General features: G+C 37.2%; 1 protein-coding gene across 1 annotated transcript; it reads right to left on the reverse strand.

Annotated features, from left to right (window-relative positions):
- Positions 1 to 18377: 18377 nt before the first annotated feature.
- Positions 18378 to 45119, reverse strand: LOC149164364 (cytochrome P450 716B2-like). The gene is made up of 3 exons (XM_089430911.1): positions 44119 to 45119; positions 19749 to 19936; positions 18378 to 18809 (listed from the first exon to the last, which is right to left on the reverse strand). Exons 1-3 carry the CDS (start codon positions 45068 to 45070, stop codon positions 18513 to 18515), a joined length of 1437 nt encoding a protein of 478 aa, XP_089287037.1. The 5' UTR covers positions 45071 to 45119; the 3' UTR covers positions 18378 to 18512.
- Positions 45120 to 72089: the final 26970 nt, after the last annotated feature.

A 72089-nucleotide genomic window follows, 5' to 3' on the forward strand; every position in this document is an offset into this window, starting at 1 on the left:
AAGTATGCTCTTGAGGGCAGCTTGAATTATATTGCATGGAAAGACAGGATGGAGGTGGTGTTAGATGACAATGGGCTAAAGGAGTTTATACAGGCTGAGGTCCTAAAGCCTACTGATGTTGCTCACGTTGAGGTTTGGTAAAATAAGACAGCAAAGTGTTGAAGGATTCTATTGGAGGGCGTGAAGGATCAAATTGTATCCAGTCTGCATGGAAAGGCTTCTCCATACTTGACGTGGAAAGCATTGACAGATATATTCCAAAGCAAGAGCGACCAGAGGAAGTTTGCGCTCAAGGATAAACTCAGAAACATTAAGTGCGAGAATGGAGACAGTATGCCCAGGTATCTCACGAAGTTCACCCAATGTCGGGATGAGCTGCGAAGTGTGGGGGTGACTGTCGATGATGAGGACTTGGTGAGATTGGCTCTCCTTGGTCTTCCGAAGAGTTGGCATTCCTATTAGGACTCTGTCAATGGTCGGGACAAATTGCCAGGATGGGAGAGACTTTGGTCGGATCTTGTACAAGAGGAGATCAGGCAGAATACCAGGAACGGATCTTCATCAAAGGAATTTGATGAAGAAAATTTTGTTTTGGCTACCAAAGCAAAGAAGGGGAAGGAGAAGGGTTCTCTTTCCGAATCCAGTTCTTCCAATGATGGGAATAAGGTTGACAAATTGAAAGTGCGATGCTTTCGTTGTCATGAGGTGGGCCATTATGCTGCAAATTGTCCACGGAGGAAATCCAAGAAGGGATCCAGGGAAGGATCTGAAGGTGAGGCACTTGCTTCACAGTCCGAGTTGGATTTCACACTCTTCGCATGCATGGTTTCATCCATGGTGGGAAGTGGTTGGTTTCTTGACAATGGAGCTTCTTTCCACATGAACGGTGACAAGAGTTTGTTCAGTACTTTGGAGGAGAAAGATCTCCAGATACTCATAGGGATGGGTAATGATGAGAAGTATAGTGTCTCAGGTGTAGGCACGGTTATTTTTCAAAGGAAGCATGGAGCTCACCTTACCTTGACCAATGTCAAGTATGTACCAGGATTGGAGAGAAACTTGGTGTCGATCGCGATGCTGGAAGACAGAGGCTATGATGTAGTCTTCAATAAGGGAAAGGTTTTCCTTCGACACATCATCGCTAGACAGGTGAAGCAGATTGGTTCACGGGTCAAGAACCTGTATGCTCTTGAGGTTCAAGATGCATGCAAAGCCTTGAGTAGCGAGGCAACTGATGCAGACTTGGTGGTTGAGAGGGAGCGTATATTACCTCTCAACATGCAGAGCCAAAAGAAATCTCAGACGATTGTGGAGGAGCCACGATTGGTGCAGCAGCTTCAGGAGGTTGTGGAGCAACCACAATAAGGGAAGCTGAGAGGAGATCGAGTAGAGACATCTACTCATGCGAAGACCTCCAATAGGGGGAAACTTCGAGTCAGGTGGGCTGAGGGATCACATGCAACCATACCTCCAGGTAGGAGGTGGGGCGATATAGAGTGATTGTTCCAAGGAGGAGGGGCAGGATCCTTGAGGTACCCAACCTCTTGGATGAGACCTTGCTACGGGAGCCCCGATGTGGAGTAGCAGGAACTGAATGATTGGGTAGAGACAGATGTGGATGGAGCGGCAGAGAGAGCGACAGTGTAGGGAATCCTAGGATGACGCATAACTAGTAGGCTGCAGCAATGCAAGAGGCACAAGTGTTTTGCACAATGCTAGGTGGCACAGAGAAGTGTGCAATGGTGCGAGATGCATGGAGATGTTGCAGTAGCGCAAATTTCAGAGAGGGAGCACTTGTCACGAGCAGGTAGAGCTTCAGCATCAGAGTATGTTCCTAGCCCAATAGAGTGGTCAGTTGGGAGTGTTTTTTGTTCCAAGTGTTGTTGGAGCAAGTGGACGAGGCAAATGTGTTGCATGCAGAACATTCCAGAGTTGCAGGATAGGGGTTGCAAATAATCCATATCTTGTTGAGAGGGAGTGTTGAAAATGCAACAAGATGATGGAGCCTAGTGGAAAGGAGTCGCCTTCACTAAGTGGGCCTGCAGGCTATTTTTGGCGCAAAGTCTATTTTTAGACTATGTCTATTTTTAGACATATGGATCATGGTCTATGAGTTGCGGGATGTTATTTGTGGATGATTGGTCATGTTGGTAAAAATAGATGGACTTCTATTTTTAGACATATGGGCGGAGTCTATTTTTAGACTGCCAGACTAAAAATAGAACAGTCGAATATTATTAGCTCTTAATAATATTTGGACTATAAACATTATCTTATCCTCTTGGAGCACTTCAGTTTGAGCTACAGAAGTGGCACATGAAGCTGTCAGAAGGAAATACGCTTTTCTTATGGGTCAGTTGAGCTATTGCATGATGAACTTCAGTTAGAACTCATGTGGTTGAGTTTGGTGGAGTTGATTGAGGAGTTGATGGAGTTGTGTTCAGTTTGACTTGGTTGAACTAGTTGTATTTAGTCTAACTGCAGACTACACTAGTAATGAGTGATGTGAATTAATTGTTAATTAATTCACTAATTATTAACTCATAAAGCAACTAAAGAATACATCAGTTAACTCAGTGCATGGACAGTTCAGTGGAGACAAGTGTTAGAGGTGAGTGAAAGGGCAAGACAGCTGTCAGTTGTGACTACAGTTATGCATGAGATTTGTACAATCAATGGATTGAGTATTGCCAATGAGGATTGTGTTGTTCAGCCAAGGGAAATATGAGTTTGGATCAGCCATTCTCATCTATTCTCATGCAGGATTGTGCAGTGGAGGCAGGCAAACAGTGGAGGAGATTTGAACCTGTGATTGATTCAAATATGAGCTAGTTTGTGTGTAACAGGTGGAGATAGTACTGAGTACTCGTGAGGAGTATTGTACTATGTATTGTTACATGTTCTCAATCATTATAATATACAGATAGTGTGGTGTTTTCAGCTGTATGCTTTCCTCGGATTACATACTGTGTTAATGTGTGCATGTGATTGATGTTTCATTTTTTTTAATCCCGCAAAATTGATGATCAACGTAGAGCAGGTTATATATTATGAATGCATTCTGCAATAGTGTATAATTAGGATAATCTCTGTGAATAAGTGTCATATTATTCAAAATTTCTACAATAACATCGTTCGAACTTTATAGTAAAACCTAACTACAAAAGTTTGAGGCATGAAAAATCTGGGTTATTTGTATAACGGGTGCGAGATAAGGGTAGGAGATTAATTATTCCCACTATTATATCAATGTGGGCTCGTTTTTTCAGCTTCTCAAATAGTAAATTCATTTGTGATTTGATATTTTTCAATTAAATAGTTATCATCCCATATTAAATGAAATTTCTTTGCAATGCATATGAGAAAGCAGTCTTGTACAAGAGAACGAGTATGTGAATCAAGAACAAAAACTTCCCCCCTTTGCACACTTCTAGAAATAGTCCTTCACATTTTGTATAGTTTGGAATCTACGAAGAATTAGGAAATATTTAACAGCTCAAAGAAAATCCTTGAAAATATATATTCAATTAATGTTTTTTCACATTGTCACATAATTTATACCTATACAAGATTTCATCCAAAACATTGTCTCATAATTCTTTTTAGAACTAGTAAATAATCTTAGAATTCAAACATAGATTAATCTTAATTGGAATGAGGATTGAATATAGAGTCATGGTCCAAAGAATAATATTTTTTGTGTAAAGCACTTATCAAAATCTTAATACTTTAATCATAAAAATAAATTCATTCACCCCAATGGGGACTAGAATTGGGCTCTTGTCAACTCTAATGTAAAAAATGCACCTGCAACAAAAAAAAAAAGAAACTACATACAAGAATTAGATTAATCCACGATAACATATCCAACATACTTGAATAATTAAACAATGTGAACAAAAAAATGAATTTTACGAGATTTAAAACATTTACAATATGTGAAAGCATAGACCATGATTGTTTGATTGCTAACCTCCAAAATAACATTAGGTAATCAACTATACACACTGCTATGTCGACATGGGCACGTTTTATTTGATATCAGGATGCAAAAGAGCTTAGGGGAAATTGTTTTGCAAGCAATCTGATGTCTAGTTCTCAAAAGTATGTTTGGTGGCTTTGAGTATAGAGGTGCAGTTGTATGTAGATACGGAAGGAGCACAATGAAAGCTTATTTCACGCCTTATATAATTTCACTTCTACACTACCCACAATCAAAGAAGTAGGTGTACAGTAGAAGTATGTGGCAAGGGAAAAGTTCTTGTTCTTTCTTCAAGAAAATGGAAACCTTGAACACTCGACAACCTTGGAAGCATTTGTAAATGAGTGCAAGGAAAAAATCTTGACTCGATATAGTCCCTTCTCTTTAACAAACTTTGTTTCACATAATTTATCTGCACAACAAAATAGTAGCAATTTCATATTAAATTAATATTTAAAATCTTCTTCCGCATATTTATTCAGCACCGCACCCCCCTACTTACTTAAGGGACCTGGAACCCCATTAGTTCTGGCATCATTTGGTAGAGCAGTAGCAGTGGTAGGAATAACAATTTCATAGCACTCACGAATAAAATGGCCACTCACAAAATTAGCCTTTTTTTCCATTCCTTTATTTGCATATTACATTAGCCTTGTTCAAAGTGCGGATGAAGAAATTTTGACTTGATATAGTCCCTTCTCTTTAACAAAATCTCTCGCACATGATTTCACTACACACCCTTTCTCCCACACTTCAAGCACACCCTTTCTGCTTTCTCTGCATATTTATTCACCCCCTACCTTCATTTACATATGTGACCTAAAACCGTGTTAGTTTTGGCATCATTAAACAACATAGTAGTGAGAACTCACCAATGGAATGACCACTCACAAAATTAGCCTTTTTTTCAATTTTAAAATTGTAATGCTCCTAGTGAAGCGATAATATTAAGTAAGACAGTAAATTTAACTGTGAACTAAAACTCTGTTTGGTAAATTATAATAACTCTATTGTTATTGCTATTAATTATTATGATAATTAATTGTGCTATCACTGTTTAATTAAGTATGTGATTAATTGTTGTTAGTAGCTGTTCAGGTAGTTGAAACAAGAGAAAAACCTAACTACCTTCATGTGACGGTTGAGACCCCAGAAGGAAAAGGGGGAATGCCAAGTCTGGTAAGGAGCAGATGGCAGAGTGGTGGTTGTGTGCTATGTCTGGTAGTGACCAGATAGCCTATGTTTGGAAGTGAGAGGCTTCCTGAATCCGCTACGTCTGGTTAGGATCAGATAGCGTGACTCTGGTATAACCAGAGGGTTTGCAGACAGTGAAGATCTGAAAATGTTCTTGGGGGTGGAAGATCGAGGAGGATCTTCCTACGGTCGGGAGGTTGACAAGCACTATGAAAAGGTTTGCTACTGTTTAGGTACGGCTTGCTAAAGCATTTAAGAATTCATTTAAATCTGTGGAATTCTTCTAAGGTCTTTGATACGTAAGTAAAGGTAATGGGAAAAGATTTAAACATTCTTTTAAAAACCTAGCCTCTGCGCAACTGGCAGAGTTTGGAACTGGATTTTTCAATCAAAGATCATTAGTGAAAACATGTCAATCAAAATCTCTGTAGCATAAGCGATAGAAAGAATATAAAACAGGAAATTAATAATGTGTAAGCCATCCTCTGTAATCCCAGATGAAATAGAACAAAAGAATCCATCACTGTGCATAAGCGATGTGTTTATATATCGAACCGAGAACAACAGTTAACACCCGGACTTACCCAAACCTTTTACCAATATAAAAAAAAACAGGCCATTCAATCATTTGCAGAGCAGAGCAAGTAATTCGAAGTGGTAATCCATTATTCAATATAAAGCTTCAACATTTAAATATACAAGCATGCAGAAAGGAAACAAAAACAGTCTGACAAAAATACCCCAGTCTCCGAGGAACGGAGGAAGGGCCGTGACCACCATGCATGCGTAACACATATTAACAGATGCCCCGGCTCCGAAGGGAATCGCCGAAGCTATGCTTAAATATAGATAGCTAGCAGGGGCTTAACTACCAGAACCATTGACACAGAAAGATTTAACCATAGAAACGAATATATACGGGAAAACCGAACAGAGATGTGTTCAAAGACTTATATTCACAGTAAAAGCTGCATAGAGGGCAAGCAAGCCCAGTATACATCGAATACACAGTACTGGAGCCAAATAAAGGTCTCCGTGCAAACCAATATTAATTCTTAAACCAAGATTAAACCGAGAACAGTATCATATAAACAAAACATTATTCAACCTGAAGCATTCGTCCGCCTTCAATATCAACAGTCCATAGTAAGGAATCAAGTTATACAATACAGGATGGGCATACAGCGCCTCTTAATGGAGGTTTTAGCCTGAATGCTGGCGAGGAAAACCCAATACTTTATAAACAACAAAATATGAAGGGGAAACGTGGAATTTCCCATGGGAGGAAACCCCTGTGTATGGCGGAGGGATTTCGAAGCTTGAGCAGGCCCCGACATCCTGTTCAAACGGTCAACGGCTCAGCCGTTACCACAGAAACGCCAAACGAGCCTACGATTCAAATACATAAAAAACTCTTACCTGGACATGGGTTGGCAGAGAAGCGAAGAAGGTCTTCCAACGCCACTGGTTCAACAACCGAACTTGCCCCCTGAGAATATCAACATAACCAGAAACTCATAAAAACGTCGAGGAAAACTATATACAAAAGCTGGATGAATCGTAACTATAACCGAAGCTGTAAAGCTCGAGAACCTGTGAGGAACATGAGTATGGAAAACAAGAAAAGCGGAAAACCCGAAATAAGGATAAGTCGATACCTGATCCGGTGCTGGAGGGTAGAGGCATCCTGCAGTGCACCAGGCCGCTTGGAGGTAAGGGACTCTGAGTAAGGCGGAGCGCCATGAAGCCGTAAGTGACAGGAGGCGCTCAGCAATGAAAAGGAAAACAAACTATAGGAGTAACCACATAGTAAAACCTTTAAAGCACCCACCGCCTCATGGCTCAATGACAGCCCTTGATTTGGGCGGGCTCATTTCCATCGTTTGATTGCCAGTGGTTGAACCGGGAAACAACTGTGAAATGGTAAGTTCGAGATTGTCAGACGGTATGGAGTACCGAGCACGCGGAGGCCGCATGGCAAGCCGGAGGCCGGCCGTTCATCGTGCCAAATGGACGATGCTAAGCAGGCCAGCTGGGTGAGCATCAGAGCTGGACGGGACTCGCGGCTTCGGCTAACCTCGATGAAATAAACCAGCACGTATGAATGGAAACTGCCATAAAAACATTTAAGACTGAAGTGCCGCTCATATCCCTTACGTACATACCTTTTGATTACTCGAGACATAACATGAGTCAACCTTGATATAATCGTTAATGAATCATGGGCATGGACAGATGTTAGAATAGTGAGTCATATATCGACTTTGTATGAGCGGGTAAAAGTACAAATTAAACATAAGAACGATTTTATATTAAAGTCTTCCTTGTTATATTGTTTGTCAATGATAATGTTTATAATTTGATTGCAATGCGAAGATCCAATGAATGTATATATATTCACATGTTTATACGGCGGTAAAAAAAAAATTAATTTTGTATTGGTGTGTGACAAGTGGTATCAGAGCCCAGGTTACAACTCTGGACCTCGGGCTAATTTTAATAGAGACAGCAATGTAAAGTAGCCTCCTAACAAGCCAGTAAGGAGTATATCGAAATATAAAAAAATTACATCTGTTGAATGAGCTAATTTTGTTCAGGTGACAGCGGAATGAGGAGAACCAGTAGCGCTCCTCATGGAAATTTGGATCGACCAGATAACGTTGCCCACCCTCAGGGAAATCCTGAGATATGGGTACAACTGGGAGAGGAAGGCCGCAACACTGATTTGGCAATATTGAGGACAGTCCAGGAGCTGAAGGACGAAATGGCCCGTTTGCGTGAGGACAACGCAAGACTAAACATGGAACAAGAGAGGATTCTGAAAAGTTTATCTGATAAACAACATCAACAACGGTCTCATCCTAGGCCTGAGCAGACACGAGTATCAGATGAACAAAGCTATCACACTGAACAGGAGGAAGCAGAGGAAAGGGCGGAGGCGCGAGGAGAAAAGTCTGTTAACGCTTCTGAATATCAAACTCCAAAGAAACCGCGGATAGAACTACAAGGGGAGTTTCGGAAGATTAAACCACCCCATTTCGATGGGGAATCAGAAGAAGCTGCAGAGGCTTGGCTAATCAACATGAACAAGTATTTCCAAGTATACGAGTATGATCACCATCTTAAGGCACGACTGGCCATCTTCCAGCTGCAGGCCAAGGCTACATTATGGTGGGAAGAAGTCAAGATGGTGTGGGGGGTGAGTGAGCAAGATGTGACTTGGGAGACTTTTCAAAGATATTTCAAGGAAAAGTACCTGACAGAACGCTTCTATGATGAAAAAGCACGAGAATTTCATGATCTGCGGCTGGGACAGCAGACCATAGATGAGTTCATAACTAAGTTTACATCTCTGCTTCGCTATGTACCGTACATTCGGGAGGAAAAGGCTAAGGTGCAGTGGTTTGTTAGCAGCCTACCTCAGGCTATGCGGGAAAGAATCGAATTTGATAATCCGAAAACGATGGACGAAGCAATTCGGAAGGCTAGAATATGTTATCAGCAGAACAAACAAAAAGGAGAAAATTCTGGAAAGCGCTGGGCGGATAAAAAGGGCAGCAGAATGACCATAGGAGTTAAGGGAACTCGCAGCAATTTTCACAAGGGATTCTCGAAAGGGGCCAGCAATAGAAACCCATCAAGAAATCAGATCAGATTTAAGCCACCTGCTGAATCTAAATACAGTGAACAGCCGGTTAGAGCTGATAATGAGGGCTCAGTTAGGCCATCGGTTCAGTGCTGGGGTTGTGGCGGACCCCATTATATTAAAAATTTCCCTCACCGGAAGGAAAGCAATCAGGTGTCCCAGATTTACGAAGCCTCCACAGTGGGAGACGTGGCTCGGTCCATACCCAGAATAAATGCCGCACTCGAGGATCGACAAGCTGATTACCAGCCAACAATGATAGAATTTGAAGGTAAGATCCTTGATCGAACTGTTTCCATTTTAGTAGACCCAGGAGCTACTTTAAGCTACGTAAGTCCCAAAGTTGTGGAAAGCTGTAGTTTGCAAACTGTTAAGTTTAAGAATCCCTGGTTAGTACAGCTTGCCACCGGGGCCAAAAGACGAGTGCTGGCTAAGGTCAGCAACTGTCCACTAAGGTTAGCCGGTCAGACAGTAATAACAGAATTGAATGTACTCCCTCTTGGTTCATATGATGTGCTGATAGGAATGGATTGGTTGGAAAAGCGGTGGTCTGTAATAAATTGCAAGACAAAAACAATTTCTTATCGAGATGAACTGGGAAAAGAAAAGGAAATTCAAGGTATCCAAAAACCGGTGTAGGTCCGGCCAATTACGACCTCACAGCTAGCTAAAAGTGTCTGGAAGAAATGTCAAATATATGCAGTACAAGTAGGGTATGCTAGATCTGAAGATAAAATTGCGACTGTGGAAAGTATACCAGTAGTGCGAGATTTTACAGATGTATTTCCGGAAGAAATACCAGGGCTGCCGCCCAAAAGAGATTTGGATTTCACCATAGAATTGGTACCCGGTGCAGCCCGAGTATCCCGAGCACCATACCGGATGAGTGTGCCAGAATTAACTGAGTTAAAGATGCAGCTGCAAGAATTGTTGGACAAGAAGTATATTCATCCCAGCTTATCCCCTTGGGGAGCCCCTGTGTTGTTTGTTAGGAAAAAGGATGGAACTCTCCGTATGTGCATAGATTATAGACAGCTGAATAAATTGACAGTTAAAAACAAATATCCACTACCCCGCATTGATGAACTGTTTGATCAGGTGAAGGGGGCGACAATCTTTTCAAAGATCGACTTGAGGTCGGGCTATCATCAAATCAGAATTAAGGATGAGGACATAGCCAAAACAGCTTTTCGAACTCGTTATGGGCACTACGAGTTCGTGGTACTGCCATTCGGGTTGACCAATGCACCTGTGACATTTATGTGCTTGATGAACAGGGTATTTCATCAGTACCTAGACAAATTCGTGTTAATCTTTATTGATGATATACTTATATACTCCCGGAATATTAAAGAGCATGAGGAGCATCTCAGAGTAGTGTTGCAGACACTACGGGAGCATCAGCTATATGGTAAATTTAGCAAATGTGAATTTTATAAAGAACAGATCCAGTATTTGGGACATATCATTACAAAAGAAGGTATAGCTGTGGACCCCGAAAAGATCAAAACTATAATGGAATGGCCAATACCCAAGGATGTGGCAGATGTCAGATCTTTCATGGGGCTAGCTGGATATTACGGGTGGTTTGTGGAAGGCTTCTCCAGGGTTGCATATCCTATCACTTCTTTGCAAAAGAAGGGAAAGATATTCAAGTGGACAGTAGATTGTCAACGAAGCTTTGAACAGCTCAAAAACCTGCTCACCACTGCACCTGTGATGAGTGTTGCAGACCCAGAAAAGGAATATGTTGTTTGCACAGATGCAAGCAAAGAGGGCGTAGGAGGGGTGCTAATGCAGGAAGGGAAAGTGATCGCGTACGAATCCAGAAAATTGAAGGAGCATGAGCAGAAGTATTCTGCCTATGATCTGGAATTAACTGCAATAGTTCATGCGCTGAAAATGTGGCGCCATTATTTGGTGGGAAGAAAATTCTTGCTAATGACTGATCACCATAGTTTAACTAGCTACTTTAGTCAACCAACCTTAAACGCTAGGCAAGCTAGGTGGGTGGACTTTTTGGGGAATTTCGATTTTGAAATTAAGCACCTGAAAGGAAAAGAGAACAGGGTAGCTGATGCACTGAGTCGAAAAGTGCATTGCATTTATGAAATTGGTATTAGTGAAGGACAGTCCACCCTTGACAAAGAAATTGAAGAGGCCATTGCACAAGATCGAATTTACCTACAAAAGAAGCAGCTGGTGCAGAATTTAAATACCCACATAATACAACAAGGGTACGATTTGAATGCAGCTGGAATTCTGTGTTACCAGAAAAGAATTTATGTACCCAATCAGAGCGGTATCAAAGAAAAGATTCTGGATGAATATCATAAAAGCCCTTATGCGGGACATCCGGGCTATCAAAAATTAATCACCTCGCTTCGGAAGGAGTATCATTGGCCAGGCATGAAAAGAGATGTGGTAGAATATCTGGCGCGATGCTTAGAATGTCAATAGGTTAAGGCTGAACATCAACACCCTGCGGGTTTACTACAGCCATTACCCATACCAGAATGGAAGTGGGAGACTATTACCATGGACTTTATTACGGGGTTTCCAAAGTCCAAAAAGAACAATGACTCTATAATGGTTGTGGTAGACAAGCTCAGTAAGTCAGCTCACTTCATACCGATTCAATCTACATATCGTGCGGCTCAAATCGCAAATGTTTTCATGCAGAACGTATTTAAACTCCATGGGCTGCCAAAAACTATAGTATCTGATCGCGATGTCAAATTCACATCAGCCTTTTGGAAGACCTTGTTTGAAGGTCTGGGGACTCAATTGAATTTCAGCACCGCCTATCATCCGCAAACTGACGGGCAGACTGAACGGGTGAATCAGGTGGTGGAGGACATGCTGAGGTCATATGTGATGCAACAACCTACCCGATGGGAGGAGTACTTACACCTTGTGGAGTTTGCTTATAACAATGGATATCATGCATCCTTGCGGATGAGTCCATTCGAGGTACTTTACGGCCGAAAATGCCGTACGCCATCTAGTTGGGGTGGACCAGAAGACAAACTCATGCTGGGTCCTGAAATGTTGGAAGAGATGGAAGCCATGGTCAAGAGAGTCCAGGCTAATTTAAAAATAGCTCAGGATAGGCAAAAAAATTGTGCAGATCGGAAAATAACCTTTAAAGAATATCAGGTGGGTGAACATGTATATGTCAGAATCCGAGCAAGGAGAAGTACTCTCCAATGGAATGCTTGTGCCAAATTGGCACCTCACTTTTGTGGGCCCTTCCAGATTTTAGCACGAGTGGGGCCGATAGCTTATCAGCTAGCCCTACCCAGCCATATCCGGGTCCATAATGTTTTCCATGTATCCGTTTTAAAGAAATATGTTTATGACCCTAGACACATAATAAGTTGGCAGGACATTCAGGTAAGAAGATGCTGTAAGATAAACATAAATCAAAATGAAATGTTAGAAAACAGCTAACCTGAATATAATGTGTTTCAGGTGGAACCGGAAGGAGAGTTCCTGGTCGAGCCAGTGAACATACTAGATCGGAGAAGAGTCGAGCTGCGGAAAAAGGTCATCAACCAGGTTAAAGTGCAATGGCAGCACTTTGGGCCAGAAGAGGCCACCTGGGAGGATGAGCAGAGTATGAAAGAAGCTTATCCCGGATTGTTTCTGGGTGAACAGCAACATCGGGACGATGTTGAGCTTCAGGAGGGGGAGATGTAATGCTCCTAGTGAAGCGATAATATTAAGTAAGACAGTAAATTTAACTGTGAACTAAAACTCTGTTTGGTAAATTATAATAACTCTATTGTTATTGCTATTAATTATTATGATAATTAATTGTGAGCTATCACTGTTTAATTAAGTATGTGATTAATTGTTGTTAGTAGTTGTTGAGGTAGTTGAAACAAGAGAAAAACCTAACTACCTTCATGTGACGGTTGAGACCCCAGAAGGAAAAGGGGGAATGCCAAGTCTGGTAAGGATCAGATGGCAGAGTGGTGGTTGTGTGCTATGTCTGGTAGTGACCAGATAGCCTGTGTTTGGAAGTGAGAGGCTTCCTGAATCCGCTACGTCTGGTTAGGATCAGATAGCGTGACTCTGGTATAACCAGAGGGTTTGCAGACAGTGAAGATCTGCAAAAGTGCTTGGGGGTGGAAGATCGAGGAGGATCTTCCTACGGTCGGGAGGTTGACAAGCGCTACGAAAAGGTTTGCTACTGTTCAGGTACGGCTTGCTAAAGCATTTAAGAATTCATTTAAATCTGTGGAATTCTTCTAAGGTCTTTGATACGTAAGTAAAGGTAATGGGAAAAGATTTAAACATTCTTTTAAAAACCTAGCCTCTGCGCAACTGGCAGAGTTTGGAACTGGATTTTTCAATCAAAGATCATTAGTGAAAACATGTCGATCAAAATCTCTGTAGCATAAGCGATAGAAAGAACATAAAACAGGAAAGTATTACTGTGTAAGCCATCCTCTGTAATCCCAGATGAAATAGAACAAAAGAATCCATCACTGTGCATAAGCGATGTGTTTATATATCGAACCGAGAACAACAGTTAACACCCAGACCTTTTACCAATATAAAAAAAAAACCCATTCAACCATTTGCGGAGCAGAGCAAGTAATTCGAAGTAGTAAACCATTATACATTATAAAGCTTCAACATTTAAATATATAGGCATGCAGAAAGGAAACAAAATCAGTCTGACAGAAATACCCTAGTCTCTGAGGAACGAAGCAAGGGCTGAGACCACCATGCATGCGTAACACATATTAATAGATGCCCCAGCTCCGAAGGGAATCGCTGAAGCTGTGCTTAAATATAGATAGCCAGCAGGGGCTTAACTGCCAGAACCATTGACACAGAAAGATTTAACCATAGAAACGAATATATACGGGAAAAACGAACAGAGATAAGTGTTCAAAGACTTATATTCACAGTAAAAGCTGCAGAGAGGGCAGCAAGCCCAGTATACATCGAATACACAGTACTGGAGCCAAATAAAGGTCTTCGTGCAAACCAATATTAATTCTTAAACCAAGATTAAACCGAGAACAGTATCATATAAACAAAACATTATTCAACCTGAAGCATTCGTCCGCCTTCAATATCAACAGTCCATAGTAAGGAATCAAGTTATACAATACAGGATGGGCATACAGCGCCTCTTAATGGAGGTTTCCGCCTGAATGCTGGCGGGGAAAACCCGATACTTTATAAACAACAAAATATGAAGGGGAAACGTGGAATTTCCCATGGGAGGAAACCCCTGTGTATGGCGGAGGGATTCCGAAGCTTGAGCAGGCCCCGACATCCTGTTCAAACGGTCAGCGGCTCAGCCGTTACCACAGAAACGCCAACGAGCCTACGATTCAAATACATAAAAAACTCTTACCTGGACATGGGTTGGCAGAGAAGCGGAGAAGGTCTTCCAACGCCGCTAGTTCAACAACCAAACTTGCCCCCTGAGAATATCAACATAACCAGAAACTCATAAAAACGCCGAGGAAAACTGTATACAAAAGCTGGAGGAATCGTAACTATAACCGAAGCTGTAAAGCTCGAGAACCTGTGAGGAACATGAGTATGGAAAACAAGAAAAGCGGAAAACCCGAAATAAGGATAAGTCGATACCTGATCCGGTGCTGGAGGGCAAAGGCATCCTGCAGTGCACCAGGCCGCTTGGAGGTAAGGGACTCTGAGTAAGGCGGAGCGCCATGAAGCCGTAAGTGACAGGAGGCGCTCAGCAATGAAAAGGAAAACAAACTATAGGAGTAACCACATAGTAAAACCTTTAAAGCACCCACCGCCTCATGGCTCAACGGCAGCCCTTGATTTGGGCGGGCTCATTTCCATCGTTCGATCGCCAGTGGTTGAACTGGGAAACAACTGTGAAATGGTAAGTTCGAGATTGTCAGACGGTATGGAGTACCGAGCACGCGGAGGCCGCATGGCAAGCCGGAGGCCAGCCGTTCATCGTGCCAAATGGACGATGCTAAGCAGGCCAGCTGGGTGAGCATCAGAGCCGGACGGGACTCGCGGCTTCGGCTAACCTCGATGAAATAAACCAGCACGTATGAATGGAAATTGCCATAAAAACATTTAAGACTGAAGTGCCACTCATATCCCTTACGTACATACCTTTTGATTACTCGAGACATAACATGAGTCAACCTTGATATAATCGTTAATGAATCATGGGCATGGACAGATGTTGGAATAGTGAGTCATATATCGACTTTATATGAGCGGGTAGAAGTACAAATTAAACATAAGAACGATTTTATATTAAAGTCTTCCTTGTTATATTGTTTGTCAATGATAATGTTTATAATTTGATTGCAATGCGAAGATCCAATGAATGTATATATATTCACATGTTTATACGGCAGTAAAAAAAAAAAATTAATTTTGTAATGGTGTGTGACAAAAATGATACAAAATTAGCCTTTTTTAATTTTAAAATAATTTGTCAAGCACTGAAAAAGTACTGAAAGTAAATTACCCTCCACCAAAGGAAGAAAATTACCCTCCACCATAGGAATTGTGTTGCATCAAGACTTGCTTAGCCAATGGAAAATTATAAATAAGATTTCAATAAATTCAAAAAACTATTTTAAATATACTAAAAATAAAAATATTCAATATTTTCTTGAAACTTTAGTTAAAATTGTAAAACCTTAACAAAATAATAAAAAATCAATATACTTTAACTGCAAGAAGTAATATATATATATAATTTATATTTGTAAATATGTACTATTCATTTTTTTTTAAATTGTGTTATTTTATATCTAAAAATAAAAAAACAACACTCTACAATATTAATAATTTATAAAAATACTTATATATAGCAAATTTTGGATTAATAAAATAAAATCATTTAGCTTTGTTTCCCATATATTAATGTATAGATTGGATTTTTTTAAAATCACATGAACTTTTATGTCTCTTCCTTCTCATCTTTTTATATATATATATATATATATATATTTTTGTTGTATACAAGAGTACATATATGAATTTATATTTAATTTTTTTTAATATTTAAAATATAGAGTTTTATAATGTTAGATTTAAATGATATAGGTTTTCTTTGTTTTTTATTTCATTGATATGATAGCAATGTTCGATTATAATGTAACTTTTTAATATGGTTTAATTTTATATATGAATATAATATTATTATTTATAATAATTAGAATAATAATTATATAAATTTAAAATAAAATTAATATATAATAAAGGTTATATAGTCGTTAGTATTTTTCGTTTAGCTTAAATATAGCTCAATTAAACTAAAAAATAATAAAGGCATTAGGATTTATCTATTTAAAATTTTGTTATTATTAATATAAAATCTTGAAATAATTTACCAAAAAAAATACATAAACGCTTTAGCACAAAAATAAAATAACTAATAAAATATTGTAGTGTTAAATATCATCAGAAATTTGATTAAATAATATTGTTTATATTAACAATTATATACTTTAAATATATTATTTTAATATATATTTATGTTTTTAAGTCATCTTAAATTGAAAATATGGAGAAAAACAAGTCATGAAAAAGAAAATAATAGAAAAGGGAAAAAAATCAGAAATTTAGATAAAAAGGAAATAAAACTAAAAATTAGTAACTATTAGAAATGGAAGTTACTAAACAACCAGTAATAAGACGTCAACCAATCATCTTACAAACAATTAAATTTAAGTAATAATAATAAATAATAAAAATTGAATTCCTAGTGTTAAACTATCAATAAGGAGCATAACTTTTTGGTCAAAGAAAAACTAATACGTAGTCAAAGCAAAACTAATACCATAATATAATAAAAAATAAGATTATGAAAATATTTGATTGAAAATTTAATTGAAGGAAGAAAAAAACACTTTATATATGTAAAAAATATTAGACTAAATTTTTCTAATAATTTAAAATATAAAATAATCATAATATTTTATTTTAAAAATAGTTGTGTATAAGAATTGCACATTTGAAGCCCCAAAGTTAGCTCAGTTGGTCAAAAACAGTGCCTAGCCATCGGGAGGTCACAAGGTCCACTCTCCCCGAAGCCCTTGGGGTCAGGGCAGTAGGCTCGCACCATCAGGAGGTCACAAGGTCCATTCTCCCCTAAGCCCTTGGGGAGGTCACAAGGTCCATTCTCCTCGAATCCCTTGGGATCGGGGCTTGCAGTATTTTTCTGTGGATGTAGCGCCACCCATTGACCAAGGTGTCCCTGAACCACTCTCCAAAAAAAAATAAAAATTACACATTTGATATCAAAATTCTAGCCATTTATCTTGTTACATATATTAAAAAAAATGGATTATTTATTTTATACTCAATTGCATATATTATAAAAAATTATATAATTAAAAAATAATTTATTATATTACAATTTGTTTTTTTAATTAATTTAATGTGTTATTATTTATTATTTATATTAAATTTTAATGTATAATATATATATATATATATATATATATATATATATATATATATATATATAATTTGGATAGGTGATTTGACTGCTAAATCTATGAAGGTATATATATTCTACCTCTTTTATTAAAGCTATAAAAGCCTACATATTCTATTTCTCTAATTCTCAACTTATGACCTTTTTAAAAGGAAACACATACTTTTAACCATTAAATTATCAAAATTATCCATTTTTAAATTAAATATTTGCTTTTTTATTTTATATTAAATAATGTAAACAGTTCTTATTCTCAAACTCCTTCCACTATATTGAAATCAATAATATGATACAAATAACACTATACATAAACCAACTAATGTATACACACTCATTCATAACCTTTATAAAACAATATTCAAGTAAAGAAATCATTATCAAGAGAAGATATTTTTTCTTGAACCAACTAATTCATACCAGCTCCATAACCTTTCAAAAAAATATTCAAGTAAAGAAATTATTATAAAGAGAAGATATTTATTATTTATTTAAACAAAATATATTACATTATTTTATGTAAAATTGGAAACAGTAAGAAATAAGAAGATATTGTGTAATAAGAGATTTTATTACCATAAATATATATGGTAAGAACATTATATTGTTTAAAAAAATTTCAAAGTTATTGTACTCAATAGTCTCTTTAATCTATTTTGTGATTATTAATTAAATATAAATATAATTATCTTATCTTATCAATAGTCTCTTTAATCTATTTTGTGATTATTAATTAAATATAAATATAATTATCTTATCTTATTTTATTCAAAATAGTACAACACTGTTAAAAAGTGTTTCAAATTTTACATAAATATATAAACCCAACCTGTATAACACACACTAAAAAACTTCGAGATAGTGCAACACTGTTAAAAAGTGTTACAAATTTTACATAAACATATAAACCCTACCTGTATAATACACACTAAAAAAGCTTCAACCTGTGTTGAAATCTTTTCTAACAAATCACATTAAAGATAATTTAGCCACCAATCCAAGGCCATGAATCTGTCACACTAAAAAAAGCTTCAACCTGTGTTGAAATCTTTTCTGACAAATCACATTAAAGCTAATTTAGCCACGAATCCAAGGCTATGAATCTGTCATTAATAGGTTAAATCCAACACCATACTAATAAGATTAAAGATGTTCAAGCCTGCTCGGCCATTTTTATTCGAAATGACTGATCATCTAGGACTGAAACAACTAGACCCGGAACCTTATTCGTGTGGAAGAAGTTTAACAGGTAGCCCACTGACAGGGATAGAAATCGGGTCGACGATCACCTTCTCGTTTGGATCCAGGAGATCCCACTTGAAATTTTTCACAATGTTATGTAGAAAAACAAGTATTTCCATTCTGGCAAAGTCGATGCCAGGGCACATTCGGCGCCCACCTCCAAATGGAACAAACGTGTAGGGAGGAGGTCCAGCTCCTTCGAATCTGGATGGATCGAATTGCTCCGGGTCACTGAAATGCTCAGATTTCTTGTGGGTCGAGTTCACATTCCAATAAATCTGAATATATCAATAATAACAACAACAGTATATATCAATAATAACAACAGTAAAATGGAATTTAATTAGATTGTGAAAATGGAATTTAATTAGATGGTAAATTTTGAAAATATTTTGAAAAATTATAATGATAAGAGTTAAATCAATGGTTTAATATTTCATTAAAATATTTTAGAAATAAAAATAAATAGGTAATATTTTAATTCATGTATAAAATATCATTTTTCCATAATTTGATTTGAAAGTTAATACGAAGACATAAATCATTTTTTTAACCTAAAACCTAAATCATTTCTGTAATCTATGATTTAAATCATTTCTTTAATCCAATACTATCTGAAATATTCCCAAAATTTACAATTAATCTAAAAAATTGATATATTAATATTTTAAGTTCATGGGATATCTATATCTATTTTTTATTGTCCATACATGGCTTATTTAGACCTAAATTATATTAATATTTTAAGTTCATGGGATATCTATATCTATTTTTTATTGTCCATGCATGGCTTATTTAGACCTAAATTATTTCTTTAATCTAATAGTATCTAAAATATTCTCAAAATCTACAATTAATCTAAAAACAATGAACTCTAAAATATTTCCAAAATCTACAATTAACATAAAAAAAAATGATACTCTAATATTTTAAGTTCATGAATATCTATATCTATATTTTATTGTCCATACATAATGTAGCTAGACCTAAATTATTTCCTTAACCTAACAGTATCTAAGATATTCAGAAAGTCTAGAATTAACCAAAAAAATTTATTGTCCATACATGATGTAGCTAGACCTAAATTATTTCCTTAACCTAACAGTATCTAAGATATTCAGAAAGTCTAGAATTAACCAAAAAAAAATTGACCCCTGATATTATTTTAATTTCATGGGATATCTATATCTATATTTTATTGTCCATGCATGGCATACCTTCCAGCCTGTAGGCATTGTGAATCCATCATAAGTGAAGTCTTTGATAGCCTCGCGAAAAGTTCCTTGAACAGGAGGGTACAGCCTGAGCGCTTCCTGAGCCGCTCTCCATGAATACTTCATCCTCCGGAGATCCTCCCACTCCAGAAGTACTCCTGGCTGCTTTGTTCCTGCAATCTCCAGCTGCTCTGTAGATGCAAAAAAATTTTTATATAATGTAAAATCTGATAATCAGTGGAACAAAGAAACAACTTTCTCTTACAGCGACCTATCTACCTGCTAAAAATATAGGCTTTCACAGCTTGTTGTAATGTTCATGGCGATATTTGGATGTACGATGCTTACAGAATATTTGCAAGAAATGTTTCTGGCAATACAATCACTCGGAAAAGCAAGAAATGTTTCTGGCAATACAATCACTCGGAAAAGCATGTAATGCAAGATTCAATCTGGTTTCTCATTTTTCTGATTCTCGATGAAAATTATCTTGGCTTCGGACTCTCCCTTAATTTTAATTTTTAACCTAAAATTAAAAAGCTAACTAATTTACACCCATGGTATGAGGTCTTACTTTGTTATTAACAGTCAGTCAAGCCAATTTTCTAAAACTTTTATGTGTTTTGGTTTTGTTCACTTAATCTAAAACTTTTATGTGTTTTGGTTTTGTTCACTTAATCTAAAGTTGGTGTGTAGAGTTCATTAGATCCATTAGGGTGTGTAGAGTTCATTACATCCATTAGGGTGTGTAGAGTTCATTCCATCAACTCGTGATAGTTTGGATGTAGCTATATTACTTTTCTTTGCTTAACATTAACACTAATCAATTTCACATGACAGCTTTATAGAGTAAGCTGTTCAAAAACCTTCATTTTTAATTTAAAATTTATTAATATTAATTTATTAATAAAATATTGAAATAATTAAAATGAGTAAAATTAGTTTATCATCGTGTCCTCATCCTTGTTAGATAATAGTTACACTTGTGTATTGACAATCTTCTATCATATTTGTCAAAATATGAAGTTATCATATTTTTCACTACAAAAAGTAATTTTTTAAAGTCAAATTGACATATACTGTTCAAACATTTATATACTCTTCCATGTCTTTGCAATTAAGCTATAGGCCTTTCTGATACCTCCCATGTGTTTGCAATCAAGCTATAGGCATTTCTCATAAGTTTTGCAGTGAAATTTGTCATATATTTTTTTAGGAAGCTTGCTTTCTGGTATGATAGTTTGTATAAATATTTTGGTTAAAATTTGTATATAAATATGGGATAGTTTGTATAAATATTTTAATAAAATTTATTTATAAATATATTAGGATATTTATATAAATTAAATAGTTAGTAAATGTTCATCTATATTAATCTATAATAAATATCAAAATATTTATTTCAACATTTCATAGTGTCAAGATAAAATAAGTTACAAAAGATAAGTAAATTATAAATATATAGAAATTGTTGAAATACTATGAGCCAAATCCATCCCTTATTGATACCACATTACCATAAAGTATAATTCATTTCATAAAAAACTACTACAGCTAAACTACTCAACAAAATTTTGATTTATTTATACTCAAACCTAAGGTTAACCATTATTTTATTTTGTTTCTCCAAATAACCTACCACAACCTAAGGCCAAGGCCACAAATAGCCATAGTGTTACTCATTTTCTTCTGAATATATGATACATCATGTGAGCTCACCTTTACTGTGAAGACGCTTATTATTGTATCTGCATGATTGGGAGTAATATATTTCAGTAAATATTTTTAATGAGACAGTCCTTGCATTACCTCTGCATAAATTAAAATACATAAAAATGAGAAAAAAAAAAATTCCAATTTGCATCTAGATATACACCTTGGTTTTTATGCACTTATTGAAATCGACTCTGCCCATTTAAATGTGAACATCTAATCTTCATTTCAATGCAAAGCTTCTTTGATAGATAAGCTTTCATTGCCAACTTATTGTCCAACTGATGGAAACACTACTAACGGTACAAACAAGAGTTACTATCAGTCACATAGGGGCTTGAAAGGATCAGTGCACTATGGACCAGGATGAGCTAAACTCCTTTATTCTGGTATGCGATGACTAGCTAAACTCCTTTATTCTGGTATGCGATGGCTAACAGATGGCTAACAGACTAGCTGTATTTTGTTTTCACAATTGTTCTATTTAATTTTAAGTTAGTTTAATGGGTTAGAGTTAAATCAGAAGTTTTTTGATATTGTTGTTAATTGTTGGTTTTATTTTCGAAGATTCCCTTGAGACAAGACCCTTAATCAGAACTGACTCTTTACCTAATTTGTTATCCACTAAACTTATACTCCACTGTTAAATAACTATCTTCTATTCCCTTGGGAAAAGGGCAATAGTAAGATAAAATTATTTACTTAATTTACTATCCACTAAATATAGAAAAACACTTAACCTTCAAAATATTCAAAGAGGTCAAAGCTGTGAATTAGGTTAACCAATAAATCTGTGAGCCATATTGATCACAGATTTGTAGAGAAACATGTGTTCAAAGAGAAAGTACTTTAAAGTAAAATAAATTAAGATGTTTTACAGTTCATAAAAATGTAAACATTATTAGGCACACATCGTAGATTACTACACTAATGAGCGTTATTCAGAACCCTTTTCGATAATGAACGCTGTGCAGAATCCTTTTCATTTCATGCATGTGGGTTAGCCTGGTTCTTATTTTAAATTAATTGTATAGCTCCAGTCAAGCGAGGGTTAGAATCCCACCGTCCAAAGCCTACAGGCTAATTCCGTAAAGGCCATTACGATGACTAATATATTTAGTGAATTCATTGATTAATCTATTGAATTTCTTTTGATCTCGTACTGCCAGTTAATTTGGGAAAATAGATTGTAGAAATAAAGCTGCTGGAATGGAGAGCGGTCACCATCAATACCAACGCTTCAGATTTTCCATCCAAACGGCTTGGAAAATAATGCGATGCCAGAGACTTGTCCGGTGCACGCTTAAAGCTCGTTCTTCACATTCTTTAAATAGCTGTAACGTGCATTAACTACATGAAAGAGACATCATTGTCCGTTATGACAGTATGCATGAGGCCATGGAAGTTTCTAGTACAGGGTTGGATGCACGGATTGGCAAGCTTCCCTGATGACTTTTTATTGAGGTTGAAAATTGAAAATAATGCTTTAGTGTAGAAATTATGTTTTTTTTTGTTTTGAAAGTTATGGAAATTTTGGTCATATTTTGAAAAATTCAGTCAGGAATTTTTGTAAATCTAAGTAAAAGTTGTTAAAATTCATAGTTTTAGGTGTTTTAGACGTTTTTGAAGGGGCTGAATCCATTTCCACCACCAAAAATATGATTCAAACACTGCATCTACAAAGTTTTCTGATTTTTTGTTCTTGCCAATGGATATTAAGTAAATGACCTGTATATGCTCACATTTTGGTTAATCCTGAGCATATACAGTGCCTCTCATTTAATGCCTATTAACATGCCTTATATTTGTTGCCATTTATTGACTATGTAAACTCTACAAGGTTAGGTCCAATGATTAAAGTTAATTTTACCTATTAGATCAGAAACAATATTAACCACAATTCAGTAAAACAATAATTGGCTTATGGCCTTTTCATTTTACTAGTTGAAAATGATTTTTTTCTTATCCAAAGAACCAAATAAAAGAGCAGTGGAGCAAGACTTACTTATATATGGTACATTGTGGGGGCAAACCTGAAATTTCAAAATTTTCTTCAATATCAAGTTATTTGTTTTTCATATTGATCATTCGTTATTTTAGATAATATATGTATTTTTACCTATCATTTAACTATCTAGTTTAAGTTAAAATGACAACATTCAAACACTGGAAAGGGAATAGAGAGCAACTCTCTCACATTTTATCTTTCTTTCCTTTTTTTGATTTATGAATATGATAAAATTTAATCATAAATCACAATAATGATAAAAAATAATATGTGGTTATTTGATAGGGCAAGCTTCACAACAAACAATAGATTGGGTGGGTTTATGAATATGATAAAATTTAATCATAAACCATAATAATGATAAAAAATAATATGTGGTTATTTGATAGGCCAAGCTTCACAACAAACAATAGATTGGGTGGCCAACTTGGAGCAGTCATTACAAAAGGTGGCAATGTTCTTAATCTTAGAGAGTACTAGCTTCACTTTCTGCCTTAGATAAGAGAAAGATTTCACTGTTTGGTACTCCCAAGGAAACACTAAGAAGCCTTCTTCAAGTGTGATAATGGATTCTAATAAATTGGTCATGTTAAGTGTAGAGAGGCTGAAATCATTTGGCACAACTTTAACCATATAAAATATAAAAATTCAAGAAACATGAAGAAGCCTTCTTCAAGTGTAATGATGGATTCTAATAACTTGGTCATGTTAAGTGTGGAGAGGCTGAAATCATTTGGCACAACTTTAACCATATAAAAAATATATAGTTTTCAAATAAAGGTCAGTAACAACCATGAGAGATATTGTTTCATCCCTCACCCCAGTGATGGATCTCAATGGAGCCAAGTAGTTTCTTGTTGGTGTGGAATAATAAGGATAGTGGGGGAGTGGTGTTTGGGACTGTAATTTTTTCAACCATTTTCATGGGTTGATATCCCATCAACCACTAATTATACTTTGGATGATTCAGATTTTTTTATTAATTGTCAAATATGTTTAGAAATTTAGAAAAATAGAACTTCAGATTCCAGGTCTTTTTCTATACCCTAATCTATGTTCAAATTTCATATAAAAATGGAAAATGGGGTTTATCTGTGGCTCTTTGTAAAAGTAGACCACCTTGAAAATATGGGATGTACATTTTTTAATGTGGCCTCTCACTAATAAACTAAAAAAATGGTTTGTTAATGCTTTTAATAATTTATTTTGTATTTCAATTTCGAATACATTTCCATTAGTGATTTATTATTTATTATTTAAAATAAGAAATTGAAAACTCAAACACATTAAATTAAATTTATAGAAATTTTATACTTAAATCTATTATTTTAATTATTTTAGCTAAATTAGAATTTATTAAATAAAAAGAAAAAACAGAAAAAGTTGAAATTACAGTTTTTTAATTGTTATTTTGATGAGACTATAAAAGTTTAATAAGATCTATATGGTTTATGTGACTTTAATAAGATAAGAGATTAATATGAATTTTTTAACATTTTATTTATATATTGAAAAAAAATTGTGAGAAATAGTTTCCCTCACTTAAAAAGTAAAGAAAGTTACAAGTAACAAATATTTTGAATATTAGATAAAATGTAAAAATAAAATAAATATTCTAAGAGAAAGTGCTTGTCATCTTTAACATTTTTAATCACAAATATTACAAACTATTTTATTCTTTAGAATTTTGAAAATTAAACAACACCTAATTTTACTCTGAAAATGATGAAAATTAATCATAATCTTATAGCATTTATTTTCATCTCAATAATAATCACAAATAAATATTTTTTATTTTTAAATTAAAGTTCAACATCTTTTTATAATATTCCAGTTTATCAACTTATTATTTTTAGCCAAAGCTAATTATTAAATAGCTTCAATGCATTTTTATATACGTTAAATAAATTTAAACTAAAATAGAAATACTTTTATTTATTTTTTAAAATCTACACATACAAAAATCACCTCTAACCATAATAAGTACGAGGTATTGGAAAAATATAAATTAAGAAAACCCCTTTTTACATATACCTTCAATAGATTTAAGTTAGGATAGCGTTATATTTGTTTAATTAATTCTCTTTATGTGAAATATCACCTCCATTAATAATATATATGTAATGGAAAAACATAAGTTAAAAGGAACATGTCTGTTTCTTTTACCAGAAATAGAAGTTCTGAATGATGTGCAAGTGGTTATGATTAAGTCATTCACAACCACCATAATGATTTGAAGAGTTTGCATGTATCTTTTTTCCAAATAAAACATTTGTGGTTACACGTACTCATGGTTAACAAAATTTTATATCTTTTTATTTTGCAGTGAAAGTTTATTTTAATATATTTATTCAATAACTATTTATGAAATATATATTAGTTTGAGAGGAAGAATTTTTATCAAATTTAAATGTTGCTTATCAAATTTTAAATATGAATATGATATGAGTAAGTAAATTTATAATAATTTTATATAATAAAATATAAAGAATATATAACAAGTAAATAATATTTGAAATTATTATAGATTTATTTTAGCTATAATTTATTTAACATTTAGATGGATTAAATATTTTAAAAGGAAAATTTTATTGTAAATAAAATTATGAGAAAATGTTTCTATTTTGAGAAATTTGATTAATTTTTGTTTTTGATGTATGTTAGTTGTGTTACCGGTGTGTAATTTTCCCTAGGCCAATGAGAGAAATTAAGAGCTAACCAAAAAACCACTTGTAAAGTAGAATCTAGCCCTTCTAGCTTTAGAGAGGGCTCTCTCTGTTTAGGACATTCAATTACTCATATTTAGGCTAGGTATAATGCTTAGTAGGGTATGATTTCCAAATATTTGCTGGTAGGAAAGGAGACGAATCCATTGGGCATGAAGCATGTCTAGTTGATTATGTTTCTAGTGATGAAATGAAGAGAAAATGAAGATTCCAAATCGGCGAGGTAGGTAGTCTCTTCAGAGATTTTTAGTTTGAGTTCGTTGTAGGAGGGTGAGTGAAGAAAAAATGGAAAATGACAAAAGAGCATTAAGCATCAAGATGAATCTAACTGTCATTTTAGAAGAAAACATAGATGTCTAGCAAACTCAAACAAAGCACTGTTTAGGGTGAATTCTAAATCAAACATTTGCTTAACTAAAAAAGAAGATACGATTCAAAGCACGATTTTCACAGAAGATAACTTACAAAGAAAGGAAGCACATCTCCAAAGCAAACTAACTCAAGAATCCCTACAAATTCCACCTTTGTATTTCATTTGCTATAAAAATATACCAAAAATAAGTGTAGTACACAAGGTCCTTTCTCCTTAACCTAACCAACCTTTTTCTCCTTTACAATCATATCATAAATAGGCCAAAATGAGTCATTTCACACCTCTAGGGGTCGAATTCCTCATTAGGATTTATGTTTCTAATTTATGTAATGAAAATAGAACTGACTATTAAAGACTAGGGACTGCTTAACTAGATATTTTCTAAGCATCTTACATTAATTTCTCAGCCACAAATCAATATTGTGAGTCACTAAATGATTTATTACAATTACTAAGACCATAAATTTTTTTTTAAGAAGATTTTGACTTGGGTAAATTTGTCAAAAAGATGATTGTTTGGAAGCGCAATGTCGACACTACGCATCCTCCTCATTCTCCAAAAACTAAACAAAGAAGCACACTGACTGATATTTTTTTAATATATCCTAAATGGTAAGACAAATTGAGCTTATTATTTTACATCAAGTTAATTTCATTATAATCGTTCTCAAAAAAAAATTGAGTGAAATATGACTCATAGATCTCGAGAAAATCCAAAATGGGCTATACATGATGATGGCTCATTTCTCGAAAACTCTGAATCATTTTGACCTAAAATTAAGTGGGATTATTCATCTCACCGCCATGTATCTACTGTACAAATTTCAAGGCAAACAAGTATAAAGTTAAGAGATATGGTGAAAATAAGGTGACTATGTGAGAGTGTAGTGCAGAAGCACAACTCTCCAAGCTTATATTATCTCCGAACATCATCTGACGTGCTGAGAGTATTGGGATGGCATGGAATGGTCCATACAACATTTTAAACCCATGAGAAAACTTCTATGTCATACACAAACCTTCAAACCCCAAAATCTCTTATTGCAGCAGAAACGCAGCGCAGTTGCACAACACATTGATGGTTAATGTAGCTCTGGTCACTCCCTAAGTTTCTTGATGACTGTTACACATTTCAAATGGTCTGGAAATCATCAAATTCCCCTTTAGAAACCTTATTTCATCATACCAAGCTCCCAACTCTAAAAATTTCACCCTACAACAAAAGTGTAGCATGAGTGAGAAAGTGCAATGCCATATGTTCTTCATGGTTTTGAGCAACAGTGAGGTCTTTGAAAAAATGCATATGTTGATGATGATTCTAACACAATGATGAAGACCCCTTTCAATCACCTTTCACCAAAATGACAAAACCTTCAGCTTAACATCAAAAAGCCTAACCCTAATGCTTAGCCAAAAACAAAAAATGCTATTTAAGATGCTCTTTAAACAAGGTTTCATGGTTTCTTGAGTCTGATTGATTACACTGTCAAGAAAGATTCAAACAACATATAACCCCCTTATACAACCTCTTTCAACCAAAAATGATATCTTAATCCCAAAACAATAGCTGAAATGTTGCTTAGTCAGAGTGGTAGAATTTAAAACACAAGTAAAACGCCTCCCCTACCTCCTTTGCACAACAAAATCTAACTACCATATAACAAAATTCCAATGGAGAAGTGAGAGGGCTCTGATGTGTTTATGAAGATTAACCATGCATTTGAACTCATAAGGGGGTTGAATACGGATTTGATGGGTGATCGTTATGATTTTGAGCTTGAATGATTAAAGTGCAACACTTGGTAGAAGCGAAACGTTGTCCTCCTAATCATTGTACTGATGATGATGTCATGATTGATCATGATTTGACACTCTAACTGACACAAGGGACCCTACAAATCTATTCCCATGATAACAAGATGTGACAACATGACCTCACTCATGAAATTTTGATTGAAACATTACCCTGGATCCACTTAACTCATCCTCTCAAGACATCAATGACTATTTTCGCGACTCTTCAAACAAACATATAACTAAATAAAAAATAAATTAAGAATATTGTTTAGCATTCTACTCTTGAAGATGTTAAAGTAAATAAGGCTTCATAAGAATAAAGTAAAATTCACAATTAATAAACACATTTTATGAAGGGGGATACATAAGAATAAGTTTATGTAATTATATGATTTTTTCTTTGGATGGAGAAAATGTGTAATGATGTTAATTTACTATTAAATAATTATTATTATTATATTGGTGTATTATAATGGTTTGTATTTTTAGGGTTTTGGTTTCTTTTAATATTGTTTTCTACATTTTAGATGGGGTGTTTTTTGAGAAAAAGGAAGGGTAAGGCAAGGAGAGTTGATTGCCACTGCCCCACTTGCCCAAGAGATTAGGGTCATTATAAAACACCCTTATAGGGAATGATTAAGGCACTTAAGATCTCGATGCACTTCCACATGTGGACTACAACCACTATACTCAACTTCAAGCACACTCCACACTCATATTTTTAACTCCATCTGATTTTCCAAATAATTTTTCGGTCCCCACTCATGCGAAGCAATAGTCAGGACTATTTAATTTTATTGCATCCCTTATGATGGCTAAATTTTCATATTTCTCTATCATTACAGGTTACTAGAGCTTCATATCTAATATTCATACCTTGGCTCTCATCGGCTACAATTGGGGTCTCTTGTTGTCCCATCTCTTTGAGCCCTAACCTAGCATTTTCTTGCTATGTGGTAATCCTTTTTGGCTCCAAAAACTAAAGTCCCTACCTTACAGACTGACACTATGGTGGTGAAGGAAATTTCCAATTGTTGACTCGGAAGACAAGATTTTTCCAATCGGTTCTTTCTCCTTGTAGGTTTGATGTGTATGATGTGGCTGTCAAGTTTGGTTCATTATGCATGCATGATGATATCTCATTCCACTATTGGATTCCTTTTGTAGATGTGCTCTTCATTGGATTTCGTTTAAATGAAATTTCGTAGTCTCTAGTAGCTACCTTCATTTTAGGACTTTCTTCTAGTCTTCCTCTGTGCAATATTTTGGTTTGATTTGTTTATTTTGGTGCTTTGATTGCTTCAGGGCCCAAGAGGCCTCTCTATGGTTTATTACTTTGATTTGTTCCCCTCCCTTCAATTCTGTTTTCAACTATCCGTGTGATGCCCTCCTCATGTTCTCTTGTGTTGGCTTATCCCCTTCATTATTTACTTACTATCTATCTCCCTTTAGGTCTTGGGAAATCCTGATGCTTGGTCACCCAACCATGTATCTCTTACACGTGGCTTATCACTTGGCGCCTTTCACTTGTGCCTTTCCTCTCCTGATCATTTTCTTTAATTTTTTACTTGGTCCCTCCAACATGTCTCGTTAACATGTCATGTCCAAAAAGGAGCAATCTATTTCCAAGAACAAGCCAATCAAGGAAATATCTATATACAACACCATTTGGAGGAAACCACTACCTAGTTCCATGATCTTATATTGGGCCCCATCCATGATTACATCACCTACATTGAAAGAGAAGGAGCCTCCCATGGGAACCATCTCTTCGACATGGAGGTTCTTGCTACAATGAGAGAGGGTGTTGGATATTCAGGATACACATGAATGTTTCCACAAATACATACACATTGTCGAATTATATTGACATATGAATTTCCTCCTCAGAAAAATTCTATTGAAAAGGTTTGAATATTAAGAAGATCTCCTTCACTATATGAAGAACTTGCATCACCACATGAAGGACCTAGATTAGAGATTAGATCATATAGAGTAGAAAATGGCATCCCAATCCTGACTGAAGGCACCCTTGGAAACAAACAAGACCCCATATAGGTCACAATTATGGATTCTAATACCTCCCCTTAGTCTTTTGATATGCTTAGATTTCTATTATTTTTTTATTACTATCTATTCTCAAGGCTAATTTGGCCTAATTTTCAATCTTCGTATGGAAAACTTTGGTATTTTGAGTACTATGTTATCCCATCCTTTTATATGAAGAGTAAAATTTTGGTTATGGTCTCATATTTAAATCTTTTACATTTTCATGTACACTACTGTTTTTAAGGAAATACAAAATTTATCCCACAAAAAAAAACATTTTTTATTACTACATAAATGCATTGGGAAGGGTTTAGAATTAGATGTCAAGTGGTGGGAATCTTAATTATATCTTGTAAAGAATTTGAATAGGTGATCTATGTACTTTTCATAATTATGTTGATAGGTGTGTCTATTTTGGATGACAACTTCCATATTTTTAATTTAATTATCAATAATTATTAGGTGGATGGTAGGCATTTAACCTACATGGAATATTCTAGAATATTTTTAGTAGTATTCACAAATCAAAGGTTGATATTTATCTCCAAAGTAGTTGTCATTTTTCCCTTTAAATTAAATTAATTAACTAAAAAATGTCATGTAAAATGAGTTATTAGTTTTTAGGCATTTAGTATTGAGAAGCTATAGTATTGGCCCATGGTATTGTAACAAAGCTTATTTACAAATTTAGAAACTCCATGGTATAGTAGTGGTGAATCTCCATGGTTAGGAGTCTTATTACATGTTTTTTTTTAATGGGGTATGTATATATATATATATATATATATATAGTTCATCTTGTGAGACATGTCCTATCATGACCCCATGCTAGTGGTGAATTCCAACCACACGTGAGCATGGTGCGACACTACCTAACTCTTTTGTTTCCCACTTGTTGTAGCAGCTACAACCACCCTCCAAAATTTTTCCTTAGCTTCGTTTTGGAGCCTCCTTACCAACCTTTCATAGCAGCATGCCTGACTTCATCAAGTACACAAGCTTCAATGACTTTAATGTAGAATGATAGCCTATCCATTAGAGCTTGTTGCATTCCCCTCATAGGTTGTTCCTTCAAACTTGGTCCAGCTGCAGGCTGAGAAGCTCCCTCAAGAAATTGCACAATTCTGGAGGGTAAGTAGCCTTCCCTCCAAAAATTGCGCAATTTTGCTAGTCGGGATTCATCAAGAAAATTGCGCAATTCCTCCTAGTAGTGCTTCTCAGCCCAATAATTGCACAATCCTGGGTAGTAGTCAGAGGCTCTACCCAAAAATTATGCAAATCTCCTGTGCAGCTAGCCCATCTTCCTTCTAGAAATGCACATTTTCTCCCAGCAGTTGAGCGGCCTCTTGCATGTGCAGTTGAGTTGATCGCTTCCCTCCGGGACCGAACAAAACTGATTTTCATGCATGGGTTTCTTCTCCCAAGGAAGCATGCAAAGGGATCCCTTGATTTAGGGATCTACTTTTAGCAGTTGGATGTTGCATGCAAGGATCATCTTGGAAACCTCCCACCAAGTGTCGCTCTTCCTAGATTTGTGGCATGTGCATCACATCTTCGATTTTATTGGATGCTACAAAGCTCATTCCTAACATCAAAATTGTAGCTCTGACATCCCACATCGCATCTAGGAGTCGTTGGCACATTCAGCTCAGTTATTTTGGGTTAAGCTTGCTTCCCATGTCTTGTGTTGCATTTCTGGTGCTTTTTGTTTTTCTCTTCGTATGAATGCTATCTGCTTAATTTTAGTGAGCTCTTGCTATCATTTTGATACATACTAGCTTGTAATATCACTATTTCAGTTTTCGTTAACATCTCACTGTTGTCGCATGCATGAAACTGTTTTTCACGAACGGTCATTGGTTCAGCGTCTCGCCTCACCCACATGCATGTCGTTCCATTTTCTGAATCTGTCATTCACTATTTTCATGCATGATCATTCAATTATGCTTACACTTAGTATTGACATGCATTCATAGTCACATTCACTTTCAGTTGTCTGTCGGCGAGTTTGGGCAGCCTTGGCCCGAACTCTGCCTCACTAAGACAGCATTGCACAATCCTGAGAGGGAAGGCTCTGTCTTCATCTCAGGAAATGTGCATTTCTTCCTAGTGACTATCCTCGAGTCTTGTATTGTGAAATTCTGAGTGACACTGATTGCTAGCCCAGAAAATTGTACAATGTAGTCACTTAGCCTGTAACCATTTCCAGCTGAGATTTCACATTGCACAATTCTAGGATTTAGCAACTAGACTGGACTGTGCATTGCGCAATTCCAGCAGTTAATCAACCTCCCAGCAGCCCAGACTGTGCCTTGCGCAGTCTTGGTAGTCAATCTCTTGACCTCCTGATGGAAATTATGCAACCTTCATGATCAGTCACATAGGTATGATGCAAGTTATTTCTCAAGTTCATTTTGGTTTTCGACTGAAATATTTCTTGCCATGAGTGTTGCCATGTCTCTAGGTATCACAGGTGTTCATCTGCCTCTCAATAGCACAGGTACAATGGTTTCCAAGAGAGCAGAGTCGAAGACACCATTCAGAGCACACTTGGGGATGCAGTCGATCAAGTGTCTATGAACTTTCCTACCCATGAAGACGTCAAGTTGTTTGTAGATAAGGACATCAATATATGATGGCAGCAACATCATATAAGTAGCACCATGAACAACAGCTGAAGGCAACATACCGGATGCAACGAACGCAAGAGGAAGGTTGTTGACAGCATAGAGGTGGAACAAAGTTGCAAGCTCAAGCAAACCCACTTGTGATGAAAGCAAATTTGGAGACTCAGGCTATGAGATGACGACGCGACATGAATATTGTGTGAAGACAAAAAATGGAACAGAGAAGGAGTTGCATGTGCTGAAGCAGCAACTCAAGGAAGAACAAGAGCTACATAGATAAGAGAATGAGTTGCAATAGGAATAGGGATAGCAACGGGTGCAACATCCACTCATAGATGAAATTGCACATGTACAAGTTAAAGATCCATCCCAACAGTTGGCATGAAGCAGACATGGTGAGCAGTTTTGTTGAACGCATGCAAGGGAATTCAGCAACATGCATGTCATTATGCACACACATGCAATCCCACCCATCTAGCACCCTCACCAAGGAAAAGACAAGAAACAAATCCAACTGGAGCTAAACATGCAATTGACAGCTGATGCGCATGACCACCAGCACACACTAGAATATCAACACGAACACTATGCATTAGTGTGTTGTCAATTCGACCGCACCCAAGAAGACCATGCACATGTTAGTAGACAAGTTGGATGGAGGAGCCACACCAATGCACTGGATGCAACGGAGGCAAGAGTTCGCTTCAGCAAGATGTCACCATGGAGCGCATACACACCATCACAGATGACCAAGCTTGACATCAGCTCACCACCTTCACCATCACAAGCATGTCAAAGAGTTGGTCTCACCACAATGGACCGAGTGTTAGTGATGTCTTGCATGGCTTGCTCAAGCCATTTTGTCTCACATGGGCACATGTGCATTGTAATGTAACATCTTGTCAAGTGGAAGTTCAAGTGTCGATAGTTGGATGTAACATCCATAGAGTAGATGAAGAGTCATGAGGGTAGATGAACTGTCACAAAGGGGAATGTCAAGGGTCACCCCACCCTTTGATATAAATAGAACCTCATAACTCATTGTAAAGGCTTTTGGTCATCCAAGCTTCTGATAGGACTATCTTAGAGAGAGCTTGGACAGTATTGTAATGAGCCTTGGCTTCTCCACTGCATAGAGCTAGTATATCTCTTTGGAGGAGCAGGCAGTTATGGTTATAACATTCCACTATCAGAACTAGTGGTTGGACATGGATGTATTGTATGACTGGAACTTACACTTCTTAATATAACAAGAGCCAGCATGTTTCATGCATATGTTGTATTTTATTCTATGCTATCTGGTTTACTCTAAATGATATATGTATTAGTTTTCTTACGCACGCATGTATAACAATCTGTGTATGTATGTATGAATCTTTCTGAAATGTTTTGTTGATTTAACCATCACTTTGGATTCGTTGCTCACTTTCTTTCCATGTTGTGATGCATTTTCGCTCGTGTGTTCCCTTCGTAACTGCATCCTATCATAGGTCTTTCCAACTTCTACCGCAGGTTCGTGTTATGATTTTCTCATATCACTTGGCCCTTGAGTCAAGTCACCAAGGGAGGAGCGAAAGAAAAATTCTTTTGGTTTGAATCTCAATAGAAGGCATTCACAAAGTTGAAATATCGCCTCTGCTCGGCACTAGTGCTCGCATTACTAGACTTGCAACAACCATTTGAGGTCGAGACAGATGCCTCTGACTATGGTATTGGGGCAATCCTTACTCAACACAGGCATCCAGTGTCATATCACAGTGAGACACTTTCAGACACAGTCCAAAAGTATCCCACTTATGACAAAGAGATGTATTCCATTGTGCAGGCCTGCCGACAATGGAAACATTACATTTTGGGGAAGGAAACGGTCATCCACACAGACCACTGACCCCTGCAATTCATACAGACCCAAGGGAAATTTCAGAATGATCGCCATCAGAAGTGGTCCACATACCTGCAACAGTTCCGTTTGAATATCCAGTATAAGAAGGGCAGCACCAATAATGTGGCAGATTGCCTCAATCGACCACTGATCATGGCGTTAACCACCGTGCTCAACTCTTGTGGGAATGAGACTTCTGATTGGCCACTTATCTACAAAAGCGACCTAGAATTCGGCCACACATACTAGACACTCTTGGAGGATCAGCATGTCCCAAATTTTCACCTCCAGGATGCTTTGTTATGGCACCTGGGTCACCTTTGTGTTCCTTCAAGCAAGCGTGCCAAGATGATTTGGGAAGCACACTATAGTCGGGTTGCTGGGCATTTTGGGGTCGAGAAAATGGTGGAAGTACTTAAAGGGTATTTCTATTGGCAGAATCTTCGATAGGATGTCGGGAAGTACATTAGATCATTTACTGCCTTCACCATTGCCAAACTGACCATCAAGAAGCAAGGCCTCTATACCCCGCTTCCTACCCCTAGTCAACCTTGGGAATCCATCTCCATGGATTACATGTTAGGCCTTCCTTCCACTAAGCATGGAAATGACTGTGTTTTTGTGGTCATTGACAGGTTCTCAAAGATGGCTATTATCGCAACCTGCAAGAAGAATATCACAAAATAAGCCACTGCTAAACTCTTCTTTGAACAAGTGTGCATACACTTTGGGATCCCACAGTTTATCATCTCATATCAGGACAGCAGGTTGCTAAATACATTTTGGTCCAATCTCTGGTCGATGCTGGACACCAAACTCACTAAGTCCACAGCCTTCCATCCTCAAATTGATGGTCAGACAGAGGTTGTCAATAGGATGATTGTACACATTTTTCGCATGTACAACTCAAAGAATCCATGCACATGGGATGAGAGCCTCCCATATGTTTAGTACAGCCAAAACCAGGCTCTCCACAGCTCGACTGGCCACAACCCATTTTAGGTGGGCTTGGGATTCCAGCCACTATGTCCCATTGATGTGGCCATGCCATTTGCAGCTACTCATGCAAATTCAGCTCATGTCCAATCCGAAACAGATAAGGTGAATAGCTTCATTGAGCACATCCAACATATTCGCCAGCAGTTCCATGACATTATGGAGAAATCAAATGTCAAGTACAAGCAGCAACATGATCAACATCAGGTGCCACACAAGTTTCAAGTGGGCGACAAAGTCTGGTTGCATTTTCAAAAGGAACGCCTTACCAGAGCCTATCAGAAACTCTGTCCACTCTGATATGGTCCTTACACCATTACCAAGGCTTTGGGAGACAATGCATTTGAGCTCAGCATTCCCCCATTCCTTGGCTTGCACCCAGTGTTCAATGTGGACTACCTTCGGCCATACTTTCCACAATTACTAGACACATCCGACATTGCAGAACATCTCACACCCACAGAGTTAAATCCAGATTGCATGGAACAAGATGCACTAATCGGATCATCGACACATAGATCAAGCAAACTCGCCAGCAGAATATCCAACTATATCAAGTTGTCAAAGCAGGCCAACTCCTTCACCAGGGCAAGTGGCTCACCAGGGACCAAGTTCAGTAGAAGTTCCCTCATCTCATGGAGGAACTCATCGCAATGGGGACCATTGCTTCCTAAGGGGGGAGGAATGATCCAAGTGGATATTGGTGGCCACCCGCCAATTCCACTTGGACTCCTACCATTACTTCTTTCAATTTTTCAGTTTCCTTAATTGTAGCACAATTTACTATTTTTAGCAGTTTTTTGGGTCCTAAACTTCTAGAGTCATTTTGAGGCCCTAAACGACGTTTTTTTGGAAATATACCGCTTGTGACTTCTTGACCAAAATCGTCTTTTCTGTCATAGTCCTCGAAGATATCTTTCCAATGGGTTATCATGCATGTCAAATGGAGATAATATGACCAAGTCGCGACCCCAGGAAGTTGGTTGTCCAACTCACCCCAACGGGACCCATAAACTCTTGGTGTTACATCTGCTTGGTTTATGGTTTTGGTTGTTTAGGGTTTGCTCTTATTGTTCAATAATAAAAAGGCCCTTGAGCCTCATTGTAAGGCAGTTTAGAGGCATGTAGCCGCCACATCTCTTCTTAGGGATAAGCTACCATCGCCCTAGCTGGTTTATTTCCATTCCTATTTGTAAGCATATTTCAGTATTAATGAAGTATTATTTCCATTGCATCTTTGTGTTTATGGTTATCTCTGTAATTTGTTGCATTCCTGTTTAAATCCGGATTACTTTGTCTAGCGGTTACCCACGCCTAGTGGGAACCCCAAAATTTTATCCTAGTAAACTTAACTCACTACACAACCAAATTGCAACACATTTATCCAATCATCTGTACTTGCCCGCCCAGGGTGGGCACATGGCCCAGCTCACTTGCTTGTGGGCAAGTGCCCTGCCTCGCCATGCTGCCTTGTGGAAACCTTGCTTGCGACTCGAACTACCTACCAGTTTTGTGTGATCGCATCCTCCATTCACCCGATTTAGCCTGCGGTTTTATATGTTTTGTTGTATATGTAGTTTTTATGTTCCATCTAATGGTGGATCCTCCAAATGAATTTCAATGATCTTCAATTTATACGCTTGCCACTCATTCCATTTTTTCGAGTGGTCATGTCTCTTCACTTGCCCACGGGTTGGCTTGCCCACACACTACTGAGCCAATATGTCTATCATTTAGTACGTACCCCTTCATAATTGTTGCTAAGTCACGGGTTGACCTTCAGTCAGTCGGGTGGGTGCTCTTTCCTATCACATGCATGCATCTGTTGCACCACTCGGTTGCCCGTTGCCTTTAACCGAATGATTTGCATGCATTTAAATGAACTCATCCACATGCCTTTAACTAAACTCGTCCACACATGCCTTTAACTGAACATTTTCATCCCTGTCGCCTTTAACTGGATGCCCTCACCCAAGTCACCTTTAACAAAAAATTCTTGTCCACACACTCGTCGCACATCATGGGTGTGCTCACACTCGTGTTCTTGGTTTTTCAACTTTCTTGAGTGCTTGCCAACTCGAGGCCCTGATATCCTCCTCCACTCTAAAAATTTTTTCTCCCTCGACAATGCCATCCTGGTAAACTTCATCGCCAAGACCAAAACATCACAAAGTGTCACCACCTCCAACATCTAATGCCCATGCTTTCTAAGTCTATGCCTCTATTGCATGAACCTCCACCAAATCTCAGGATTCCATGTATGGGTAAGACTCCTCAATCCATGGTCACAACCATGTATTGTCATCATCATTTGAACTGTTGTTGTCATACTCCAATTCAACTCTTCCATGCATTTTTTCACTATCAACCCCCATGACTCAAACTAGTTGGGTACCTAATCTAACTGCCATGTCCAATCCATGAGAATGCACATCTTCATGCCTTCGTCATTCATTTCCTTCAGAATTTTGTTACACCTACAACTCGATCAAGAATTCTCCATCTTCATCCAATGCTCATCATGCCATACCCAGGTCCATGAATATGTCTCCATCTCATTTACGATATGCTTCCCATCAATGTTATCGTCCATGTGCTACCCATGGTTATATACCAACAACCACATCCATCCAAGCATGATCTCTATCTGTTGTGATGCCTTCCCCCATATTCCCCTTTTTCATGGTGGTGCAACACCTCCTCATCAAGGAACTGCACTCACCCATCTCCAAAGGTTTAGTGCATGATAAGGGATGGGAAGTTGCCCCCCTAACTCTTATCCACCCATGTGTCTAATGATGTTGCATCCTCAAGTAGTCATGCATAGAAATGACCTCTTCCTTCGTACATCTAATCTTCTCAAGTTTTCCTTTCATCAATTGAAATGATGCCCATAACATATATGCTATAGTCCACAATATCAGTTGGATCTCTACCTGCATACTACTCTCCATATTTTTCCTTAGAAGAAGTACTTGGACCTCCCCGCTCAACATCAATCTCATGGTGAAGCCTAAAGGTAGAAGTCTCAACTTCTTGCTTCTCTGTGATGGGTGGAACCATCCTTCTTTTCCTTCATGGATCGTGCAACAAATTTGATCATCCTCTTCTCCTTCGTTACTTGAGTCAAACATCCAAGTCCATGTTGCTCCACATACTTATGCTTCACATTTGGGTCCTGCTCATACAAAATCATCGAAGCAATCCTTGGATGATACTCCAAGCGACTCTTCCTTGTCATCGAAATGATCATGGTTTTCCCGCCAGCTGTAGTCAAGAGTATATCACAATCCACCATTGGTATGGATTGTGTTTCTACTAATAAATCCAGCCCCAAGACAATAACATGATCATCCATGTCAATCACCCTCAAATCCAACTTTCCAATCCACGAAGCCACCTTCACTTGTGTGTCCCTTAGAACACCTATCACAACCTTCATGCTTGAGTTAATAGATTTGAAAGTTATTAACTCCCTTTCCATTCTAGCCTTCGACTTCAAAGATGTTGTTGCCTTCTTGCCAAGGAAATTACGTGTAACTCCCATGTCCACCAATGCAAAAAAAATCTTTCAACATATGGTCACCTGCACAAAACTCAACCCTAGGGCACTGTGGTCTAGGCACACCCTGCCCATGGGTTGGCTTGCCACACATAGCCCAACTGACCTTTACGCCATTCAGCACATGCCCCTTCATATTTTTTTCGAAGTCATAGGCTAACCTTCAATCGGTTGAGTGGGCACTCTTGCCAGTCACACGCGTCAGTCCATCGCACTGCCTGGTCACCCATCACCTTTAACAAACTTGTTCGCACGCCTTTAACCAAACTCGTCTGCACATGCCTTTAACTGAACTCGTCCGCACATGCCTTTAACCGATTCACCTTTAACTAAACATCCCATGCCCATCACCTTTAACTGAACACCTTAACCCGAGTCACGTTTAACTAAACATTCTTTTCTGCATGCCCATCGTACATCATGGGTGCACATGCACCCGTGTTATCGATTTTTTGACTCTCTTAGACGCTTGCTAAATCGAGGCCCTGACATGTCGGGAGGGATTGAACTTTCAATCACTTGGGGACACAAGGGCTTGCCAACATGCTTTTTATCAATTGTGCTACAACCAACAAACTTAAATTATATATTAATTACTTTAATAATGATGATGATGATGATGATGATAGTATAATTAACACATTTTCTATTTTTTTTAATTTAATAATGTAGTCTTGGATAAACGGTGATTGGGTGCTATGTTAAGGCACTCCTTGATGTGAAGTCATCGGTTCAATTCCTCGCCTCGATCACGGTGATATATTGGACATGAAGAAGGTGTAGTGCAAAGCTTACAAAAAAGAACTTTAATAATGTGAAATATATCAATAAGTAATTATCTTGATGTTTATCCAGATTTAAGAGTCAATTAATTTATGTAATTATACTAGTCTATAATTATATATTTATCTTTCGTAGATGTTGTTTTTTCTCTTTATAAATTATTTGGTGAATTTTTATTCTAATAAATTTAATTAATTAATAATTTTTTTATTAATTAATAAAAACAAGTAAGGAATAAAATTAAGATCTTTCCAACTTGAAAAAATTATTTTACCAATTTTAATGATATATAGAAAGTAATATACTTACAATCTATGTTGCACCAAGTTTTCAGTAGAACAACAATCACGCCTAGAAGATTTTTCCAAATTTATAGATAACATGAAGTTGGGGGAGAAAAGAATATAATATATTAAAAGTTAATATATATTAAAAATAAAATAATTAATTTATTTCCATGTAAAACTTAATCAAATTCCATCTTGCAAAGAAATATGTAAAAGATTGAACTTTGAAACTCTGTCAAAAAAATCAAAATATTAAACCATCAACGATTTTCAATCAAATTCCTTCCGAGCAAAGAAACATGTAAAAGTCCCAAAGAGGAAAAAAAACGTTGTTATTACTCAATTATCATCTTGCAAAGAAATATGTAAAAAATTGAACTTTGAAACACTGTCAAAAAAATCAAAATATTAAACCATCAACCATTTTCCAATCAAATTCCTTCCGAGCAAATAAACATGTGAAAGTCCCAAACAGGAAAAAAAACGATGTTATTACTCAATTATTATGTGATTTCATGCAATGCTATATTATATTCAACTTCAAAATTCAAGTTTGGAAATTTATAAATGAAATTAACACACATACTACTTTTTCTCTATCTCAGTATCACTCTAATTAGTTGAATCTTATTAAAGCTTGAAGATAGGCTTCTAGAGAGTAGACTTATTTGCAATTGTTGAAATTCAAGATTTGCAATAGAAGTTGCCAAGGAATGGCTGACAACTATCTATTTTTTTGTTGAAACCTTTGCTACATATCCACGTCTCTCTCACTTTACAGAGTTCATGCAGTCCAACATTTTTCCTCAGCAATTATTGCTTATAAAATAAACAAATGGTACCTTCCTGGCTCAAAATAGGTACTCGAAACATCAAAATATGCTCAAAATAAGTACTGGAAAAGTCAAAATCTGTTGCCATGAATCTCCTGAAAAAAAATCCAAAGTACCTATTGAAGCTCCCAATGATTTTGGAACATTTCCTACCAACTCCCAAGCTCCCAGGAGCAGGGGAGCATAGGGTACATGCTCTCCAATGCCTAGGAGTAGTACCCGTGTAACTATGCTTACAATACAAAAGCCAAGATCTTTGGGACAAGTCTCTTTTTTCATGAACTCTTTTGAGGGAAGAGAAAACAATTCATAATTTGGATAACTTGAAATATTTTGATATATTTAGCCAATGTAAATAAATAATCTTAATGTTTTTCTTCATGGTAATTAGTGAATTGGTAATTTTGGAGAATTATTTACTTATGATTAAATTACAATGGTTGCTACTATTCACTTCAATATCAATATATTAATCTAAATGGAAGGGGAATTAAACACATTGACCACCATTCAAACTATTGTCCTTTAACATATTAATTATTAATAATTTTATTAATTAAATCAAAATTTAAAAATTTGAGAATTTTTAATTTTTCATAATTTTTATTTATTAAAATTTATCAAGAATTTATATAAAATAATACTATAATATATATTTTTACTCAAAGAAAATAGATTTCTTATACATTACCTTATCATAAAATAAAAATATTTCTTAAATATTTTATAAAAATATATTCTATATCTTACTCCCCTGATCAAAGTTTTAATATATGAAAACCTTTTATATAAAAAGATATATGACCATCTTAATATAATAAAAAATAAAAGATATATTACAAAAAAAAATGTTAAATGCATAATCATATATGTATGAATTTAAAATATATATTTGTTAATTGAGGTTATTTTGTATGGGTGGGAAGGAAGAACAGAAACCTAAGATTTCAACCAGATTCAAATCCCACAAATGATATGATAGAAGTTGACAACATTATGCCTATAACACACACATATATATATGCTAAGTATATTTTACCAAATAATAATATCTATATTTTATTTAGTATTTTTTTTGTCAAGGTGTCTATGATCCTCTTAAAGTTAATCGGGCACAACCACCACCCTAAGGTCCAAATCCAACGTGAGGTTTGATCCTAAATGACCTTGCTAAAAAGACCCATCCTCAACTAGTTATACTAATAAAACTTGACATTATTTTATTTAATATTTATATATATAATTTTTTTAATTAATATAATGAAAATATTTATTAAATTTTAATAATTATATATATATATATATATATATATATATATATATATATATATATATATATATTATATAATTTATTAAAAACAATTATATTAAGAAAAAATTATTAAAAATACTCACAAATAAATAAAATATATAATTAAAAAATAAAAACACATATTTTATTAACATATAAATTTTAAATTTTATATATAAAATCCTATCTTCAAGTAACTAGTAAAGCTCTGTAGTAAAACTCTTCACACAGATTTTTTATTAAACTCAAGCTTCATATAAATTTTAAATCATATATATATATACTATCCTATCTTCGGGTAGCCTATTAAAGCTCTCTAGTAAAACTCTTATCACAAATTTTATATATATATATATATTTATATATATTATTCATAAATAAATTATATTATATTTTTTATATTTATAAATAATTTATTAATATTTTTTTGTTTGTAAAGTTGTGTGAGTTAAATTATATTAAGTTTAATTTGTGGTTTGAGAAATTTTAATGGAGAGATATTTAAGTTATCAAAATTACTTTAGGTTATACTATGTCTTAACATGATTGTATTTTCACTCACATAATTTTCACATCACAAAATGACTTAACAATACACCTTATCAAAATTTATTCTAAATACTATAAATTAATTAAAATTAATTTTTTCATATAAAAAATGCAATTATATTTTATAAATAACTTATTAAATTAATTGAAATTAATAATAAAATAAATTATTAAATTGAGTGAAATTAATAATAATATTAAAACCATTTCTACATTACAGAAAACATAACAGGCTCACCTCAACCATCATTGTTTTTCTCATTTAATTGATCTTTTCTTTTTACATTTAGGGTAATAAAGATTGTTTAAGTGAGAATAGAGCTGCATATTTAGACTAAATAATCATTGGTTTTTCTCATTTAATTAACCTTTTCTTTTTACTTTTTTGAGTAATAAAGATTGTTTAAGTGAGAATAGAGCTGCACATTCATTTAAAAGTAATAAAAGGTAATAAAGATTGTTGAAGTGAGAATAGAGCTGCACATTCATTTAAAAGTAATAAAAAGTAATAAAGATTGTTGAAGTGAGAATAGAGCTGTATATTTATTAGTCTAAAATGGAAAAGCAAAATATTATTTAAATGAGAATAGAGCCTTACTAGGAATTATTCTCATTTAAATAATATTTCCCTTTTACATTTTAGACTAAATATAAATCCGGCAGATCACTTACCTATGTTCTCTGACCTATGTTCTATGTTCTCTGACCTATGTTCTCTGCGCAGTGCTTTCTTTCAGGGTGCATCTACGATTACGTGGGCCATTAACATAAGAATGCAAAGTTTGGAATGTTATCGAAATAATTATGCTTTGTTACAAGGTTGTCATAAAAATTCCCACGCTTAAGAACCAACGCTAAAATTAAAAGTCTGCATGAAACAACAAAAACCCTAGTTACCTCTCCGCACATCGTCGTAACAACGAGGGTTTTCGGCCAGAAACTTGAGCAGCAGTGACAAGGTAGAACTGGTGGTGTCATGACCTGCATGTAAGAGCAGAAGTATATTATCCTGAATCTCCTCGTTTGTCAGAAACTCACCGCGCTCGTCAACATTAGAAAGCAGGAATGACAACATATCTTGATCCGGAGAAGCCTTCCCCTCCCGCAATGCAATTTTTCTCCCATGAATGATGCTGGCGAGTTGTTGCCGAATGAAATTTGCTGCCCGCTTCGCTTCATTGTAACGCGTACCGGGCAGATCTACAGAAATCTGCGTTACTCCTTTCACAAAAACCTTGAAATGGTGCAAAAGCCTGGCTTCGTCGTCATAATTATCTATGCTGGCCAACAAATCACAGGCCACGGAGAAAGTATAGCGTTTCATGAGAGGAAAAACTGTGACCTCACTTTTACCCATCCAGTGCTCGAGCAGGTGACGTTGAGCCATTGAATCGATTCTGCCCACAAATTTCTGAAGTGCCTCGGCCCTCAGAAAATTCATTAGCAATCTCCTAACCCTTCTTGAATCCTCTCCGATGGTGGTATTTATTGAAGTTCCGAAGAGCTTTCGAATCGAGCCAGGCCATGATTTGACTACCAGTTTGTCCTCGTTGGAGAACAAGAAGCGGTTTCCTTCGGGCCCGCAAAGTACCACAGTCGGGTGGCCAAGGAGAGAAGTGGAGAACACATTTCCATATTTTTGTGTTCGGCTCTCAAAAAATTCATGGGCCTTGCCCTTCCTTTGACATCCTAGAAATTCTAATGTCTCTCCAATTAAAGGCCACCCGAAGGTACCCGGTGGGATTAACCTTCGGGAACCTCTCCTCTGCTGTTTGATCATCTCATAAAAAAAGAAAACCAAAGTGACAAGAATTGCCACAAGGGCTGCTGAGTTCCAAACCATCCACATATCTTTGCCTCTTATGATGCGTTTCAAGCCTGAAACTAAAAAAACAATGAACCTCTGTCTAGTTCTAAGACGAACTTCTCTTATTTCATGGTGTGAAGGCTGTGAATACTTCCATATGCCCTTCCTAGCTGAATTCCACATTCAAGATCTAATGATTACTTCACTTTCAATCCTAGACCCTTATTGATCATGAGTGGCATATTCCACTCAGAGTACTTTCAACTTCACCATCATGTTCTGCACACGAGTCTAACACACAAGTCAGAAAGATTATGATATAAAGTGTTCCCAAGTGTAAGAATTTCCATAAATGCTGCAAGTCCGATGGAAAATATCTTCACCACAGTGTTGTGATTGCTGCACCGACAAAAGAAGTTCAATATCGAACGAAATCCCACTATTGGGATGTGGCACTGAATTATCATAGATTGCAGTTGACTCGAACTATCATACTGCGTCGTTTCATGAAACGTGCGCTTCTGAAGTCTACTCCTCAACCATACCTAATTTGTGATCGAATTTGAAGGAAATTTGATTGGTCATAAGCTAATTTGGGATCGAATTTGAAAGGAACTTGATGGGTTAATAAGTGTTTTCATGACAATTTCAATGTATATGGGGTTTTCATATTCCGGTCTAAGTACTGCCATACTCTTCCCGAATGTTCAAGATGGAGGCTTCCATACCCAACTTGGGAGACGACCAAACACTTCATGAATGTGACCCTTTATGAATGTTCAGGATGAATCCTCCCATGAGATGAGACAACTAGGAGAGCAACTGGATACCTAAAGGTCAAGAATGACTCATGCAACATTCCGTACGTTTGTGCACCCATGGCCATAGCTACAGATCAAAGGACAAGGGGTAACATGACGTGATAAGCATGGTCAACGATGATCCTTATTTACTTATTATTTGTCTTAATTTAATATATTTATTTATGTATTATATATTGAAGTTTAAAAGTAGTTTTTCAATTAAATTATTTAACTTTAACTTTTTATTTTTAAAAGAATTAGTCTAACATCATCATAGTTTTGTTAATTTCAAAGGTTAGGAAGTTAATAAGATGTTATATATTTTAAAAATTGGATTGATTGGAGTATAAGATGGAAAATATAAGAGGAAATATAAGAGGAAAACTTATTGGCATTCATATTGTTTAACTTCTTCTTATACATAAGAGCCTTAATTTTAATTATTTTAAACTAGGGTAGCCATATAAATTAAATATGGTAAACATAGATAGACATAAAAATCTTAACTCATAATGCATCTCATATTACCAAGATTAAAAAAAATAAAATTAATAAAATTATAAATTTATCATTATTATTATTCAAACCTATATACTTTTAATAAAATATATAATAAGATTCTTAACCATGGAGATTCACCTCCACATTACTATAGAAATTCTTAACAAATAAGTGATCTTTCTTGTAATATCATATGCCAATACCATGATTTACTAATTCCACATGCCCAAAAAACCATAATTCATGTTCATATGACACATATTTATACGACAATTTTATAATGAATCAATTTAATTAAAAATGCAGAAAGGGAATAACTACATTTGAGATAAATTTCAATCTTTGATATGTCACTACTACTACTAAGAATATTCTAGAATACTTTGTGGAGGTTAAATCTTTACTATCCACCAAATAATTATTGATGATTAAATTAAAATTCCCAAACTCTATTCCAAAATAAAAGGCCAAGAACACATTAACTAACAATATAAATTAAATAGTAGTAAATTTAGAGAAAGGGTAAAATACTTTCCGCATAATACTACTTTCCGCATAATACATCTCACATTTTCAAGATTAAAAAAGCACAAAATTAACTAAATTATATGTTTATTTTAAAATTATTATTATTATTATTAATTATAAAAAGAATTAATATATGAGTTAAACATATATCTATTTTTAAAAAGTGACAATATTTTTAACTCTCTAATCTACTTCCACTTTATTATGGAAATTCTTAACTAACAAATAAACTTTATTACAAAACTATAGGCAAATACCATGGTTTACTAATACCACATGTCCAAAAAACTTCAATTCATGTAATAAGTTTTGAGATAAATCTCATCCTTTGGCCTATGGCTATTAAAAATGTATTATAATACTATGTAGAGGTTAAATTTCTGCCATCCACTTTATAATTATTGATATTAAAATTCTGGAGACTCTCTTTCACAGATTTGCCCAAAATGATTTTGACTAAATATTGTGGATTTTTTTTTGGAAATTGAGGTGTCAAGTTTCAGAATTTTAGGTGCTCTAGGGGTTCTTGAAGGTGGTTAATTCATTTCCACCATTAAAAAAGAATCAAACACACCTAGTTTGAAGCTTTTTGGAAGAAAACAAAAACCAGATTTTGATGAGAAAATTGCCCTTTGCCAAAATGGTTGTTTTCTTAGATAAGCTTTAATATTAATGAAAATAAATTAAACAATTATTTTATATTAATATTTATTAAATTCATGTCCATGGGTAGCTCAATTGCTAATCAAAGTAATGACGTTATTGAGAAAATTGAGAGATCCAACGTTCAAATCCTCATTATTATCCGGTTTATGGAGAAAAAGACACGTGGTAGACCCCCAAAAATTTATTAGTAGCTACTGTCGAGCTGACTATGCAAAAAAATTAATTTAAATAATATAATAGAAAAGTAGTTTCTTTTTGTTTTTAAATAATAAAGGTGTTATTTATTTATTATAGAAAATAATTAGATTATAATTATTTTCATTAAATACGGAAATCACTATATCAAAGTTCATCATGTTATTTGAATTGATCTGGATGGGGAGAATCTTAATCATTCCTCCAAACTACTCAACATAAGCTCAATTAACCTATTTATTTAATAAATATTATTTAATAATTAAAATTTTATTTGTAATTTTATATTTAAATGGTATAAAATAATATGATAAGAATTTACTTAATAAATTACTACAAATTTTAAGTAAAACATTTTTTACAATTTATTTCAATTATATCATTTTACTTTAAAGCCTTCTTTTAAATTATTTGTTATTAAGTAATAATACACTTTAATTATGAGTCTAATTCATCTTAACTCTAGATTTATTGAGCCTTGGGAGGGATCAAATCTTTCAAGGTGAAAACCTCCTTACTTTAAGAGATACACTTTAGATCCAAAGTTAAAATGGATATATTTCTTCTCATCACTCAAACCATTTTATTTTCATCATCATTCATAGTCAAAGAAAAACTACAAAGGGATTTCAAGCCGTTAAACATACTATATTACATAATAATACCATTGGAAAAATCAAGTGTTGTCATAACCAGGAGTCCTAAAACCATTGGTAATTTGGTTGAGTCAAAATGTTTATATTTTGTAATTATAATTAAATAAAAGCAGTTAAGAGCAAACCTTTTTTTATAGTGCAAAACTTGAAAAAGTTATACCTCCAAAAATTTTATCTCTCTATATATTCATTTTTAAAATTGAATTTTTGAATACATGAATAAAATATCTTAAAGGTACAATTCTAAAAAATATTTGCTACATTCAAAATTAATCCTTCATAAAAAAGTCAAAATATAAATAATAATACTTGAAATGCTATAACAATAAGATTTATTTTTTTAATTACTTTAATATATATATTTTGTTAACAGTGAAATCATTTAGTAAAAATGAGAATTGAGATATTCTATTTATGGAATACATTGTCACATTATTTTATTTTCCTATTAATATATATTTTAAATACATTTCAATATTACTTTCAATTACTTATTCTCATTATACATTGAAATATATATATATATATATGTTTATGTTTTTTGTAAAGTTGATATTAAAATAAATTAGTTAACATGGATATTAAAATAGTTTATTTATGTATCCAATTGAAATATGAAAATATAAATAATATCAATTTTATTTGTTTATTTGTTTTAATTATTCAAAAGAATTTTAAAAGTTTATACAAAATTATCTTATTTCATATGGACAAAGAAATATTTTATTTATAACTAAGTGTGGGAGTGAAATAATTTTACTTATATCTTTTGTATTGGGTTGTAATATCAACAACTAATAAAGAAAGAAGAATTAGAGTAAGACTATGCTTTATAGCGCTTTTAAGTAAAACTAACCAAATATGTATACTTATTTTTATTTTGATGGCATTATTTTTTAATTGAAAGAATATTTTATTTTTATTTTAAAAGGTACATGTGTCAATTCTTGGTTAAGCATAGATAAAATTAAGCATCCCCATATATTATAGAATGAACCTTTTGGATCAATTATATATGTATATGTATATGTATATGTATGTATATGTATATGTTAAGCTTGGTAGATCCTTTTTTTCATCATAAACCAAACAAGTTACAACCATATAGAACCAGGTTAGGTGGTCTCAACTTTCTGAGCGGGAAACCAAGTCTGTTGACCACCTAATTGCATGATAAGGCATCCAGAAACAAAAAATATTGAGTCTATCTATCCAAGCTAGATAAGTTTTATTGTCATGTCCACATCCATATTCTATTTTCCTATATATATGTATAACTATAAACTAGAAATGAAAAGTTATTCACATGAAAAGTAATAAAAAAATAACTGAAAATCAACATTATATCGATCCTTCTTGGCAGAGCCTGATGTGACCGCAGTTGGGTTTTTAGCACTGGAGCCAGGAAGCTTTATCTACGCCAACATGTAGGGAAAGTGTCTCTCCATGCGGCTAAGGCGGCCATCTTGTTTCTGCGATTGAAATTGCAACTTCTAAAACTCTTGCCTGTAATATGGGAAATCCTCGATAACAATCATCCAGATTTTCTCCATATCCTTACCAAGGAGGCATTTCATCAGCTAATAAAGATGAAGGGTTTTTTTAAATTGAGTCCCCCTTCCTCTCGTGTTGCCTGGATCTGGAACTAGGAGCTTACAGTACTCTAGCTCAACTTCATCCATGCTCACTTGTCGATTTATGTCATCCTCCCATTCTACTATCAACCACCTGCTCTCCTCCTTGGTGCCTTCCTTGTATGCAGCGGTGTTATAGACATATTTGGGCACTGCAACCCAAATCACATATGTCCATAAACCAAGGGATTCTAAACCCTTAAAAGTGTTGTTTCATACCCTAAAGGAACAAGGTTGATTGATTACATCATCTCCCAGAAGTTCTCCATGAAAAACTACTCAGAACTGGTCAAAACAAGACCATACAGACTGCTCCATGCACAGGGTGCAATGCATCTCACCTATTACACACGAGGGGTGCGATGCATACTGGAAAGCCCTTCTGTAGGGTGCGATGAGTGAGAGCAGACAAATGACAGAAGCTGTTTTCTAGGTGGAAACCCAGACAATCTTCTAGAAACTACTCATATGACACTTACCTCTCTAAATTCGCCCAGGGATGAGTAAGAGATCTAAAATCTCCAAGTGGAACCAAGAACTATCAGTGAAATGACACTAATCAAAATCCCAGAAGCTAACTCACTCTCCTGTAAACATCTATGTATGGATCCCTCATCCTAGAGATCTAGAGGTTGGAATTTTGTAATTTGCAAGGAAGTGTTGTTGGTTTCTCTTTGAAGACATTGTTGGGTGATATTGCTTTGTATGAGGTGAAGAGGGCTATCATGCTGGGAGGATGATGTTGGATCAAACAGCTTGGTTGTAATCCTCTCTTCTACTACTTCTATCAATAAAGCTATTTGAGTTTTCCTCCATATGTTTGTATATCTCTGAATCTTGTATTTGTATATGAATTTATCTGGTTAATGTACATCTGATCCTACATTGTTTATGGTTATAGATCTCTATGCTTTGATGGTATTTTGTTGCCTTGATTCTATAGGTGTTCTTTGAAGCAGGACAAGTGAGAAAGGAGTGGCGAAATCTCTATCAAGGGAGAGAGCAAACGAGCAAGGAGACTAATGAAAGACTGAGGTTGGTACTCTCTGCTTCTCTCTCATCTATCCCTCGTAGAGGAAAAGACAAGTGACTTTAGTTTGTTTGTTTCTAAGATAGTTGCTCGTCTTAGTGGGACTAGCAGCTCTGAATGGACACTGGTTTTCCCGATAACAAAATGGCGACTCCACTGGGGAACGAATAGTTTGTTTGTTTTGTTATTGTTGTTTTCTTTATAAACCACATACAGAGCCTAAAGTCAAGCCAGCTAGCCTTTGAACTGCTTTTTCTATGCAACTGCAAAGTAGATCAACGATGCTTCAGTCAATCTCCGGGTTGGTTTATGAATTGAAAATATAGCTTGCAAACATCCTAAGTGCCCTGGTGGTAGCTCAAATAACCTCATTAGATCAGCTCCTATACTTTGTGTTTACTGACAATCATTAGCTTAGCCTAAATCCCTGAACTTAGCTGCAAACTGTGAGTAAAAACCAAGCTCAGTCTCGTCCCTAGTCCATCGCACTGTCTCTTCTTGGCAACCTGGATGCATCGCACCTCCCATGTGTTGTAGGTGAGATGCATCCCTGTTTCCCTGTGTTATAGGTGCGAGGATTGAGTGAGACTGTTTCTGCCTCCAGATTTTGGTTTTTTCTTCATTGTCTTCAGCTTTATTCAGTAGTTTTCCTATCTATGATCAGTATATCTCTATTGAAACCATCTTCCTTTGCATTATTCAGCCTCCATTAGAAGGAATTGTGAATGTTTTTTTATGTATTTTTCATCATTTACAATTCTCCTTTGCAAATAGTATCTTAATCGAACTATCATCCTTTGATTTGAAAGTGTTGCAAGTGTCGTTTTCAGTCAAGAAAAAGAGTGTCACAAAGCATTCCTCTTTTAGATAGTCGATTACACTTTTATCAATAAAGCTATTTGAGTTTTCCTCCATATGTTTGTATATCTCTGAATCTTGTATTTGTATATGAATTTATATGGTTAATGTACATCTGATCCTACATTGTTTATGGTTATAGATCTCTATGCTTTGATGGTATTTTGGTGCCTTGATTCTATAGGTGTTCTTTGAAGCAGGACAAGTGAGAAAGGAGTGGCGAAATCTCTATCAAGGGAGAGAGCAAACGAGCAAGGAGACTAATGAAAGACTGAGGTTGGTACTCTCTGCTTCTCTCTCATCTATCCCTCGTAGAGGAAAAGACAAGTGACTTTAGTTTGTTTGTTTCTAAGATAGTTGCCCGTCTTAGTGGGACTAGCAGCTCTGAATGGACACTGGTTTTCCCGATAACAAAATGGCGACTCCACTGGGGAACGAATAGTTTGTTTGTTTTGTTATTGTTGTTTTCTTTATAAACCACATACAGAGCCTAAAGTCAAGCCAGCTAGCCTTTGAACTGCTTTTTCTATGCAACTGCAAAGTAGATCAACGATGCTTCAGTCAATCTCCGGGTTGGTTTATGAATTGAAAATATAGCTTGCAAACATCCTAAGTGCCCTGGTGGTAGCTCAAATAACCTCATTAGATCAGCTCCTATACTTTGTGTTTACTGACAATCATTAGCTTAGCCTAAATCCCTGAACTTAGCTGCAAACTGTGAGTAAAAACCAAGCTCAGTCTCGTCCCTAGTCCATCGCACTGTCTCTTCTTGGCAACCTGGATGCATCGCACCTCCCATGTGTTGTAGGTGAGATGCATCCCTATTTCCCTGTGTTATAGGTGTGAGGATTGAGTGAGACTGTTTCTGCCTCCAGATTTTGGTTTTTTCTTCATTGTCTTCAGCTTTATTCAGTAGTTTTCCTATCTATGATCAGTATATCTCTATTGAAACCATCTTCCTTTGCATTATTCAGCCTCCATTAGAAGGAATTGTGAATGTTTTTTTATGTATTTTTCATCATTTACAATTCTCCTTTGCAAATAGTATCTTAATCGAACTATCATCCTTTGATTTGAAAGTGTTGCAAGTGTCGTTTTCAGTCAAGAAAAAGAGTGTCACAAAGCATTCCTCTTTTAGATAGTCGATTACACTTTTACCATTGTATTTGATTTGAATCATTAGTATTTAAAGTGTCGAAAGCAGTTTTAAATTCAAAATCGCAAAGTGTTGACTTGACCTTACTTTTGTTTTTTGAAAAGAAAATTGTTAGTATTGTCGCTTTGAAAGAAGATATTTCAAATCTATACTTAGTTTTCTTTTTGTCATTCTCACATTAAGGAAATTGAAAAGCAATACATGCATGTGCATTTTCATTAAGATTGAATGCTGAAGTTGATTTAGGAAAAGTGCATCTAGTGTGTGCTCTCTGCTCTATGTTGAAAGAATTTCATCTCTCTTTCCTTAGTAGCTAGGATTTTCATTGCAAAAAGAAAGTAAACGACTGTTTATCATCTTATATTGCACATTTAGGAATCGTATATCTACATCACACGGTGAACCTTAAAGGAAAACTTCTTAAGAAAGATCAACTGTAAAATAAAATTCAATGAACATAAAAACGCTTTGGAACCTAACGCACAACATTTAGAAGTCTAGGCTAGAGATGTATTCCGGTGTGGTAAAGCCTGGTAACTATCACTTTCATCGTAGTTTGGGTGATTCCTCCTCTTTGAGACAACAAGTGCCAGTACGGACTTGTGCTCCCATGTACTGTCGAGTATATATTGGGAGACCACAATAGGCTACATCCTTTATCCTTAGGAAGCCATGTCTGCCGCCCTATCGATCACAATGCGCTGAAAATAGCATTCGGGAAGATTGACTGCCATACCGTAAAAAGTATTCTGCAGTTTTGCGATTGGTTTGGAAATCCATTTGTCTAGATTCCTAGAGTAGTCACTTCCGTTCCTTTTCAGACTCCTTAAAAGAAAAGGTCCATCTGAGCACTTGTCACTCCAGGCTCATTAAAAATCAAATGCGACTAGAGTCATCTTTAGCTTTTTCTCGACTCTTAAAAATTGAAAAAACAACTTGTGTCAAAGCGTCATAAAATTCATTTTAATCAAAATAACGCCGTTGTTCCCTCATTGGTCTTTAGGTTGAGAAATGGAGTCTACCAATCAAGGATTTCCCCTTGGGGGAAATCCTAGTCCTTTCTCCTCTTGGGGGGATGTTGGTGCTTCACACATGGCTACATTGTCCCTTCCAGGACTCACAATTGGCCTGCCAGTATGGATTTTCTTGACCTCTGTCGTTCAAAACACCGCAATTCCTCAGCAATCAAATCAGCAACCAGATGATACTGAAGTTTCTCCCCTACCTTCTACTTCGTTTGTTTCTTCCTCTTCGCTTGGTGAAGCTAGTAACGTTGAAAACCAAGTAAATGAGAAGAAGAAGAAAGGGAAGGAGAAGAAGAAGAAGAATCCAACAGCAAAAGGGGGCACCGTGCATCATCTGGTGAAAATCCACACACTACACCTTCCAAACCTAAATCTCCATGTGTCATTTGCAAGGGAGACCACTATCATCGAGATTGTCCCTACATACCACGGATCCTGAGGGATTGGTCTCCCTGCTTGCACAATCCAGTGTCTTCAACCTCTGACGATCATGTTGAGAGCACACCATCAACTAGTGAAAATGAAGCCAACGGAAAGAAAGGAAGATCTAAATTTCCTTGTAGATTGTGTGAAGGCGATCATGTCCTCCACCGTTGTCCTTTCCTAGATGAAGCTAAAAGAGTCTTGGATAACTGTTCTATGTCACCGCAACAGCTTCCTCCTGGATACAAGAAACTCTTGCCAAGTCCATCGCTAGTTGAAAATCCGATTGACACACCGTTTCTGTCGGTCGAAGCACCTATCATTGAAGATAGACCCTCTGAGTCCACACCGGACCAAAGTCAACAGGTCAAGATGGAATTCGACCCAATCTTATCTTCAGAGCATCTACCTTCAGATGATACTGTCACCAAAGAGAATGAGAACGACACCGTTCAAATTCTCTTCGTAAACACAGACTCTGATGAACATGGGGGAAATCTACCCATTCCTTTACCGCAGGAAGGAAGTTTGTTAGAGATTTATCCAGCTGTTTATTCGGTCCCTCCTCCAAGAAATCTAGTCGTTTCCTTCAATTGGAATCTACTAGGCAAACACTGCCTACCATCTAATTCTGAATCATAGTACAAGCTTACAGAATGATCATGGTTGGTACTATTATAGATGAAGGAGCTTCTATGAATATCCTTTCCTCAACTGCTTGGAAAGCACTTGGGTCGCCATCGCTTCTGCCTGAGATTCAAAATCTGACAGCCTTCAAGAAAGGAACCAATCGACCATTAGGGATCCTTCCAAATTTGCCTATAACTTTGAGAAGGAAAACCGTTCATCTAAACGTGATGGTAGTCCAAGGACCTCTAGATTACAATCTACTCCTTGGATGTGACTACATTTATAGCATGGGAGCTATCGTTTCCTCACTCTTACCAGTGATGTGTTTTCTACATGAAGGCAAAGTGGTCCACCTAGTTGATCAGCTTTCATTCCCTAGTTCAAACACAACTATTAGTCAAATTCCATCCATAACTGGTCTTTTTACACAAGGAATGTCTAATCAATCTCTAGTCCATCCCCCTGATGATTACGAGTGATTCGGTGATCGTGACTGAAACCCAGGAGGCATGCGCCCTAGTCTGAGCTTCGATAGGAAAACCCCAGATATAAGGTAGGTTTCCACATAGGAATATGACTAGCCTAATACCCCTGTCTGTTTAGGAAAATGGATTTGGACTAGAAAAGGATTCCCCCGTCAAAGGTTATGTGATTGGGACTGACCGCAATCACCTTTGTCCATTTCGATGGACATCGCCAAGGAAGTGTTTTGTCTGCGACGCGGATGGAACAATCTTGCTAATGCAAGAACTTCCATATGGTGAGCTTGAAACTCTACTTTATACCTGGGGGCATGCAAACCTTTTTGTACGCAAGTGAAAAGCGACCAGAGTAACTCTAACCATGTAGTTTTACTAACTTCAACTACTTAAGTTAGGTGATTGGTCTGATCCACCATTCACCTTTGCTGGGACCAATGGAAATGGCAAAGCAAAGGAGACTATTTCCCACTGAGAGACTATCCTACCTAACCTTAGTAGTTCTTTAACCCTTAGGACAGTAGTTGTTCATTCCTAGCTTGCATACAAAAGGATCTAGAGAAAAGTTTTAAATGGTGCAAGCTCCCTAAAAAATGAACATATCGATGAGACATCCTTATTATATGACTGGAACAAGCAGTTTTACGCGAAGTTCAAGATCATTAAAAAATAAACCTAGCCATGAGCAATTTTACATGAATTTCAAGCTCGTTAAAAAAATAAACCTAGCAATGAGCAAATGTTCCCCCAGAGTTTAAGCTCATTAAAAAATGAACCCCACCTTCAGTAAATAATCTTTGCGATCTCATAATTATCAGCTTTTGAACCTTGGTCGTGTTCTTACCATCACCTCCAATATTTTTTAGCCGATCATATGCCTCCATTTGATTGTTTACCCTTTTCAGGAACAGCTGCGACGAGTGATTGTATTAGCCACCTTCTTTACACTACCGTGATTGAAAAGTTCCAAACCTTATCTGGAACCAGTTGCTATCCAAAAACATCACTCGTTCCTCAAAAAACAAGTCTCCTTTAAGCTCTTTTCATCTGACTTGTAAAATATGAAAAGATTGCCGAGCAATTGGCCTCTCCAGCTCATTAAAGCGATCAGAAGTGCCATCCCTCCTCTATATTTTAATCTTTTTTGACCCGAGGGATTATTACACAAAAAGATCGAGCGCTTGTCTTGTTCGGCTCGTTAAAACTATCAAAAAAGTCATCCCTTTCATATTATTTTATACTTTTTCGGACTTAAGGGATTACATTACGAAAAATTACCATTGGAGTTGCCTTTCCGTCCCTTTTTAGACTCTTTAAAATTGAAAAGGATTGAGTTATCTTTGTCGTTAAACTCGTTAAAACAATAGTGACAAACTTGTCCATGAAGACAAGAGAAAGTTGAACACTGTCATTGGGCTCATTAAAACATAGTGACAGGTTTGCCCGAAGGGCAAATTATAGAACAAGCATAAGTTATCCTCCTCAAGCTTGACAAAAATAAAGAGGTACTAGTCACCAATGACTAGGGAAAAAGGGGAAGAAAACTTGAACAGCTTCATTGGTAGCAGGTCGCTCTTGAACGTGACACTTTCACTCCATCACCATGATTGAGTCTGTTGTACCATCCACCTTGGGGTTAACGCTACCAATCTATTTCAGTGTCACCGGTATGTTCAAGAGAAGTTGCTCAGAGAATTCACCAACCTAGCTAATGCCTCATCCGCTGCAATACCTTCACTCTCCATTTTTCATGACCGCCACCCTAAACCTTATATCATTAGATCGTTTTCACCTCCAAAAAATCATTTGCTCCATTTCGTGTCATAGATGTGGGATTCATTAAGGCCCTCCTACGACGGGTCACTTCTTGTCAACATCAACTCATTATCCAAGAAGTTGACTTAGGAACAACCCTTTCGGCACTTTGAAGCTTGCATGCCTCAATGGCAAGTTTCTCACTTCCATTGATAGGTTTACATCAATGGCCTTCGACCGAAATATTTTACGTGGTGTTCGACATTAACTCATGTATTCACACCGCATGAATTGTACTACAGTTCCTTGAGGGTCATCATCATTATCAATGATTCCTCTCACACCTGTTAACAGCTTACATCATTGGCTGGTAATCAGGCGATGTCTTTCCATGTTCAACATCAGAATATCTTTTCACACGGATCGACTTGTACTTCGGGAGAATATTGAACGAGTTTGAAGACCCCATATCTAGTTTCATCCATCCGGGCTGCGATATATTCAGGAAAATAAAGACATCAAATGTACATCACAACTGCACAGATAATCATTCAAACTAAAGGATGATGGCTCTACCAGAATCATCAATCTACCACACAGATGGTTGTCTATCTTATGTACATAGATATGAATTTATAAAGCTAAGCATGGGAATGCCCGCCTCAGCTAGATCATGAAAATATTGTGAAGATAACGTATTGTATTGCATATTATTATAGGTCACCTTCCAGTTTGAAAAACCTCGAATCCTCATTATAAAGCATTTCACCCGACATCAAAAGATTTATGACCTCATGCTTTAGGGGGCAACTGTTATAGACATATTTGGGCATTGCAACCCCAATCAATATGTCCATAAACCAAGGGATTCTAAACCTCTAAAAGTGTTGTTTCATAGCCTAAAGGAACAAGGTCAGCTGATTACATCATCTCCCAGAAGTTCTCCATGAAAAAATACTCAGAACTGGTCAAAACAGGACCATACAGACTTCTCCATGCATAAGGTGCGATGCATCTCACCTATTACACACGGGGGGTGTGATGCATGCTAGAAAGCCCTTCTGTAGGGTGCAATGAGTGAGAGCAGACAAATGGCAGAAGCAATTTGCTAGGTGGAAACCCAGAGAATCTTCTAGAAACTACTCATATGACACTTGCCTCTCTGATTTGCCCAGGGATGAGTAAGATATTTTAAATCTCCAAGAGGAACCAAGAACTATCAGTGAAATGACACTAATAAAAATCCCAGAAGCTGACTCACTCTCCTGTAAGAATCTATATATGGATCTCTCATCCTAGAGATCCAGAGGCCGGAATTTTGTAATTTGCAAGGAAGTGCTATTGGTTTCTATTTGAAGACATTATTGGGTGATCTTGCTTTGTATGAGGTGAAGAGGGCTTTCATGCTGGGAGGATGATGTTGGATCAGACATCTTGGTTGTAATCCTCTCTTCTACTACTTCTATCAATAAATCTATTTGAGTTTTCCTCCATATGTTTGTATATCTCTGAATCTTGTATTTGTATATGCATTTATATGGTTAATGTACATCTAATCCTACATTGTTTATGGTTATAGATCTCTATTCTTTGATGGTATTTTGCTGCCTTGACTCTACAGGTGTTCTTTGAAGTGGGACAAGTGAGAAAGGAGTGGCGAAAGCTCTATCAAGGGAGAGAGGAAACGAGCAAGGAGACTAGAGAAAGACTAAGGTTGGTACTCTCTGCTTCTCTCTCATCTATCCCCCATAAAGGAAAACACAAGTGACTTTAGTTTGTTTGTTTCTAAGATAGCTACTCGTCTTAGTGGGACTAGCAGCTCTGAATGGACACTAGTTTTCCCGATAACAAGCAGTCACTTCACTGATCAGGTTGGCCATAAGTTTTCTACCTCGAAGTTTACCCGAGGTGCTTGGTTCAATCTCAGCCTCGATCACCCGTGGCCTCTTTCCTTGACCCTTAACTTTTTTCATTATGCCTAGTGTCTCCCTCCCAGAGTACCTGCTGGCCAAATCCCAAGGATGGCCCAAAGCTAGCCTTTGTGCTCTTCACGTTCGAGAATGATTATCGTTCTACAGACGTGCCATGCGGGCAAGAAACCAAGATTTCCATAACATTATGTTTTGAATTTCCAACACCCGAAGGCTCTACCTTTTCACAAAATTCGCCACCCTTGGTTCATTTGTATGACCCCCAAAATGCAGGATCCCCCACCCAGCATGACCATGACCTACACCCTAGTAACTTTGCCCCAACACACGCTCCGACATACCCATTTCTTTACAAATGCTTCGGCATCGGCCTTGGGAGTGAGGTGATAACAGTTGGCCAACTACAGATCCTATAGCCTGGTAGCCAAGCTGATGGGTTACAAGTCCCGCACCTCCCTTGCCCACCTCTGTATGACCATTCCCCCATCCCCCCTAACTCATCACAATTTTAGCTTTTCCCTAACTAGCACTATAGCATAAAATATAACCCCCGGGCTCCAAGAGGCACCCAGCCCAAACTCTGTGTACCTCCTGACTTCCCCTCCACTACCCAAGGCTTTCACGACCATCAATAAATTCATGCCAAGTCCCAAACTTTAGGATACCCCTACCCATGACAACCTCCCCACTACTAGCTTTCCTCAGGTAATTGATGTCAACCCTCAGGAGCCAGTCCTACCAATTATCCTCAGCACTTGTCACACAGAACGAGTCGATCTTGTGAACAAGATTGACCTTCCTAGAATCTAACGATATCTAGTGACAAGCAAGCCAATCAAAAACTATCTTTCTCTAAGTATGCAATTTATAAACAAAGACAAACCAGTGTTTTAGGCCTACCTTGGGTCCAATGCAAGTTTGTGGAAGCCTCGCTCCTTTGATCCAAATGAGCTCCCTTGTAGTGAATTTGCAAACACAAATAAGTAAATAAATTAAATAGCACCTAAAAAGCCAATATCATAAAGCATACTTATCATGATGATCAAGGAATTCTTGAAACAAATGACATAAGACAATTTGTTGAGAAAAATGAATCTGATTGTATTAATTCAAATGAAAGGAGAACTTTACAACCTGTGCCTTGATGTTGTACAAGCTCCTCCCAGGGTCCAACAAGAAGTCTCCTCTACTTTGACAAGTTTCACTCTCTTCCCAATGAAGCCAAAAGGTATGTGATCTCTCCTCTCAAGCTTAACTAGGAAGTCTCAATTCCACCAGCATTTACCCTCAAAAATATTCAGCTTCTAACCTCTCTAGCAACCAGCCCAATGCCTTAATTTATAGTGCAATGGAGGGAAGTTACTAGGCCCTCCTTCAAAGGGATAGCTCCTCTCATCAAGGGATTAGCTCCTTCTCTTTTGGGATGCATGAACCACCTAAGAGCGAACAATCCACGTCAAAATTCCTTCTAGAATCATCTAGAATTAACCCAAAGTGAGTTTTTTAGAATAAACTTGCACCTTTTTTACTTTCACAGGGGTCCGCACCCACTCCTTTAGAGACAGAGCGGGCAGGTCCGCAGGTAATGTGAACAGGGGGTGCGGGACCACAGGCAACAGTGAGAGAAAGTGCAGAACCAGAGCTTTGTTGATTTTTAATGTCTTTCTCTCATTTTCAAAGCTTGACATGAAGAGCTGAGGTCTGAGACTTGCTTAGGAGGATAGTATAAGTGATGATAGACCCATACTGACTGCAAATAGTCATGGTGACGATATTTTTGTGTAACAGATTTCCCCCTAAAGTGCAAAGTCTGTAGTAGATGAGGATTTCATTTATCATCTAGGAAGAGTGAAGTACTTTATCATTTCAAGGATCATCTTGTGGAGAGCCTGGTTGGCACCTGTAAAAACATTCAATGCAAAATATATATATGCGATCATATCATCGCTGAGGTAGGCATTCCCATACTCAGATCAAAACTAACTAGAAATCTAAATATTGCTCTGATATAGGAATGATCGTGTACTACATCACAAGTATAGACACATGTAGACACAATATGGACACAGCCATCTATTTATGAATAGTCCACAGTATAATGAATACAAAATTTCTCGCAGCCTGGATTGTGGAAACTAGATCCAGGGTCTTCATTTCTACTTTCCGAAATAGTAGGATTCTATCCATGCGAATGAATGTGTTGAAGTCAAACATGGTAGAAACCACTTGATTACCAGTCAATGATGTAAATTGTTAACAAGTGTGAGAGAAACCACCAGTGAAGTCAATGGCTCTCAAAGTACTCAGTACAATCCATGAGATGTGAATAGATGTGTTGATGTCGAACATGTCACGAAATCCTTTGATCGAAGGTCAATGATGCAACCTGTCGTCGAAGGCGAGAAACCTGCCATTGAGGCATGCAGATCCCAAGGTACTGACGATTTTTAGATCATCTTTCTAGATAATGAGCTGAAGTCGATAGAAAGCGATCCGTCATAGGCAAGCCCACAACACGAAATCATAGATCAACTTGGAAGAAACTTAGTTGCAAGGACTGACTCAGGGATGGTCAAGATGGATGACAGATATTTTGCAGATGAATGGCTTATTTGCACTGACCTCTTGAACACATAACGACACAACAGATGGTTTGGTGACAATTGACCCAAAGTTAATACCCAGAAATCGGCTGAAGACTCTCAATGTGGTTTGATCAACTGTTAGGCAAAGGATTTCCCAACCCAGGTGAATAAAAGTGTCGTGTTCAAGAGTGGTTACAAAGTATGACAAACAAGCTCATTTTTCTCTCTTTTCCCCCACCATTTCTGACAAGTACCTCTTTATTTTTGATAAGCTTGAGGAGGATAACATTTGCTTGATTATAAGCTCATCCTTCGGATGAGTCCAACTTAGTTTAAATTCGAACCCTAAGAAGGAATGGTCCGTTCCTATTTGTAATTGAACAAGTCCTTTACTGTTAAATTTTAACGAGTCCAGTATAGGAGAAACTCGGCGTTTTTCAATTTTAAAGAGTCTGAAAAAACTTAAAAAGACTCCATGGTTGACCTTTTTCGTAAATTTGTGTCTCCCAAGCCCAAAAATGTATAAAACAATACTTGAGAGAACCACTTGATCTTTTAGGACCAAGGAGTACTTTTCGTAATTAGTGCCTCTGATCCGAAAAAGTAAAAAAGCAATCAATGACATGTCATTTTATAACCAATATCGAATTTGAAACGACAAAAATCCGGCAATCTTTTCAAGTTTTTACGGCCAGAAAAAGAGCTGTAAGTGGACCATCTTTTTAGTTTTGTTTTAACGAGTTAAAAAAGAAAAACTCAGCGATCTTTTCATGTTTTAGGAGTCAGAAAAGAGCTTAAAGGTGATTCTAATGTTTTTTCGTCGAAATTGACCGATTTCACCTGAAAAATCCGTTATCCTGAACAAAAACTCAAACATTACTCATACGTGTTTAAGATGGATAAAAATGCTGCAAAAGTTACCTTTCTAAAGTGAAACATAAACAAATTTACAATTCATTTATTCAAAAAACTTATAAAAAGGGCTTTCGTCAATTTATTTTTATCGTTTGAGATTTGGGTGAGAAAATAGAGCTTTTGGTCAGAAACTTCCCGTGAAGATTACGGAAAATCCGTCCGTCGGAATCGAGCGTCGTCTCCTCCAGGTAATCCACATCATCCTACTCTTCAATTTCATTCGTTTCAAATTTTTTTGTAGGGTTTCATTTCATTTTTTAGAGGATTTTTAGGCTAGAAACCCGCGCGTGGGGGCCCACAGGCACAACACAGGCAGCCTACGGACCCCGAATTTTTCTCAATGGGGAAAAGTGAGGTGTCCGCACCTGTCGTGAAGGCAAGGTGTGGACCCATGCACTGTCTCTAACAGAGAGGGTGCGGTCCCCGCAGCAAGGGTTTTTAACCCTAAATTTCTCAAAATTCACCCAAAAATTTCAATTTTTATATTCTAATTTGCCTTTTTTTTGGATGTAGAGTATACATCATGCTTGATTGGCGAGAACGGGAGCATGAGGACGTAGATCTTGCCGCCATAAATCATCAACCTTCGATCGATGCATTGAAGGCATGCGGATTGTACAAATTCTGGGCCATACCTGGCATGAGGGCCCAGGTGGACTTCTTGCAGTGGCTGGCAGACAGGTGGAGCATACAGGACCAGCGCTTCTTCATTGGTGATCACCAGCTCCAAATGGAGCCAGCATACATATACTTTTTGACTGGTTTGCCTAAGAGAGGTGACCATTTGACTCTATTCGGGACTAGGCCAGGTGGCCAATCTGTCGATAGCCTCCAGCTAGAGTTCTGTAACAACCAGACTAGAGACAAAGGGATAGACATCAAAACCATATCCCTTCCTGAACTCATGGTAATCGCGTTTACTGTTACCAGACTTTGTGGGAGTGCAGCACTACATATAGCCACTGGATCCCAAATGCGGATGGCAGTTGACTGCTTTCGAGGCACCATCTTCAACTGGTGCGATGTTGTGTTGGCTAATGTAAAAGGAAAACGGAAAACTGAAGACCTTTGGATATGGTGCTTTAGTCATGAGCTTTGGTCTAGAGAGGGTCTGAATGTTGGTCCCACAGCACCTCATTGTTGGAGCTGGACTTCCTTGAGAGCCCAAACTGATGCGATGGGTTGCAGTTATGGCCCGTTATCCTGATGAGGGGACAGAGGTCATTCGATTCAAACCTGAGTATTTCCATTGGTTGGAAAACCAGATTTTTGCTATTCAGGACTTTCCTTACGCTGGGGTAGATTTTCGCGGTGACCCAGACATGGCTCTTCCACCAGGAGAGCAATGGGATGACTCAGGTAAAATCATTTTCAACATTTTCCTAATTTAACTTTTTGTTTTTATCTCGTCCCAAAATTGATAGTAAAAGTTACAAATGCATATGTGGGTCCACAGTGACCAGCCTCTCTCTAGCCTTATGAGAGGAAACAACCAGCTGTAGCAGCACCAGCCCCACAGGACGAATCAGCAGAGACCTTGGCCGAATTGGAGAGCCATCTAGAGCGTTTGACAGGAGACATTCCAGACACCGGCATAGATGACATTCCTCTTCGACTACAGCGCTATGTGATTGGGGTCCCAGGACCTTGTAGGAGGTTCCTTTGTAAGGTGGCCCGTATAGTGGTTTCTTATCGAGATCATCACCAATGATAGGATGATTGCCTATTGTAGACACATATGACGTTTTTGCTTTTTGTACTTATCATTTTTGCCGATCATAAGGTGTTTTTCAACCTATGATCAAGGACAATGTATATTTTGACACACTCCTATATTATATTATATCACTATTACCAGCTTATCTTGTAAAACATGTTATGGAATGTTTTTAAATTTATTTGTATGATTATTGCAAATGTCTACTTAACATTCGAGAAGCAATTGCATCTGCTAATGTATTTAAGGATCTTGGAATATGCTGATATTCAATATAATCAAATTCACATTCCAAGAGACGCACTCTCAAAAATAATCTCAGTAACACTGGATTTGTAATGGCATATACTCTATTAAGCTGTAATACAACGAGTTCAAAATCTAACCTCACTATCAAACTCCGAGTCCCATATGAAATAGATGCAGATAATAACTCAATCACTGCACTATACTCTGGAATGTTGTTCGTTGTTTGACCGAGGCTTACCCAATGCATAGATACCAACTCATCAGAGGGCGAATAGATAACCCAAGCTGCGGAAGAAATGTTCCGTGTATTACGACAGGCACCATCAGCAAAACCAATGTATGTTTGAAGAGGCGTCGACATCTACAATATCAAGAGTAAAACAAAGATAAGCAGGAATAATGACGAAAAACACTCTCTAAGCTAAGCACACTTTTAATCTAAAACACACTAGCTAGAAAGAAAACTAACCTAACTAAAAATCTCCACACCCATTTTTAAGCATAATACCTCTTCAGGTAAAGACCATTTCTGGGTTTACCTAAAGAGTCCCCGTCAAAGTCTACCAATCCATAGGCCCCTTTTTCTAGCTTTCGTTTGACAACATAGGGACCATGCCACATAGGTACAAATTTTCCAGTGCCTAATTTATCATTTGCTTGATCGTACAATAAGACTAAGTCTCCTTCCGAAAAATTTCGAGGGGTCACATTTCGATCATGAGCTTTAATACATTTTGCATGAGTTTCGATCGCTAATGCAGCATCACATCGATTCTCAAACAATGTAAACTTTGAAACGGGAACTGATACTGTTACCCGTTTCGTAGAGATAGCAAAAAAATGACCCGATTTTCAAAAGTGGTGATGCAAAATACACATGTTTTTTTTAGAACATGGTTTTTGGAACTTTATTTTTTTTCATGTGCATTAAGTTTTAGAATGGTAGTGATTTTCATGCTGATTTTAAAAAGTGAGTATTCTGCATCACACCCTTTTTTAAAAGACCTATTTTTTGACTTTTAATTTTCTAGTGTGTGAAATGTAAAAAATTATTTTCTAAATTTGATAGTTTTTGAAGTGGTCATTTTATTCATATTTTCTTGTTCTCTATCTTAATTTTTTTTTTATTAGGGGGGTTTTTATTGTTTTGCGTTTTTAAATTAGAAAGTCGATAGTTTGAATTTTAGATAATCCACATATTTATACATCCTTAATTAATTTTTCAATCCACATGAAATAATTGTTTCTAAAAAACAACATTTTTTAACAATGGACATAAAAATAACCATTTTTAACATAAATATAACAAAAAAACTAAACGTTTTGATAATTTTTTGCTAGAATTAACATGTCAAAATCACAATTTTTATACAAAAATATTAACTAAAAATGGTCAAATAATAGTTTTTTTTATGAATTTCATGTCAAAAAAATAATAATAACAACTTTTTTTTCAAAAAATAATAATTAACTTAAAAATCAATGCGAAAATCACAAATTACAAATATTGAACACATAACAACTTTAATTCATTGATTATTCTTTTCATGAAATGTCAGAGTCAAAACATTGCAAAGCTTGATTTCCAGGTATAACTTAAATTTAATCAACAATGTCACGTAATCCAAACTCTTCGTCCTCTAGAGTTTCATCATTGTCATCTTCCACAATATTTTCTGCTTCCTTTTGCGCAATTTCCTCTTCTAATGGGTCTTTGATGTCTGCAAATCTCCCAATATATGTCTTTCCAAACATTCCATGTAATGGTGGTTGGAGTTCCTTTGCCTTTTTTGCCACACGTGATTCGCTAAAGTCCCCTTTCCTCGACCCAATTTCTTGCATTTCATCTGGAAGAAATTGAAGAGCATTAATTCTTTGCTGAATGAAAATGCATTGTAATGGATCTTTCTCAATTGCAATGCAATTTCTTCCTTTTTGAAGGCAGCATGCTAGTGTTGTACCTAATTATCAAGCACAAAAAATAATGAAGTAAATTAGTACAATGACATATTAATTAAAAAAAAGAACATATTGAAATTCAATTCCATGTGGCAAAACCTACCTGAGCCAGAAAATAAATCCAGAACCCAATCTCCTTCATTTGAACATATGTCTATAAGATAGTTAATCAATAATTGTGGTTTCTGATAAATTTAACTATCTCTCCTTTCGTTTCTTTGTCTTCATATGTTAGTTTTCTCACAACAGCATCATAAGTTATTATTTGGCTATGACTCTTTCTCTCCACCCAATTAAAAATCATAGACATATGGCTATCATCTTTTGCCCAACTATCAATATGAATGAACTCACAGTCATTTATAAATTGTTGATCTTCATTGTTAAGAAGATTTGACTTTTGCCTGTAACATAAAATAGTAAAAGTTCAATTAACTTGTACATAAATGAATTTTTCAACATTAATCAAATATACCTTTAAACATCTTACCATGTAAGTTGCATCCTTGAATTTGTTTTCCCCTTGAAGCTTGACAATACCATTGCCAATTGTGTGTCTGAATGAAATGTCACAAATCTCCATAATGGTGATGACGTCACTTCCATAAATCCCGCCACCACTTTATTAAAAGCTTGATAAGTATAAGGGTCACTATCATAGTAAATGTTTGGAATATTGAAACCATGGGGAATATCTGCAATAACCAGGGCATAATCCATTTTTGGTACGAGTTTAGCAATGTCTTCACAGTCGCCTTGTATTACTTGATATTGAATAGTGTCTAGCCCATTCCAAATGAAATGATTAAGAGTTGGATCAAGTTCAACATTCTTAATAAGTTGCTTTCTTAGTCTTTCAATCTTTATTTTTTCAATAAAAGTATTGAAACTGTCTGGTGCTCCATTATCTTCTTTCCTCATCTTTTACCAAACAAACAAATGTATGTGTAAGTTTTAAATTAAAAATAGTACACATGATTAAAACTGAATGTATAAATCAAGTTACCTTTTTAAATGCAAGATAAAAAGCTTTTAATGTTGATGTAGAACTTGAATCTGGATAGTTGCGTACAACATCATCCCAACTATCTTCATTCAACAGTTTAACCATTTGTTCCTGAATTTTCATGTAAAGTTTGTGACTACATAGATAAAGTAAGGAAAAGTTAATATAATGATATGTATAACAAATACTACCAATAACAACATGTTTTATTTAAAAGATAACTATAATCCTGGAAATAAGTAAAAATAATTCAGAAAACTTACTTTTGAAATTCTTCAGACATTTCTTCCAATGATAATTCCCCTGACCTCACACGAGATAATATTGTTTAACAATTTTTTCATCTTTCACTCCTTGCATCGCCCTCCAAGGCGTGATGGTCATATCGTCTGGAAGTTGCTTCAGTTCAGGAGCTGATTTATTGTTGCTGCATATCAATGGCTTAGACTTTTTGACCCTCTGGTTTTTAATGCCAATGTCTTCCCACATGCTAAAAATGTCATCAATCAAATTCCAAATATCTCCAGTTCTAAATGCCAATTGGAAAATGTTATCAACACCTCTGAATAAATCGCTATATCTGTTGTCTTTTCCACCTTTTGAATTGGTTTTCTCTTCAATTTGATAACCTATTTCCATACAACATTCCTTTCGGAAATCTGTAGTAATATTTATCTTATCCCCACCACATTTTTCTAGGAATTCACTATGAATAAATCTAACCTTTTGGATCAAAGTCATAGACATCCTATATTCATTCTATGAATTATGATCCAATGCCACTAACTTTGCTTCTGTTTCATTTAAACCAGCGTAAATGATACATTTCATTGTTTCAAAACGTGGTATTAGGATATTCCTCCATCAATTGTCTTTGAGCTTCAATAGAATGGTTCCCCCCAAGCACATAATAATTGTATTCAAAACATTTTGACTTATCAAATGCTTCTTTATTGGGAACTTGAAGTGGATCAACAAGAAGCACATAACTAACCACATGAGCATATGGATTGTACCTCATCAATGTCTTCAAGTTGTGAACATGCAGATGATGTGGCTTTCTGATTTGATATTGGCATTGTCCTTCACTTGCCTTATAGGTTTGTCTGACATTTAACTGAAATGTACGACCACCATCAATTAAGTTTCTCTTTGTCAAATTCTGTCGAATGGCATTTTGTTTTGTTTTGATTATGCCATCATCTAAATCAGCTCCTAGTGTAATGATTTCTCTGCTTTCTTTTGAAGTTTCACTAGGTTCTTGACTGCTGGTAATGACTACTTCAAGATCTTCAACTCTACTTTTTTTCGTCATAACATTCTCAAGAGATCTATTCTTGGGAATTGTTACTTTTGGTCTTTTACGACCTTCTTCAGTTCCAATGTCATCTTCAGTAATGGCAACATATGCTTCATTGTCAATTTCAACTTCATCGTCCTCAAAAGTAACTTGTTTACCCTTGCTAGATTTATCCACCAGAGGCCTTTTTTCTGATTCTTTGGATGTAGTTTTGTAGCATCATCAATTACTACATTTTCCATGTTTTCCATATCTTCTTCTGACACTGAGTAAAAATGGCTAACAACTTTCATGATATCATGCTCTATGAAATGAATGCCTCCCAACCTAATTGAATAGCTTTCAACAAAATTCTGCCAAACAAAATATCATATGTTAATATAAACAAAGTTAAAAAAATATAGCGAGACACTTTCAAAACGCAAAATAAAAATACAAATAACAATACTTACGATGTTTTGTGTCATCTCATTTACGATTTGTTTACACAACTTTGTAGATACCTCTCTCGTGTCATATAATGAATATGATAGTCGGTATTTAATCCTTTCATGTGACTTGGGAGCTTTTGTAAGTACGTAAACAACTTTAGTGTTTGGTACCGAACACATATCTATGACTCTTCCCATCACCTCCAAATTTTCATTATTTTGGGGTATATCAATGTATAGATATATATTCACAGTTGTGCTCTCTCTTTCTTTCACATACCAGACTCTTGATGGAAATTTCACCTCTTTTGAACTTTTCCAATCTGAGATTAGCTTCTTATCACTTGAAGCACTTGAAATATTTGTAGGCATGAGCTCAAGTGGAGTTCGTTCACCAATGTTTTTTGAAGATACACCTTTAAGACTCTTTGGTCCAGAAAGATTCACAGAAATTTTCCTTGATGCCATTTTCCTAAAAAAAACACATAAATTAGTAAATAAAAAAACATATTAACTTAAATTAATAACAAAAATATACCATAAATTTTTTATTTGTATAATCAAAATTGCCCAGCCACCTCTAACGGGCAAGCGGGTCGATGGGCGAGCGGGAGGTCAGGTGAGGGATAATGAGGCTAAGTAGACATTTAGGCAAGTATGGGCGAGCCCCTACCCACGTGCCCCCCACAACCCCCTAAGCTTCCCCCTCTCCCTCCCCCCCTCCCCTTCCCTCACCCTACCCCCTACCGTCCCCCCACACCCCCGCCCCCAAAACCCCCTTTCCCCCCATTCCCCGCCCCCAAACCCCCTACACCCCCCAACACCTCCCCGCGGCCGCCCCTCCCCACTGCGCCCACCACTCCCCACACCACGCACCCCCCCTACCCCACCCCCGCCCATCTCCGCGCCCTACCCCTTACCCTCCCTACTCCCCCTAACCCTTATCCCCCCCCCTACACCCTACCCGCGCCCTACCCTTACCCCCCCCCCTATTCCCCACCCGCGCCCTACCCCATTCCCCCCCCCCTCTACCCCCTACCCTACCCTACCCTACCCCCCTGCCCTACCCCTACCCCCCCCCCCCCCCCGCCCCCTATCCTACCCCCCCCCATTCCCCCACCCTACGCCTACCCCCCCCATCCCCCCACCCTACCCCTACACCCCCCATTCCCCCCCCCCCACGCCCCCTACCCTACCCCCCCATCCCCCCACCCTACCCCTACCCCCCCCATTCCCCCCCCACGCCCCCTACCCTACCGCCCCCCTGCCCTACCCCATCCCCCCCCCCCTCGCCCCCTATCCTACCCCATTCCCTCCCCCCCCCCCCCCCCCCCCCGCCCCTATCCTACCCCATCCCCACCCCGCCCACCCACCCTACCCTGCCCACCCGGCCCACCCGCCCCACCCCGCCCACGCCCTACCCGCCCCACCCGCCCTACCCGGCCCACCCCGCCGCCCCTCCCCCTCCGCCTCCCCCTCCCCCGCCCCTCCCCAACCCCCTCCGCCGCCCCTCCCCCTCCGCGTGGCGGGTCGATTCCCGGAATCGACCCGCCGCCGGTCGAGCGGGGCGGGGCGGCCGGGGGTGGCCCTGTGCGGGCGGAGGGGTGGGCGGAGGGGGCCGGGGAGGGGCGGCGGAGGGGGAGGGGGAGGGGCGGCGGAGGGGGCCAGGGAGGGGTGGTGGAGGGGGAGGCGGAGGGGGAGGGGCGGCGGGGTGGGCCGGGTAGGGCGGGTGGGCCGGGTGGCCGGGTGGGGCGGGTGGGCGAGGTGGGACGGGGTAGGCCGGGTCGGGCGGGTGGGCTGGGTCAGGCGGGTGGGCCAGGTGGGCGGGGTAAGGCGGGTGGGCCGGGTGGGCCGGGTGGGCGGGGTAGGGCGGGTGGGCCAGGTGGGCGTGGTGGGCGGGTGGGCCGGGTGGGCGGGGTGGGGATGGGGTAGGATAGGGGGCGGGGTGGGGGAATGGGGTAGGATAGGGGGCGGGGGGGGAATGGGGTAGGGGGGGGTAGGGTAGGGGGCGTGGGGGGGGAATGGGGGGGGTAGGGGTAGGGTGGGGGGATGGGGGGGGGTAGGGTAGGGTAGGGTAGTGGTAGGGGTAGGGGTAGGGTAGGGGCGGGGGTAGGGGTAGGGGGCGGGGGGGGTAGGGGTAGGGGGGGGTATGGCTAGGGGCAGAAGGGGGGGGTAAGGGTAGGGGTTGGGGGGTAGGTGGGGGGTAGGGGTAGGGGCAGAAGGGGGTGGAGGGAGAGGGGGCACGGGGAAGGAGTTAGGGGGTGGGGCCCATGGGGCCAACGTTAAGGAAGGGGGGGAGGAGTTGAGATTGGAGGGGAATGGGAGTTAGGGGGTGGGCTTATGGGGAGGAGAGTTGTGGGGTAGGGAAGGAAGAGTTGGGGAAAGGGTGCATGGGTGGGTGAGTTGGGGGTGGCAAGGGCTGGCGCATGGGTAGGGTAGAAGGGGGAAGAGGGCATGGGTGAATGGGAAAGATCGGTAATGGGTTGGGGGAAGGGGGCACGACGACGGCCTACCCACGGTTATTGGGTGATTGAGTTTGATTGGGCCCACCATGCTCACGATTGACATAATTGTTATTTTGGCTTGGAAAAATTATTAATTTAAAAAAAAAAAATCTTCTTCGACGTTA

This window comes from Pinus tabuliformis, chromosome 5_1 (genome assembly GCF_031772625.1).
Source record: "Pinus tabuliformis cultivar Carrire ecotype Pingquan chromosome 5_1, CPIR1, whole genome shotgun sequence".
NCBI lineage: Eukaryota > Viridiplantae > Streptophyta > Pinopsida > Pinales > Pinaceae > Pinus > Pinus tabuliformis.

Excerpts from the sequence above, each read along its gene's own strand:
- LOC149164364 (XM_089430911.1), bottom strand. The coding sequence starts at position 45,070 with ATGTGGATGGTTTGGAACTCAGCAGCCCTTGTGGCAATTCTTGTCACT. Across the intron at positions 19,937-44,118 it reads TTACGACGATGTGCGGAGAG|AGCAGCTGGAGATTGCAGGA; the intron begins GTAACTAGGGTT and ends TTGCATCTACAG. Across the intron at positions 18,810-19,748 it reads CAATGCCTACAGGCTGGAAG|ATTTATTGGAATGTGAACTC; the intron begins GTATGCCATGCA and ends TGATATATTCAG.